Source organism: Vicugna pacos, chromosome 12 (genome assembly GCF_048564905.1).
Source record: "Vicugna pacos chromosome 12, VicPac4, whole genome shotgun sequence".
Taxonomy (NCBI): Eukaryota; Metazoa; Chordata; class Mammalia; order Artiodactyla; family Camelidae; genus Vicugna; species Vicugna pacos.
Window position 1 is genome coordinate 38,914,716 of NC_132998.1, and position 72,089 is coordinate 38,986,804.

Sequence of the window (72,089 nt, forward strand, 5' to 3'; positions counted from 1 at the left end):
AAAACCATATTTACTTTTTTGGGGAAAAAAAGCATTTTCTCTGGCAAGTGAGAGTAAAAATAATGTTCCTCCAAAATACCCAAGAAGGAAGGAAAATAACTTTTACTTTAATAGCAAGAATAAAAATTTACAATGAGGGGGGATGGGGCAATGGTTTAAATCTTCAAGTCATTTTGGATTTGTCAGACAAAGGGGAAGAACGACTTTAACTGTTAACATCAAACTTTCTGGTTTTTCTGTAACTTTATGAAAAGACCTATTTCACAGTAGAGTGTCTCTTTACTATTTTTCTCAGTTGAGGGTTTGTATTGAAAGAGATTCCTTTTGGGATTCAGACAGCAACCTAAGTCCAAAAAATCTCACAAGGTCTCAGTTATGACCAGTGAAGACTAGATGCCTTCCCTAATCCTGCTTTACTTGGAATTTCTACCCTACAGCTTTCCCCACTTCACAACACACATGATAGGGACAAACATATTCTATGTTACTCTTAAACTTCATGCATATATTCATTTCCTCAACCAGTCTTATTGCACACCTACTATGTTCCAGGAGCTGCACATAGTATGTACATGGCAGTTGTAGCAATAGAAATATTAAGACAATAGTGTACCGATCATGATATATTTTGACTGTAGTACCAGCAAGACTTGCTAATGAATTTTATATGGTGACTAAGAGAAAACAGAATCATCAAGAATGACCTTTAGGTGTCTTTCATGAGGGGTAGGTGGCAGTCTCATTAATTCAGAGGAAGAATATCAGAAAGGAGTAGGTTTGAGCATTTGAGGAAATCAAAAGTTCTGTTTGGGACCTGCTGTACTTGGACTGTTAGGTTTGTTCAGTAGGCATTTGAAAGCAATAGGCAGTGGGAGAGGTTGCTAAGGAGGCTATGGGATGGCCAGGGTTAGAAAGAAAACATTTGGCAGTCACTTGTCTACAGATAAGATAAAAAGCCATGAGAAGTAGAGAGGGTAGAGAGGGAAAGGAGGAGGAGCCAGAGCTATGTCCTGGGGCACTCCAACATTATGAGAAAAAGGAGGCAGCAAAGGAGAATAAGAAAGACAAGGTTGTGAAGAAGATAACCAGGAAAAGTGGTGTCAAAAAAAATTAGTTGAATAAAGTTTATCAAGAAGGTTAACTGTGTCAAACACTGATTGCTGTGAACTGGACTATGAAGAGGGGTGCAGATTCGGCCATCGGGATAGAAGTCACTTGATATATTGAGGAAAGTGTTCTCAGTGGAATGGTGCATCTCTCTTAAACAAATCGCTTCATTATTCACTATGGCCATCATACAGATTAGATCATCAGTGCACGGAACGTAGAACATGAGCCTTACTCGTCTCTGCATTCCTAGAGTTTAGGACAGTGTCTGACATATAACAGACTTCCATATTGAATGTTGAATATTGGCTTTGATCAGTGCTTTATTATCTGCTGTCTGTCACAGATGGTGTACCTCTAAAAGGCAGAGAAAGCACTTATGCATTTATCCTTGAACTGTGTTTTACACTTTCCTAGGACATTTATAACTGTGATTAGATGCTTAATAAAATAATTGTAATGGGAAAGAAGAAATACGGTTGTAGTACTAAGCTAGAGAACAAATTAACATCTCTATGAAGAACAGGCTGGAGACCAGATTAATGAAGCTGTGAAGGTTTTAACAAATGGTCACAAATTCTTTGATACTCCTCTTTCAAGAGATGAAGTCTAATTCCCCTCCCTTTGAATGTGAATTGAACTCAGTTATTCACTTCTAACAAATAGATTGCTGAGGAAGTATTACTGCTTGACTTTCAAGACTAGGAGATGGAAAGTAACACAGCTGCTGTCTGGCTTTCTCTCTCCTTCAGGACTCAGGCCTTTGAGCACTGACTTGCCATGACTACCCTACACTGCCATGATGGAGAGACCACATGGAGAGCACCTAAAGAGAGAGAGATGACAAGGAACGCCAGCTGTTCCTGGCCTAGGTGCCAGACAGTGCAAGAGAGGAAGCCCCAACTACCGTCTGACGACAACCATACCAGCCTGAGCCTAGTCAACCCCTGGAACTATGAGTGACAGGAATCATTGTTTAATGCCATTTAGATTAGGTTGGTTTGCTACACAGCAATGACTAATGGAACAGACAACAGTGTATTTATTCAGCCAGAAAAGAAATAGGTTCAAATAGCAAAATAGAAAAAAGATACCTTCTGACTGGCCTAAAAAAATATTCAAGAAAGAGACAGGATGAGAAGAGTAGCTTGAATGACCCCTAGTACTTTTGTTTGAGAAAACAAATTCCTGACCTGAACAGAAGACCCTGTAATATTTTGAAATAAGCATGAATGGGTGAGATGAAGATGAAATGAATGAGTACATGAATGAATGAACTATTCCTCCAGTCTGAGATGCTATTCATGCCTATAGATAGCATTAAAAGCACTCTTCTGGTCTCAGATGCTATTCATGAATAGTTTTTGGATTTCATGGTACTACTATGATAGTAAATAAATAATACAAAGGGTATCTGTTGATCAAGTCAACGGGATGGTATAGAAGTTGCAGTTTCTCTTGCCTCCCCTTCTTTTGCTAGTGGTACATTTCAAGTTCACTAGTCGAAATAGCTTTCACATAGTAAGGAATGTGCTATGTTACAGAAGCCCAGAACTGTAGGTTTGCTCATTTTCATTCCCCTTGAATCTGAGGAACAGAAATTGGGGAAATGTTAATGTGTGAGCATCCTCATTATTATCATAATGAAGTTTCACTTAAGCTGTGTCACCTGGAACCGGGGCTGGATTCCAGAGTTATGATTTCTTATTTGCCACAGTTACATAACCCAGTTGCATAACATTTATAAAACACCATGTAGAAAGCTACTTCTGAGCTTTTCCTTCCCTCTTCATCACACATTGGGCTGACTAGACAGAAGCTTCAGTGAAAACCCACAGTCTACAACCTATCACATCTTTACCTTACAGTGGCTGTGCCCATCCTGATAAGGTTCCAGCACTTTTATCCACTACGAAGTATTTCCACCCACTTTTTATAGGCTGTTTATCCCAGGTATGCTTCTGAGCCAGAAAGACCTCTCCCTCCTCACATTCTCCTATAGGTCTTTTCCATCTACATGGAATTTAAATAGCCATCTCTTTAGATGACTTGCTGTCTAACATCTAAATTTCATATTTCATGTTTTCTAAATTTTTTGAATATACTGAACAATGCCTTAATACGGTATTTTGCTTTGCTTGTTTTCTGTTATTTGATATCCTTTAGATTATAAACTTTTTGATGGCAAGGTCAAGGTCTGTTGAATTTATTATTGAAATGGGGCAATACAGCACCATATTAAAATAAGTATTTAATAATAATAATAATTTAGGAATGTTCATGTTTATCTGCCCTTTCTAATTTAAAAAAAAACTACATCAGTATATTGAGGCCTTCCTCACACTGTTTTACAGTCCTCTTTCTCTTCAATATTTAAATGTCTTCAATTAATTGCAGGTTGTAAACTCTTAGTCTGCTTTTAAAGAGAGCGTCTTTTCTGCATAAGATACAGTACAGCTCTGTTAAACTGTTTTTGCTTTGTCTTTTTATATAAAATGAATGTAGCGATATAAGAAGAAGCAAAACTCAATAGAGGACCAAGAAAAGATACTTATCAGTCATACTTAATGCCTAAAGGAAGGGACAAGAAAATTGGGTAAACAAGTTAATGTTTACCTGCAGGCCCAAACAACATGCTACGTCATACTGGCCTGTTGGGAAACATCACGCCTTTGACTAAAAATAGCAATATGGGGAATCCATTTTACAATTTGTGTTGTTATTAAGTCCACTGCTGCTTCTCATTCCTGCAACTCAGTCACTGAGCCCACTGGCCTGCACTAGAGAGACAGGTGGCTTTGGACAGCGCGCTGGGCATACCTGTTTGTATTCTAATGGCTGGCATCAGATAGTGTGGTGGACTGTGGCAAGCAAACAGAATTGTTTTCCTCCAATTCTGTTTTCAGCAAAGAATTATTTTTAATTCCCCTGTCCTGTGTGTTGCCAAAATTCTTAAAATACTGTTCATGGAGACTTTTTTGTTACCCGCCTTGGAGCCCAGATGTAGGAATCCAGCCAGTGCAGCTGGTGTAACTTGGCTGACTCTCACAGATAATTCAGTGTTTGAACAGTCTTCCTTTTTTTTTTTTAAATGCTGTTATTATTTTGGAACATTTTGGAGTAAACGCTTATGGACATAAAGTATAAAGGTTGAAGGACTAGCAGCAATATAGGGTAAAGCTCTCACTTCTTTTTCCTATAGAGACTTCATCAAACTAGGCAAATACACACACAAAATTACAGCTCTTTCTTCAACCCTATACAAAATCAAACATGCCCCAGAGCTTCATATACAGACTTGTCAGGGAGGCCAAAGAAGAGGGAAGATACTCCTTTTGCTTTATCTTTTTTTTTACAAGAAAATTCATGCTATGAATATAAACAAATCATATCCAACACTGACATGTAAAAAGCAGAAGAATTTTAGGAGTGAAAAATACTCATTCAGAAATTCCAACACAAATCCCACCGATGCTTAGGGCAGTAAAAGTGATTTTACTCTAGACTTTACTTCTGCTAAATTCTGGCACCACATTGACTACTTACAAAGCAATTGCATTTTATAGCTGACACTGTATTATACTGATATGGCATGAACATAATATTAATCTCTCTGACCTACATTCCAATTTGCATTCTTCTGTGAAATATTATGAAATAATAATAGCAACTGTTGGTTGAAGGCTTGCTGAATTGTGCTATGCGTGCTACATGGATTGACTCATTTAATTTTCTCAATAAATGAATGAGAAAATGAAATTACCATACCGATTTTACCAATAAGGACTCTGCAACCCAAGAGTTTAAGTGATTTACCCAAAAACTCACAGCCGGAGTTTACTCACAGTGGCAGAGCTGGGGTTTGATCATAGCCATCTACTTCCAGAGCCTGTGTGAGAAACACTACATTCTGTCACCTTTCCAAGGGAGGGATGGAATGAATCACTGCTAAAATGCAGGGTCTGCACACAACTATTGTTGTGCACAGCCCACAGGAGAATGTTTTGCTTTTAGACATTATCTAGTAAGTATGTTACAATGGAAAGAGCTTAAGAACTGATTACTCAGCTATGCTGTGAATTCCTTCCCTCCTGAAGGAAAACTGCGTATATGCTTTGCTGTTTCTCTGCAGACTAGCTAATCTGATAAACAAATAAAAGAAAGTGGCATTAATGACTCATAATTACTTGATGTATATCCCTTCCCTAATCCATGTATGTTTCACCAGAAATCATCGGTGCCTTAATCTCAAAGGCTGAGTAATACAAGAAACTCCCCTATCAGGATGAACTGCAGAACTAAATCTCAGTTGGGAGATACTTCACCACCCTTCAAACACTTATTTCTCTACGTTACCATCTACTCCATCTCTGCAAATCATTAGCTAACTTTTGAGACAAATCATTAAAATTGCCTTGCAATCGCTGACTTTAGCATGTCCCAACTTTTTCATTTTTATTTCTTTATTTAGTAACTCAATTGCAGTATTAAACATAAAACAAGCTAGAGTATCCTCCCTCCCTCATTTCTAGAGTGATGTAACACTTCCTTCTAACACCCCCTAAATTCTAATAACATGCTACTTGCATGTATGGATCTGTTTTCAAAACTTAAAAAGCTATAAGCTCCATATAGAAAGAAAAAAACGCAGCATTTTAATAGCAATACGTGTTTTAACTACCTAGAAAGTTTAACCCTGCACCAAACTTTCCAGGCCATGTGGAAGTTACAAAAAAAAAAAAGGCCTATGAGATAATATTGCCAATGTGAAATAGCTTTCATTGTTGGAAAATATAATGGTATACTCTATCCTGAGGGTCTTAAAGGTATTTAAAAATAGCAACAGATCTCTCCCCTAACTGAATTAGGTGTGATCCTATCAGAAGGCAAGCTGTCTTTGAACCTTATGAATGTAACTTGTACAAACATAATATAAAAACAAAGCAAGGCGTAGGGAAAAATCATTAATTTTAGGCGTGAAAAAAATGTAGAGCTATATTCCAATATGTAACCTCCTCCAATATGGACTATTTTGAACATGCTGTTATTGCAAAAGCCATTAATTTTGTAGTATGTCCTGGAATTTAAGTGTCAGATAATAAACACTCAAGTTGGAACTGGAAATAATGATACAACATCATGAAATCATGATATGACACTAAAACATTAGTGGACACATCATGAAATAATCACAATTTGCAACTGAATCTTTCATTTTGCAAAGGACTTGGCAAAACATCACTCAATAGCAACACTGTTTTTCAGGGAGACCTTGGGAAAATAATTGAAGTAAGCAATAGAGAAAGGGTTACAACATTCATTTAAATGCATGCAGAATGTCGTAGGATCATAACTAGAATTTCACATCTTTCTGGCTTTTAGTAAGTAACTTTGTACTCATCTAATATAAAACATAAGTGGAAAAATTTCATCCATGTTCATAAAAAGCAAATATCTTGAAGTACTTGAAGAAATCAAGCACTGCATATTAGTGCAGGCGTGTTTCAAAAATAACCACTAACCCAATCCCATTACTGGGAGGACTGCTGCACTCTATAATTATGTTTGACAGTTTTTTTAGATCTTTCCTCCTCCAAATTATCTGAATTTGAGTGAAAGCCAGAGGGCTATCTTGAAATTTGATGGAAAAAAATGAATGTGCTTTTCTGAGGTATCAAACCTGATATATCATAAATATAGGATTTTGGTAGGCATAAAAAATAATGTTGAAAGAAAGACTGCTTGAAGCATATGTCCTTAAACATATATGCTATCACATGTGAATAATGTTTAATGAGTAAGTAACCATTAGTAAGTAAGAAAAAGCCTCCCCATTGACACCAGTGTTCTCAACTTAAGGTTATTTATTTAACCAATGTCTAGTATCTCCAGCAAATTTTCATTCAGCATACCTTTAGGAAATTGTATGTGGCGGGTTCTATGCAAGGTACTGGGAACTCATAGAGTAAAAGATAGAGTCTCTTGTCCTTGAGATGGCCCATCTATTAGAGGCCCCAATTCACAACTTAATAAAATACACTATCATATTGTTCATCTATGTTTAAAAACTTTGGTAAAATAATAAATCATAATTGCTTAAAGTTCTCCAGGTTATGTTCACATATGTTCTTCTTGCATTCAATGATCCTCTAATGAGTTAAATTTTAGTAAAGTTTAGTTTAAGAACACCATTACCTATTCATCAACTGATATTTGATAAACTTTTCTGCTTCACATATGTCCTTGGCTCTTAGAAACTATCTCTGTCATAGAAATAACAAATTTAAATACTTTAAAATACCATTCCCATTACCATGTATTCCTCACCCATAGGCAAAGACAAAAAGGAATAGAGGTATTAGCATAATATATAGGAAGCAGAGAGTAATGAGAAAAGAATATGTAAGAATGTTACAAAGTAATAACCATGCAATTCATCTCCTAGACTATATACCTATGCTGGGAATCCAATAGAGACATTCACAATATTCAGAAACAGCACATTTATGAATGAAATTTGCATATTACAAATGAAAAAAATATATTCCAGAGTCTATACTTCAGATCAGATTGTAATTTTTCTGTCTAGATATGTCATTAAAGATTACAAATTTGGTTTTTAACCATACTTGCCCTTTATTCATATGTCTTGAGCTTATTATGCTAGCCACAACATTGCAAAGACTTCTGAATCCTATACAAGTGTTTTGAATATGTTAGGGTAGATTTGTTTTCTACAGTTTAATTTTCCTCAATTCTGTTTTTTTCCCCTATATATTTTGTTAAATTAAGTTTTAATTTTTATCTTAAAAAATCATTATATACATGTTAAAAAAAAACAAAGATGGGAGACCAAGTAAGTTCCTCATATTTTTTTATGTCTTGGGATAAGTAAGGGAAGAAGTACATCCTTATGAGTTCATGGTGATAACAGTTATCATTCATCGAGCACTTACTCCACAATGCTCCTTTCCATGTATGAAGTTTCCTTCCTGAGAAGGTAGCAGAACAAATGTTAACTTGGCTCTCTCTCTGAGTCTTTCTCACTCTATTCCTTGGAAGGTGGAGTCACTCTTGAGACTGTAAATTTGGGAGTAATAACTGACATAGCCAACTCCACCCTCTTTCTCTAGGACCTGTGCTTCAGGCAGAGAGCACATGATCACCCTGCTGAGAGCACGTGGCTGCAGCGAGTGCTGTTAAGGCTGGATGTATAAATCTGCCTCTTTCTGGAGTCTGGTTAGAGAGTTTATTTAGCTTTCACATATGCCTTCCAGCCTGGCCTCTTTAATAAACATAGGTGCTATTTTGACCTCTATCTTTAACTCTTTTTCATTTACTTGATTTTCTCAGCCAGGACATCAAATGTGAGGTGACTTGAGTCTACTTCTAAACAATACCCCTCTTCCCTGGCTGGGTTCAAAGCAAGTTGAGAACCCCACGCCAGACACTGAGCCAAGTGTGTTATACACATGATCCCTATTTATTCCTCACGACAGCACTATAAAGGAATGATTGTTCCCATTTTGGAGAGGAGGAAACTAAAGTTTAGACAAGTTAACACAATTTCTTAAGGCTGCAGTGACAGAGTTGGGCTTTAAACCCAGATCCAACTCTGAGGCTATAAATCTCAACCACTATGCTATATGACTATACTGAAATTCTGACTAGAATAAATTAATATAATAAATAAGTATATTTATTATACATTATAATACATCACATATTATTATATATATATAAAATATAATATTATAATAGAATAACTAATAAAATTAGCTGAAGCTATAGGCAGAACCAAGGAATGAATGAATGCATGCCTGTCCATCCTGAGTCAGGTATCACAAAAGAATAATTGACATTATTAAAAAGGGTGCCATCACAAGGAAGCAGGACTTTCAAGAAGGACTGAAAACCACTTTGATTATAATAATTAACAATTTGTCCTGCCTTTGGGTCACAAGTCAGAATTTTGGCTGCTTTCCCCAGATTTAAAAACCAGCAAGTTCAAAATTATTTATAGCCTAATGACCACAGAATAGCTTTGTGTTACTATTTTATACTTAAAGCATTGTCCATTCACTTCACCAATGCTGTATTTCAAAGATTTCTGTTACTATTATTGAGCACTTAGCATATGCCAGAATTGTGTATGAAAGAGCAAGACAAAGCAAGCAGGCTTAGAATTGGATAATTCTATTAACTGCAGAGGGCTGTGGGAATTGGGGCTGTCCTTGGTTGTCTGGTACCTGGGGCAATTTGGGTGCACGTACTGTGGCTCAATAAAGGGAGATGGTTGGGAATGTGGGCTTACTCAGTTGCTTGAGGAGGGGGAACTTACTGTCCACTAGCCAGGCCCTCAAAACTGCATTAAGGAAGTATTTTTAAAAAGCTATATTAACGCATGATTTGGGGTGAGTAAGCTCTTAGGGATGATAATTTCTTAGAAAGTCTCACTAAAGCTGAGCTTTGAAGAAATTCTAGTGTACATTTTCATTTTATGAGATGGGTTGACAATACAGATCATCTACTATGAGACACAATGATGATGTAGAAATTAGAGTTAATATTAATCCTTTTAATGATAAAGAAGGACAGATGTAAGACATCACTATTATTGCTAAAATATTTATTATTTTCCCTTGAAAGATTTTTGCAGTTTTTCTACAAAATTAGTTGATGGGATCAGCTGTAATGCTGGACAATAATGACTGATAGAGGACAACTAAATTGTACTGGGAAGTACTCAGTTTCTCCACTGTTTATTTACCTAGGCAAAGAACATTGCAACAATGCCAATTTGAAATCCAAATTAAAATAAAAGGTTCTTTGTTATTACAGGGAGAATGACCAACTAGTAACAAAGCTGTCAGAAGTTAACAGCATCACCATCTCTTCCTGCCCCAAATACAGCAAAACCCTAAATCCTTATCCTACTTTTTCTATATCCACTGAAAACACTATTTTCCTCCAACATGTTTAATTCTCTCTCTGCCTATTATTCTGTCTCTCTCTCTCTCTTTCTAGTCCTCCCCTGCTCATTTTACTTCTATTCTCACATAATTACTGTTTCATTCTCTATAAAACCTGTCAAATTAAAACCCTTATATTGGTTTTATCCATCAATCTGTCTAGATACGCTATCTTATAAGCTTCCTACCAATTCCCTGCCTTATTTTGTCTTCCCTAAAAACCATGTCATATGTGACCATGATAAATGTGTTGACTAACAGACTGCCACCTGCATTAACTTTCTAAAGCACAAATCTAATCATAATACTCCCCAGCTTTGAAGTCTTGGACGGCTTTCAGTCTTCTGTTTGAGGGGTTTCTAAAGAGAGTGCTAGTAGCTGGCATTCAGAAAGAAATTATTGGAATGCCTTTTTGTCTAAAAACATTTAGAAGTATTAAATATTACTAATATAAAATTCCATTATTCACAATATCCCAATAGGATCCTGAGAGACCACATGATAAGAGTTTAGAAGACACCTTCATACCTTCATTTACTTCAGTACTTTGCAGAGTATATGGGTATATGTAGCATGCAGTCATTTATTTTTCAAGGACCAATAGCAGGCTCTTTAAAACACTTTGTAATGAGATTAAAGGGGCTATGCAAATTATACATACAATACAAAGGTTTGTTGGCTATTTCAAGCTGGAGCTTTTGAAAGAGGAAAAGAAGTATAGAATTTAAGGAAGATACATTCAGTTTTCTTTTATAAAGAAGACTAGAGAAAGACAAATTTCATATGATACCACTTACATGCAGAATCTAAAAAATACGATACAAATAAATTTATTTACAAACCAGAAACAGACTCATAGATATAGAAAATAAATTTATGGTTACCAAAGGGAAACAGGGGGGAGGGATAAATTAGGGGTTTGAGATTAACATATACACACTACTACATAAAACAGATAAAAAAGGACCTACTGTATAGCTCAGGGAACTATATTTAATATCTTATAATAACCTGTATTGGAAATGAATCTGAAAGAATATACATATATATGTATATATATGTGTGTGTGTGCGTGTATATATATATATATTATATATATATATATATAACTGAATCACTTTGCTGTACACCTGAAACTAACACAATATTGTAAATCAACTATACTTCAATAAAATAAAATAAAATAAAAAGAGAATAGTTTTCCAAATATAGTAGTTCTTTCTGTGACAGTGGCTGGTTTTCAGAAGCATGTTGCCCAGCAGATGTTACAGGACTACATATACTTAATCTATCCCCTCAAGGTAAAGATTATGAATTAACAATGAGTGAGAAAGTAACTGCTGTTCAAAATAACTCATGCTATGCTGAGGGCATTTTGAAAATGGATATTTGGAAATATACTTGTCCATATGGGATTTTTATTGCTAAAAAAACCTGTCCTATTTGCAAAATTTAAAAACTAGAAAAAGGATATTCTAATCTCTTAAAATACATGAAAAATTCAAATTGTATTAGGCTTAAAAATACTTGTTAATAGTATAAGAATAAAATACCTTCTGATAAACTGAGAGAAATAAACGGTTAGTATCAAGAAAGCTGGAAATTTACTACCCAATTCAACAAAAATCTCTATAAATTTGATAAATAGGATTTAAATCTGAATAAGCCTAGAAAATGGTACTTTTTTCCATTCGTATCTACATTATTTTGAGGTGTTATTTTCAGCTTCAGCAGTGGTTAAAGCCAAACAAAAGCAAATTTAACAGAAAATTAGACTTTTGGGTTGTATTACATACAGTCAAGTCAAGATTTTATAAGCAATGAAGAATATTTACTCATATTGTTCTCACATTAAATAATATAGTTTATTATATTAATATTATTATTAATGATGTAATAAAATGTGAATATTTTGGGGAGAGAAAAATGGATCATATACAACTAATAAATACAATGAAATAATACATAAAGTTATTTAAAATATTTAATTAATCTTCATGTAGTAATATATAGTGCATATATAGTTTGCTGATGAGGTTCAGAATTTAACAAGTTTGAGTCTCATTTGGGTTTCTCATTTAGAGCCCAAGTAAATCTTTGCTGTAGAGAGGGGTTTATCCTGTGTCTAGAAGGATGTTTAACACTATCCCTGGACTCTGTCTACTAGGTACTAGTAGCTCCCAACTATATAGTTACAATATAGAATGTTTTCATATATTGTCAAATATCTTCTGGAAGGCAAATTCATCCCCCACTGAAAACCATCAGTCTACATCACAAACCCAACATTAGAGTCTTACACTATCTGAATACAGCCTATATTTCTGATCTTATCCTCTAAAATTTGTATTTCTAACATTATCTCCTGTAACTTTGCTCACTTGTCATTTCTACTCCTCCCCACCCCTCTGCACACAACCCTTATCAAACAGTTACATCAATCCTGACCTCCATTATTTATTTACCTCTGTTTTTGCTCATGGCTGGAATGATTTTCCACAATTTCTTTATAATGTCTTACTCATTCTTCAGAATCTGTCTCAAATTATGCCTCCTTTCTAAGCTTTCTAAGGCTTCCTTCAAATTCTCATGTTAGGACAAACCAGCTCTTTAAGTACAAAATATACTTCTATTTTAGTTTTTATTGCAAGCTCTCGTGTTTCTCCCCATTTGGTATTTTTCTCTCTTCTTAAACTCACACCAGATCTCTTATAAAAATTGTGTACAGATTAAAATGATTGCTAATGCTACTGTTAGTGTGATTATTCATTAATGAGGTACAATGGACTACAATGCCGGCTTTGAGAAGAAAATGGAAGAACTGTATGTATTTACATGAGAAGATGTTCAAAATATATTGCTAATTGAAAAGTGTAACTTATGGAACACTGCATATATTATCATACTTTTGAGGAAAAAATACATAAACATTATGTTTATATATGCATGAAAAAATTTATAGGAGGATATAGAAGTAACTATAACAGTGGTTACTTCAGGGAAGCAAGAAATGGGTGAAGAAATGGAGGATTTTTCTTTCTAGTGCTGTACCTTTATGTGCAGTTTGGATTTTTTATCACAAATAGGAAATACTTCTACAATTTGAAAAATAATTAAAAAGTTACAAAATGTATTTTTATGGTTTCCCTGCATTATCTTGTTAGAAATCTGTTTCCCTAAAGCTTGTAAATTCCTGAAAGGAAGACATTGAGCCCTAGCCTATGCAGGAAATGGTAGCCATTTTTATGACTATGATCTTTTCACACTGCCCTTCTCTCAGGCTTGTCATCTTAACTGAGTTTTGTTGATTTGACAGAAGCTGTTTATAAATCATTACAGTTAGTAGTCAATAATAGTACAGTTCCCTGGATAATATTTCTCCAAAGATACATAGAAAGGTAAACTGAGATTTTCTATCACAGAGAAGCAACGATATTTCCTGGAAGCAAGGGTTAAAGTTTAGTATTTGAATTGAGAAGGTCAGTTTGTTTTCTGGTTTTACTCATATGAAGAGAAAGGTGGTTTGGCTTTTCTAAGGTCTTCTTTGTTACCTAAACTAGGTACCTACTTTACCAAATCTGTGAGGTTATTAATTTAACCAAAAGGACATTTAGAGTTCTCTGCTCTAACATTTCTAACCATTATACTGTACACCAGTACACCAGAAATTGACACAACATTGTAAACTGACTATACTTCAATTAAAAAAAGGTAATAACTTATGAATGTCTGCTGCAGGGATGCAGCTAGACCCCAGCTCTTATTTTCCCTTGTCATGGCTAATTAAGCTGGTCAATGGCTCATAGTCTTGGTCACAAACTTCTCAACTGCCTGCTTCCTGTACTGCGGGTGGGGGAAGATTACTGGGCTGCCTTTAAGAATTAGTAATGGAAATACTGAATCCTATGGTCCAGAAGAGTCTTATATGAAAACTTCAAGGAGTATGGAAAAAATTAGGAGAACTTTTTCCTAAGACATACATTATGAAAAGCTACTCAAAGTTCCCATTTTGGGAGCAAGAACATTTTTGCTGATTTTTACTGCAAACTGCCACAGATAACATGGTAATTATGTATGTTGAAAATAGTCTAATTCTGAGTCACTCAGTAAGGATTAAAGAAAAAAAATGATGGTGAAAAAAATCTGTTTGAAAATCTTGTATAGAAATTCTTTCAAAATAGTATCCAACTTTTCTTAGGAGAGTCCGTCTTTGTTCAGGGTCACTTGATTGAAAAGTTGATTTCTCTAAGTATTTGTTTTATTTCTTAGTCATGAATTTTTAACTCATTGAAAGACTGCAAGCCTAATACAAATAAAGTAGGTTGTGAGATAAATTATTAAAGGAGCATAGCTATTCAGAGGGCATGGTTATACTTTCAATAAAAAGTGAAATTGTGACTGAGAACATATGAACACAGAAATAAGTGAAGGAATAAACAGAATATGAACAACAGTGGCAGGGAAATGGCTACTGGGAGCAGTCAGGAATATTGTAAAAACAGGATTCAGGGAACATAGTTTCATGTTCTAAGACTATGAAACTACAATAGTAAACAGATAGGCAGATTCTCCATCTCTCCATCCCCCACATGCTTACAGCTAGTGAGGATATAGAAATAAACAAGCAGGTATTTTCCTAATTCCTTTGATGATAGTCAAAGAGAGCCAAGATTTCTTTCTGAGTACATTATTTTCTACTTTCCTAGAATTCATAGCTGAACATTGAAGTGTTTTTAAGTGTTTTTATTTCCTGATGAGAAGGCGAGAGAGAAACTGATAAGAAAAGCCACTTTCCTTGTTTCCACCTCTACTATGGAAGAAATGCCCTGTTTTTCAGTGAAGAAAAGAGGGAGTCAAAAGATAGGAGACCTCTGTACACTAGTTAGGAAATTCCTGGAATACCAGGCTGTTTCCAGTAATAGTAGGTCATTGCTTTTATCAGCCTATATTGCCGAAATGTAGTAAGCACTGACTACACAAGTACTAAGGGCCAAGCAAGTAATGTTCATAAATCTTGGTAGGAACATGGACCTTAGCGTTCAAGTCTCAGATTTTTTTTTCTTTTTGCCTTGGTACTGAGTCAAAAAGAAAGATTTTTGGATCAGGGTCTTCTTCCACTCCATAAATATCTATTTGTGTAACGAATAGGAATCCTTGGATATTGTAATGTTTATAGCAACTCCTGGAATGCTGGTAACTATGTGGAAAGTAAAATTATTGTCTTTGAAGGAAAAAAACTGACTCATATTCAAAACAAATACAATCCTAATGTAGATTTTGATTAAAGAAATAAGTTTAAGTTCTTTAAGACCATGTCAAAAAATCTCATCTTTTTGAAATGGCAAGTTGTTACATAGTCATTAAGAGTTATTAGGGTTTGTTCAATTTAATTTCAACATATAGTACCAAATAATATGAAAATCCTCAGATTTATTTTGGATCAATAAATATTAATAGAGGACCTAGAATATACCAGGTTACCTATCATATATTTATCAAGATTCAAATGGAGAAACAAATCCAGTAGGGGATATATCCAAAGAGTTATTGCAAGGAAATGGCTTATATAATTGTGTGTGCTAGCGAGGCAAGTCTGAAATCTGAATCACAGGCTGGACTTCTTTAGTATGTGATGTAGTTGCTGTCCACAAGTGGAATTTCTTCTTCAGAGAAGCCTCAGCTCTACTCTTAAGGCCTTTCAACTGACTGAATCAGGACCACTTGTATTACTGAAGGTAATCTGTCTTTCATTCTTAAAGTCAGTTGATTATGAACTTTAATCTACAAAATATCTTCATGGAAATATGACTAGTGTTTGATTGAAAACTATAAGCTACAACTTAGTCAAATTAACACATAAAACTGTTCATCACACTGTGTTATTTAGTTTAGGAGAAGGCAAGGATGGTAAAATATGCCTCTTTTTTTCAAGAAGCTCATTAAAAATAGAAGATATCTCCTTAAATAGGCAGGATGCAGTCACTTCCTCTAGGATATTTTAACTGGTGTAATGGGAATATTTAGGACAGAAAGATGGCTTCCAACTCAAAGGATAAAAAATTTCAAGATTGAGATGACATTCGGGTTATCAGGACTAGACCTCATTGCTACCTTCACTAATAACTACGTAACTTTGAAAAACTCATTTAACCTCTTAGAACCTCAAAATGATTCTTAAACAGGATCATATGCATGTACTGTTTAACTGATAACAGTTAAAAATGAAATGTGAAAACGGAAGTGAAAACAATAAATAATATTTTATAATATTAACGTCATTGGACATTTTCTCTAAATTTTGATATTATGGTACATTGAATGATGGCTTTCAAAGATGTCCATATTCTAATCTCCAGAACCTGTGAATATGTTGTTACTTCAAATGGCAAAAGAGATTTTGCAGATGTGATTAAAATAAGATCTTGAGATGGGGAAACTGTCCTGAATTATCCTTATGGCCTCTGTAATCACAAGAGTTCCTATAAGAGGGAGGCAGAAGAGTCAGAGATAGAAAGAAATGATGTGGTGACAGAAGCATAGAAAGATAAGGAGATACCTCTCCTTATGTCAGGGGCAGAGGTTCAGAAGGGCGATGTGATTTCTGCCTGAAAGGGCATAATGAGCCAAGGGTGGCCTCTAGAAGCTGGAAAACACTAGGAAAGAGGTTCTTTTCTACAGCCTCTGGAGGGCACATGACCCTGTTAATGCCTTGATTTCAGTCCACTGAAACCCATCTTGGACTTTTGGCCTCCAGAACTGTAAGACAATTTTGTGTTGTTCTAAGCCACATAGATTGTAGTAATTTGCTAGAGCAGCAGTAGGAAACCAATACAGATACACTGTCTTGAAGTATTATTTACTCTGTCAGAGAATGCTGTTTGTCCCCAATGTCCATTCAATTGTTTGTACAGCTTTAGCTTAAAAAAAATTTAGAATAAAGACTAAATTTCTCTTGCAGCTAGAATGGCAGATAAATAAGTTTTTGCCTGTGTAAGGTAAAGGGAAGAGAAGTTCTAAAAAGTATCTGTGAAAGAAACAGGCCTTTCCTTCATCTCTCCTTTCTCCTTCATGCTGACTGTGATTAAGACATGATGAACAAAGCTAGGCCAGACAACTCTGACCATGGGATGGGAAGCTTGTATTGAAGACAGCAAAGCAAACATAGACAGAGAAAGCCAGGGTCCCTAACTGTGGAGCCATCATATTAGCTCTTGACCAAGTATCCAGAATTTTGTATGAGAAAGAAATCAACTTTTGCCTTTTGTTTAAATATGCTTATTTTGAGTCTTCACTTACAACAAAATAATTTTGCCTATTTATACTTATATTTCTCAGTTAAGTAGACATTTTTTCCACATGCATAATAAAAATGAGTGTTGGGTAAAACTCCTGCCCATTGAAGGCTAAGTAGAGTTTCATTAAATGGAAGATACTAGAGAATGTAACACTAATAGAAGGAAGACCATAAGTAAAAATAAAGAAATAAAATCTATATACATTATTTTTCAAATGTAGAGTGGTTGGTATATTCTAAATAAAAGATAAATTTACTGATATTAACCATTCACCATGTGCACAGCCACAATCCTATTATTATTTCTTTAAATAACCACCATCCATCATCAATACTAGATTTAACACTGCAAACACATTTAGCCTACTGAGTGTTGTAAGCAGTTGTTTATCTAGCTAAACTTTTATTTTGAAAGGCAAAAGGTTTCCATGAAGATATGCTGATAAAGAATGTGTGACTATTTTCCCCTGGCATCATGCTGCAGAGATATGCTGTACATTAAGGATTCCTTTACAAGTTAGTAAAATCAATAAAAATCGTGGAATCTTCAACTCAGGTATCAGAAATATGCAAAATTAATGACACCCTACTGGAAAGATATAACCAGTGAAGAAATTAAAATGTTAACTACTGACCTCTCTAGTCTTTAACAGCTTTACAGGTGTGTTCTACCAAACTTCAAGGAACAGAAAAATTTCTGTCTGTCTCAGGTCAGGTTTCTGAGATGGATATTATCATACAATAAAAGAGTTGTCTCAGGATTAAAAACTGTGGGTAAAAGGAAGAGACAAGATTGGGCATAGGAGAAACTGGGCTGTGATGCAGTCAGAACAAATACCATGGGGGCATTCTGAAACTGAATAGGGGTCAGTTGTCCATAAATGTCCATCAACCAGTCAACAGTGCAAGCATGGACACATATCACAGAGCCCAGAAAGAGGGCAAAATGTTGAGAAAGGTGACCCTCTTCAGTCAAGGACAATTACCAGACATTGCTGAAATTGAGGCTATTAGCCAGCATTCCTCACAGCAGCACAGGAAATAGGTCCTTCAACTCTGAAAGGAGTTGGATAGCACAACATAGTGTCCTCTATAGCCTACTCTGTGTACTGCTTGGGTCTACCCTTTTGTTTAGGTTTTGGGAGCACCTCCTCTGAGAGTCTGTTGGGCCTCTTTGCTGGCAAACTTACAAGAGGAAGTCCTTACCCTTGCAGCTGATGCTCAGCTCTCCAGCTACCTATTTGACATTCCCCTCGCTCACAGCTGGCTTCTGCTGGGCTCTGAGGAGTCTGAGCCCTTGATCACGACATCCTTCTCAGGTTGTCACAGCTACTATGATCATTTACCATAAAATTCACAAGAAAGTACCAAGAGATGCCCCAGTGAGTTGCCTGGGTTCCACATATATCTCCCTGCGTTCACGTTGTGTAACAGCAGTTTTCTTTCTCCTGATTACCAGGGTCAATCCCCCCCATCAGGAAGGTTATTCTTTTTTATTATCTGATCTCCCTGACCAAGGAGTTTAAAGTGCCCAGGCAGGAGGCACAGCTTAAAATCAATGGAAATTTTGCTACTTCTCCTGGTGAAATCCATCCTGCTTCGGGATCCAGTACTTTTAAACACAGGAAGCCCAGAGCTGTGGGATGGGAAGCACAAATTTCCCCCAAGTGGGCCACTGAAAATGATGGTACTTGAGGCCATTTTTAATCCCATCCCTTGTTTCCCAAACTCACACAGCATATGTTGGAAACACAGCACCACACAATCAACACTGATGTGGAGTGTGTTGCACTCCACAGTATAACATCCCATCTTCAATAGGCACTTTTTCTGATCCAGCAACTCAAGTGTGCTTTCAACAGGTATTATCATTCTATCAGCCACACCATTTCCAGATGGTGCAATATATGGTAGCACCGGTGCCATAATTCAAACATAACAGGATCAATGAGTAAACACAAGAGGAAAAAAAAGTGCTGCCCTTATACAGCTTATGTTCTAGTGGCAGAAGACAAGGGATTTTTATCAGAGAGCTATCAACAATCTAAACTTGTATCTTCTTAACAGCATATTCATATATACATTTTGACAGAGCTACAAAGAGAATGGACAAATTTACCATCACAGCAGAATATATCAACAAATCTTTCTGAGTTATAGGTAGATCTAATAATAACAATAACAATAAAAAGTAAGCATATGAGGCATTTAACAGCATCAAAACAAGCCTGATATGAAGCCATTATAAAGAACACCACTGTAGAATATACAATCTTTGCTTGCAAATGGAACATTTCTGAATATTGTCAACATACTGGCCAATAAACTTATCTCAGTAAATGTCAAAACATAGGAATCAAAGAGACCATTCCCTCTGTCTGTAATGCAATTATGGTAGACATAAATATTCAAAACTGACTAGAAAAATCCCATGTGTTTGAAAGTTAGAAACTTCTTTTATAATTCATGGGTCAAATAAAAACTCAATGAAAATTAGAAAATGCATAAAACTGAATGATAATGAAAACAATACATATCAAAATTGAAGCCTGTAGCTAGCTAAAGTAGTTCTTAGAGGAAATTATACAGTTGTAAAATGACCATATTAAAAGAGAAGGAAAAAAATCAAAATTAACTAGCTAAGCTTCAAATTTAAGACGTGAGATAAAGAAATATAAAATATACCCAGAGAGAATTTGAAGGGAGTAAGTAACTATATAATGGCCAAAGACAGTGAAACAGAATACAAAAATAAAATAGAGATGATAAATAAAACCAAAAAAAATTAAAGCTAATAAAATTAACAAAACTCTAACAACAGTAATCAAGAAAAAATAAGACTCAAATAAAGAATTTGAATAAAAATGGGAGTAATATTTGAAAATAGATATATAATAGGTAATTTTTGAGAAAAACATAACATACCAGAACTAAATTAAGAAAACTTAACAACCCATTTATTCTACTCATTAAATAAATCTTCACTAGTAGTAGTAGTAGTAGTAGTAGTAGTAATAATAATAATAATAATAATAATAATAATATATATACTGAATTACTTGCAGCTTCTTTAAAATATTTAAGGAGCAAATAATTAAAATTTTAAATAAATGAGAGAGGAGAAACAGTCTTCAACTCAATTTATGAATCTAGAAAAATCTTGAATTGAAATGTAAGAACATTATTAGAAAATAAATTATAGGACAAGTTCACTTACAAACAGAAATTTGAAAGCCCTAAATATAAAATTACAGAATTAAATCCAGCAATGTGTGTTAAAAAAAATACAGAATGACTACATTTGGTTTGGCCCAGGAATGAAAAGATTTTTACTATTAGAAAATAAATTGGAATTATTTACCAAATTAATTTAAAGATTATAAATGTATGATCTCAAAAGCTAATAACACTCAGCATCCTTTCATAGTTAAGAGAAAAAACTCTTAGAAAATTAGGAATAGAAGGGAAATTGTATTATGTGATTAATGACATTCTACGTCATTCCCAGAAAAAAACAATTGAATGCTTTCCTTGTAAAATCATTTCAAGAGAAGGTTGCTCCCCACTGCCCCTTCTCTTGAACATGGTACTAGAGTCCTAATCAGCACAATAGAGTATCAAAAATAAATTAAAACTAAAATAATTAGAAATAAGAAAACAAAGCCATCACTATTCAAAGTTAATATTATCTAAGTAAAAAAAGCAAATGAATGTACAACTAAATTATAAGAATTGAATTTAGCAAAAATTCTAGATATAGAAATTATCAACAAATATTCAAAAGGTAATATTAAAAAGATAGTTTCAACAGCAGGAAAAAAAGTACCTAGAAATGTGCGAATTGTATAGGGAAAATATATAAAATATTATTGAAAAATATAAAACAACCTAAATAAATATTGAAATTAGTCATGTTTATGGATTGGGAGACTCAATACAGTGAAGGTTACTGGAAAATGATAGAAAATTTAAGTACTATCTGCTAAGAAAAGTGGTTCTATCACATAGTTTCCAAAAATCAACTCCTGATGAATAAAGATTCCACTGCAAAGTGCAAAACTATAAAATATTAGGATACAAGGTAAAATAATATCTTTTTTAACTCCGAGAATAGAAATAGATCTTTAACAACAAACAAAGAAAGGCTAACCACAAAAGAAAGAATGATAAATTCTGGACTTGATACAATATAAAGTTTTTTTTAAAAAAAGACAATTTTGAAGAAGGCATAAGAAAACTGACAATAGCAGTGAAATAAATGTATTAAAAATACATGAAACAAGCATTTGGATGAAACAATATTGGGTAGAAAAAGCAAGTCACATAGAATTATTCAGTATTATTCTACTTATATACAATTTAAGAACATAGAAAACTAAGTTATTTTTAGGAGTGGCCAATTGCAACAAAGTTCTCAAATTCCTCCCATCTTTATTTGCACACTCTTTTGCAATGTGATTTTGCAGCTTCTCCCTTCAAGGGGTAAAGCCTATTTCTCCACTCTTCGGACTTTCACTTGGCCATGTTACTCACTTTACTTAATGGAAATTAGCAAACATGACACAACTGGAGGCTTGGAGATCTCTTGGAACTTGCCACCACTATGTGAATAAGTCTGGGTTAGCCTTGTCTTTGGTAAGAGACCTGTGATCAAGAATCCCAGCTGACACAGAATAATCTACTGTAAGATGGATGAGAGAGATCATCCTGGACAAGTCAGCCCCAGCTGAGCCATCAATTGACTGCAGATGAGATAACGCAGCAGAGAAAGGCAGAGCCTTTCCAAAAAACTGTCCAGACAACACAGAGAATCATGAGAAAAGGTGAACATTTATTATTTTAAGCCATTACATTTTGGAATTTTTTGTTGTGTTGCTATGCACCAAAATTAAATGACACATTGTTATTCAAACATGTAGTAAAATTATAAATAAAAGAGAACAAGAAACTCAAATGGTCTCTATCTCTGAAGAGAGTATCGATATGATGAATTAGAAAATTAGTAGGTGACTACAAAATTAATGGTAATATTCTATTTCTTAAACTGAGTAGCATGCACTTTATGTTTGCTATTCCTCATTGCTTTCACATATTTTATGAATATTCTTTTTTTAACTAGTTAAAATAACAGTCAATAAAATCTGTTTTTTAAAGGATTATATGCATTAGCTCTTTTCCAGTCTCTTTACCTTATAAACTCAATATGTGAAATAAAATTATAGAACCAGTGTTGAAACACACCTCAGGGGTTACCTAATAGACCAGGCAAAACTCTGGTGATTAATAGATTAAATCACCTATCCCACTCAATTACATCATGTTCTTTTTCTTATCTCTCTTTATGCAAATCATGTCTCCAGTCTCTGTCCTCTTTAGCTCAATCTTCATATTAAGTACCATTACCAAAGAATTCATTATTTGTTCATGGGGGCATTGCTCCCTGAAATGTTCTTCTAATATCTTTTGCTAGTATTTCTAGGAACCTATTTGGATTCTGGATTGTGCCTGGCCCATGTATCCTTTGGATTCCAAATACCAAAGAGCTATCCAAAACCAAATTTTTTAAAAGAACAATATATCATGCAAAGTATCCACACACAAAAAAAATCTCTTTACATGTTGATGACAAAAAGTCTACTTCTTTGACAACAATTCTTTGAACAAATGTTTGATATTCCAGGAAAAACAAACCAACTTGTGGATTATACAACAAGGGAAGTATCACTGTCATAACTAGATAGACCTCCCAGTTCTCTCCCAGGGAAGGGGCACTCTAAGTTTCAGAAATGAACAGAGATTAACCTTGACAATCAGATTATTCTCATCCAATAGAAGCAAAGATTGAGTTTATGAGTAAAATGCAAAACACCAAGGATCTGTAAGAACCAAATGGGGACACATGTAAACAAGTCATATTTAATCATGATAAGAAATGAAATATTTATACTTGTACCTTTTCAGTCTCTGAGCTATTCATGAACCTGGACGATGAGACTCCAAAACCACAACAAGATTCTTCTATTTGTCTTGAATTATGCAGAGACATTATGTATTTGATATGAGGTGATCTCATTATTAAAGGAAAGAAGAACAAGAGGGAATACTCAGGAGCAATCTTCAACTTCATTACTCTGAGTGGCTATTTACCTCTAAGCAAGTGGCTCAAGACCTCTATATTTCACAATGTTATCATCATCACCAAACATATCATTAACTTACGTTGTTCCTGCATTTGTAATTAAATTGGTAATTGTTTTATAAATTTGCATAATAATTGCCAACTTCAATATGCTTATAAATTATTTTCAATTGTATAAAATAGGAGAACTTAGTCATGTGGGAAGTTTGTTTTCTGGCTTAATTTATTGAGTGACCTCTTTTTTGTGCTTAGTATCTTCATGTGGCCTTTAGGACAGCAGCAGCTCCCTAGATTCCTACCAGAATATGAGCCACCCAAGGTACATCACCTTGTTTAGATACTCCCTTTCTACTTTTAAGAAATAAGAGAGAGGATAGATAAAAGGATGGAGACAGATGGATATCTATATGGATAGGTGGATAGATATAGATATTGATAACATGAAAGGGGAGCTATTAATAAAATCAATGAGAGACCATTTTAAGTGCTAAATATATAAAAGCAAAGACAATTTAATTATTTTTCTCATTCTTCCATTCATTCATTCTAACTCTTATTTACCTATTATTATGGTAGATAAATAATGTAAATAAGTTTGTGTCCCCACAGAGATTATAGTAGGAATCACAGAGTTGGAAATAATTAGAATTTAGTGGGTTACATATTGTAGAAGTGTGTCCAGGTAGAGCAGTATTACAAAAGAGGGGAAAATCAATTCTGCATGGGATGGAGAGAGAGAAGAAAAAGAAGCTGAGATTTCATAGAGAGATATGTGAGCTGAACCAGAAAGGGAGAATGGAACTTGGCAGGGTCAGTTGTAGCAAGTCTCCAATTATGGACTCAACAATTATTTATTAAAGCCTTTTTAAGGTTCTAAACACTGTGGTAGGTACCTAAGATATAAAGGAAATAAAAACAGTTCATAAAATCAAGTAACTTCTAATTCAAGCTGAGAAACAGATCCATAAATAAGTAATAAAATTCTAAAATACAGGACCATAAACTTTATACATGTGATTGAACAAAGAACAACAGACATAACGAATAATTCTGTTTGCCCTAAGGGAACTGGAAAAAGTTTTCTAGAGGAGGCGACATGTAAGACTGTAAAATTTCTCATAAAAGCTTTTTGTCCATATTATTTTAATGGACATAATTTGGGGGTAATACTTATATTTATAGTGTTCACACATTCACCACCTCAGTGTCACCAAATGTAATTACAGTCCCATGTGTATTTTCAGAAATAAAAATATCTTCACCTTCATTCTTTTCCTATACTATGTCATTCCTCCTGCTATACAGAATTTTGTAAAGTAGTTTGTGTAGAGCTGTGATATTTCATAAAAGCCTGTAGAGTTGCCAAAATTGGCTGTTCTTTAATCACAAATATTCTTTTTCAGCAAAATGTAACTATGAAAAGTTACAAAACAATTTTTTAAAGAATCTTTATGGGTAGTGTCATACTTCCTCAGATATAAATATTGGTAATAGAACTAGCAGGCTCAATATATCAGCAATTTAATAAATCTAGACTTAGATTATGAAACCTTGATTGCATAAGCTTTAAGTACCAATGATAGCCAAGCTTGATGTAAAGATCTAGATACTAACTTTCTTCTTGGCAGTTCTATACATAAATCCAAACACATTTAAATTCAACAAGTGTTAATTGATCACTCATTGTAATCAAGGCACCACAAGAGAGAGAATTATTAACAAATATGATTTCTTCTTGAAATCTATACTGCAACACTAAAATAAAAACAAAAATATGAATGGGTCAATAAAAATTATCACAAAATGCCTCCAAAGAAGAAAAGAAGAAGAGCTTATGTCTACTGTGGAGAATGGAAAAGCCTCATAAAGGAACAGATTTCAGTGCCAAGCCCAATAGACAGATCATGGGGGGTAGTGTCAATATGTTGGGGGGAAAAATTACATAAGCAAAGTCTTTGAGTTAAGAAAGAACAGAATGCACTCAGGAAATAAACACTAGAGAGTTCAATCTGATCAGATTATACTTCTGAGTTAGCAGGATTTCCATCTCCCATAATCCACTGGTAGTAGATGTCTAAAGTTATGAAAGCTTATATGACTACATCCAGGCTCAATAAGAAAAGCTGCCACAAGCAATTAGCCACGCTGCTGTGAGTGAGGAAGACAGGAAAGGCAGCCCATGGCCTTAGTATTTGCTAACTAGGGAATAAGATGTCTGAGACATAGTGAGAAGTTAGGACAGATAGTTAAAAAAAATAACTCAAGCTCAGAATCTAAACAGCCTTAAATTCCAAGCCAAGGGGTTTGTGTTTTATTCTTCTTTTAAACTTTAATTACAGAAATAATACAAAGTTTGTTGTAAATAATTTTGAAAAACCCAAAAGTATGTACAAAAAGTGAAAACCTCCTCAATACTAAGGGAGGGATAAATTGGTATATATTCTTCCAACTTTTATACGTACATACACAAATGGGTATAAAATATGTATTGCATATAAATTGCTTCAATATAAAAATAGGTTTCTAACACATATGTAATTCTACAGCTTGCTTTTTTCATGACAGTATACAGAGATCCATCTCATCTTTTTCAACTGAAACATAACATTTCATTGTATGGTAAATTATTGACCTATTATTTTTCAGCTAACTGGGAGCCACTGAAATGCTTCAATGGGAAAAGGAAATAATTATTCATTTTTAAAACTTGAAAAAAGTTGAGATGATAAACTCTTAGAAGAGAAAAAGGAGATAAAGAAAACAAGAGATTATTACAATAGTCTAAGTAAACTATACTGAGAACTTGGACTAACTATGAGAGACGTTTCAGATAATTGCTTCAAGAAAGCAGTATACAATCATTCTAATTTATCAGGTGGGAACAAGAAAGAATGAAGAGAAGAAAGACCCAGTGGGGATGAGTAGGGAGATCTAATCTCTCTGAATAGAAAGGGAACAAAAGAAAGCAAAAATATTTATTAAAGAACTGTCCTATACTTCACCCTTGTTTTCTAGCACCCCATTTTATCATTTGCCAAGTTTTATCAACCCAAGCACAGTAGTATTTCCTGAACCCATCTTATTTTATCCACTCCTGCCATCACTATCCCCACTAATGCCCTTGTTATCTCCCTCTCAGCACTGTTCTCCCTCTAAGTCACCCCACACTGCTGTCAGATTCCTTTCACTACAGGTCAAAAGTCAAGATGGGTCAGGTGGCTAATGCATATTAACACCTACTGGACATCTGCTACATGCTGGTCACTCTATTTGCTTATTAAATGTTGTTATATCACTGAATCCTCACAAAAAGCCACTTTTCAATTTTGTGACTTTGGTGAAATTATTTACCTTCACCCTAAGAGCCAGTTTCCTCATCTGTAAAACAGGGATAATAGTATCTGCTTCATGCAACTGTTGTATGAAAACTATGATGATGTTACATAGTAAGCATGGGAAAGCTAGCTTCCATTAGCATAAGTTCTCAACCATACTCCAGACTACCTCTACAGACGCCCAACTTCCTAACTTTCTTGCCCACTATTTCTTTATATAGTCCATGTTTTCACATCTCACTGCTTAAGTCCTTGCTACTTTCTCTGACTAGAATGCCTTCCCTGACATCTCTCTCCATACTTGTAAATTCTCCTCACTCTTAAGGGTCCCCAAAAACATGAAAATATTCTGATTTTTCCCGTTTAGTAGTAATCTCTCACCCGCCTCTCTTGCCCCAGCATTTTATAATTTTTTTTCTTCTGAATCATATTTTTATACATGTTTGTTTACATGACTTATGTATATGGCTTATATATTTATAGGTGTAAATATCTTCACTGCTAGGCCTTTAGCTTCTGTAGAAGTGGGGGCAGGACTAATTATTTATTCTTTATGAAATCTAAAATGATATTTTTACATGATAGACTCAACCAAAACAAATGTTGAGAATCTATACTAGATAATTTCTATTTGTCCCTCCAGACTTCACCCTGCTGTCTGCACCAGCAAGCTGATCTATGGATCTCATCAGTAGGCAATGGAGAGAACCTCCTAAGAAAGGGAGAAGAGAAGTGAGGTTCTGGCCCTCTCATCTTAGAGTCATGTTGAGCTGGCTGCATTTCTCAGCTGAAGGTTACAGCTCCACTCAAGGTGGCTAAATCTACAGGACCATCCGCTTTCAAAACCCAGTAACTGCTCTCTTCACTTGTCCCTTTTGGCTTAAAGGTTACTAGCCCTAAGTTACTACACAGCCCCTACGTTTGTCCCTTTAAACCCTCCCCTTTGAATTGTCCTACTTCGAACATGCCTTCTTTTTTTTTTTTTCCTTGCTGGGGCCATCTGCTTTTAAGATAAAGAGGATAGGATTTGGGAGAGTAACTCCTTAAATTTTGTCTTATCAATCAAGTAAGAGGAAAAGTCTTTACTTAGCCTGAAGAAGACAATGGGGTCTTTGGAGGCTGGAGGAAATTGAAAAAGGATTAGAACAACTGCTGAAGAAAATGCTTTAGGAAGTGAGTTAATGGTGAATAAAGGGGTAGCAGAACAGCATGGAGGGCCTAATTGCACAGAATTCAATTGGCAAGCTTGCCTGAATTTCTCCAGCAGTGCTTAGCAGAACAAGATCAAGAGAGTTGTTAAGACAAAACAAAGTAAAACAAAACACAAGTGATAGGGTTTGATTAAATTGGGGATGATGGAAGATGAAAAGAATCATAGCATCAAAAGGTACTAAGAAAGGTCACAGCCAGGACCTAAGTAGCCAGGACCCAGGACACTGAAGGGAGACAAGAGAAGCCAATAAGAGGTTAATGGTTAATCTTTCAGTCCATTTGGAACAAGTATCAGTTAGAATAATTATGAAACATTATTAATCGCAAAAGGCACAGTAATTGTGTTTTTTAAATTTTACAACCAGATACAGCTCTGCTTACTTGCAGCATAGCTTCTGTGCCAATAGTAAGGCTGCCTATAATTTAAACTACCTTTTAAGATAATAGGATTTGTGTAATGTTCTTGTTATTATTCAGAAATTCCTCTTTGGGCTCTCTCTGAAAGTTTGATTTTACAAACACACATTTACTTTCTTGAATTTAACTCTTTATTTTTTTTTTTAATTTTTTAATTTTATTTTTCTCTGGGGGGAAGGTAATTAGATTTGTTTATTTTTGGAGGAGGTACTGGGGATTGAACCCAGGACCTCATGCATGATAAGCATGCACTCTACCACTTGAGCTATACCTGCCCCCTCTTAGAATTTAACTCTTTAAAACTTCCTTTTCATTTTGCTTCAGTTTTTACTTTGCTTCTAAGAATTTGCATTTTAGACAAATTGAGAACAACCACCAGATTTTAGACCTTGATGTAAAATAAGCACAAAAGAAAGGAAAAAAAAAAAAAGAAGAAACGCAAAATAATCACTTTAACAAAAACAATCAAGTTCTTGATTGCAATATGAAAACAGGAGAAACTGCTGTGTGAACTCACAAACTCTGCACAAAGGTTGCCAGGGGAACAATACTCCTAGGTTTCCTGGTTCTCAAAAATGTACCACTGTAATGTTTGTCTGTCTCTTTTCTTTTCCTTTTGAAAATCTTAACTGAAAATCTCCTCTAAGCTTGTGAGATCTTTGTTATTCACCTTGTAAATTCACTTTTTAGAGCTCACATCACAGAGTTCACTAAGTTGGCAACATATAAAAAGGCATTGATTTTTTTCCTTCAGAAGTTATGAGTGCTGCCTGCAATGATAATTTTGCTCTCCCTAGAGCCTCCAAAAACAGAAAAGTGTAAATTGGTTTTGCCTCTAAGTAGCTTTCATTTTTGTTTACTCTCTACCTGCAGATTATAAGTTCCTCCAGGGCAGGCACTAGATCTACAATCTTATGCAGTTTCCTACAGAAATTAAAACAGATCTAAACCCAGAGTAAGAAGTAAATAACTCTTTTTGGCTAGTATTCCATATAAGATTAAAAAGTAGTTTTGGAAATTGTGAATTGGTTTTTTCTTTTCAATTTGCTAAAATGAACTCAGGTCTTTACCATCAGTAAATAATCTCATCTAAGGAAAAGACTGCAGAGGTAACAGTGCTCTTATTCTATACTGGGCAGTATGTGCTTCTATCCTTGTTTGAAACATTTTCAGGTAGATTGAAAGGGAACAGCCATTTTCTACTGTCTGTTCTAGCCATTGTCTCCTGGTGGTGAAGCATGCCCTTCATTTGTGTGACAAAGCAAACTGAATAAATTAGTCAAGAATAAATTTAAGGCCATAGTTAGGGATTTACTAAGACAAATAATTAACCAAGACTCTTGGTCCAAGACATTACTGTTTATGAAAAAAAAATGAATTCTAAATAATAAAACAAATATAAATTAATTCATCTGTCAAATATACACACATGGATTTGCTAAATATTTATTAAATATTTATATAAGTGCACCATAATTCGTGGGTATATAAAGTTAAAGAAGACAACATTTTTACTTTCAAGAAGCTTAAAACGCATTAATTTCTTTTCATGGGAGAAAAATATTTACTCTTTCTATATTATACTAATCTCAGCTGGTTTACAAGTAGAATTTCAATTTTAGATACTGTTAACAAGACAACAGCCCCAAAACGGAGTCATATATGCTAAGTCTCATATCATCAAACTAAGGCTTAGTTATATCTTTGGCTCTCCCAGAAATGGAATCTGAAACCAGTCAGTCAGGAGCCACCTGATCAGCACTAGTGAGGTAACCTGCCAGATAGACCCTGCCGTCCCCTAAAGGAAAGTCAGTTTGCAATAACCAACGGCTTCTTTGCCTCGTTTATTTTCCTTGTTCCCGCTCCCTCTGCCTATAAAAGTCTCTCATTCTTAACAGCTCCTTGAGGCACCTTTCTACCTGCTAAATTGGATGCTACCCGATTTGAATTGATTTTTGCTCAAACTCTTAAAATGTTTAATATGCCTCAGTTTATCTTAAAACAGTTCTGTTAGTAACAGTAAGAGGCGGGAACCGAAGGAAACCCCCAGGGCCCAGACGCCATGATTACCAGACAGGGTACCTGCTGAGCCCCTGGGCTCGCTGCCTTCGCGCTGCCTTCGCTCCTCTCAGGAGGAGCCGGGTCCGTCACTCAAGGAGCCTCCAGGGCTTCTGTCTTAGGAGCTTTCAGGCTTTACTTGAACATTTCTTTTCTAGACTCGTCTGGAAATGGCCAGAGTTGGAGTGGGTCCGACTGAAAAACTGGACCGGGTCCGACTTAGAAACGGGACCGGGTCCACGTTCCGACCGCAGTCGAGTTAGAACCAAGACTGGTTCCGGGTCAGACTGCGTCCAGCTTCAGCTCGACGGGGCCCAGCATGAAGCCTCAGGTGAACAAAACTTTGTTTTAAGGCCGAACAAGCAGGATTATCTTATCCAAGATTAAGTACAGCGGCCACAGTGGAGAACTTTTAACCTGGACAAGCTTTTCCATTTCCGAGGCGCCCTAGAGAACACGGGGTCTCTGCCAAGCACGCACAGTAAAGGGTCGAGGGAAAATTACTTTTCCTCCTCTTCAGTTTGTCGCGACCAGGATGAGACCCGCTGGGACACCCCACCTGCTCCGGAGCCTGCAGAATCCTGAGCAAACTGGCCGAAGCCGGCGAAGGGTAAGAATTCTCATTAAAGTCAGCTCTCCTAGGCTTCTGTGGTGCCTGGTCAGGAGAGGAAGGGAAAATTTCACGTCGTCCTCTCCTTTCAGATTGGAAGGGGAAAAAAATTAGTAAGAATTAAATCTTTGAATCCTGACTCGTGCAGTTGCTTTCCAGGTGCTCGGTGGTTGTCGACGGTCTTTCTCCCAGGAACGGCTATCGACTTCTTTATCTCATTTTGTGTCCTGAGACGTGAGGCACCTTTCTGCCTGACTAGGGCACGTGGGTTCTTCTGTGTTCAGGCAGCTCATTCGTCATGTTGGGGGCCAGACAGAAATGTGGGTTGCACTCCACTGGTGGCCAGGGTACTGCTGTTGCCAGCTCTCCCGGAAATCATCTTTCTTTCTCTTCGTTGTCTGGGAGTGGCTCTGGGTCTTGAGAGGGAAGTATCCTTTGCACTCTCTTTGGAGGTACTTCTTCTGTCTATGGGGTTATTCAATACTGTAAAGAGTATTTACTGTTTGTCCCTGGGGGAAATATTCGAAAGGATTTTTTTTTTTGAGAGAAAACGTACTGTTCGATTTACTTTGACTCTTTAATATAGCCAAATCAATATAACTAGTTTGACCCATCCTTGGATGGTGGTTGGAGAGACAAGTTACTGTTTTTGGACCTATTCCCATCATGAAGGGATGGTCAGAGCTAAGATAGAAACAAAAATACATCATTATTCTTATACCTGGTTTCCTAGCCTCCTACCTCCCAATTGTAATACCCATACCAATTAAAACTTATATGGATTTATCATTATACCATATGATTTTATAGGCATGTCTTTAGAGTTATCAGCATTAAATACAATAATTTTAATCAACATAGGTTTACTGAAAGTCAAATAATAATAAGCTCATGTTATCTCTATTACTAAATTTGTCAACAAGAAAGATAACAAGGTGATAGTTTAGTGTTTAATATCTCATGAAATTTTCATGAGTAATCTAAACATAATTGTTAAAAACAAGTACATTAAGTAGATTAAAGTTAGATAAAAGTTTACAAATGAACAATAATTATGCTTTTTGGTATGCCACTTTTAAAACAGTTTCCAAACTCTTCTTGGTAACCTGAAATCTTAAAGTTATACTGATATAAGTTAAATGATGAATATTAATTGAACATCTGTATTATTTTCAAATATGATAAAATACAAAACATTAACTGAACATAAATATTTCTGCTTTGGGTTTCCTTTTACAAAGGAATTATAAAGATATTTGGGTTTATTAGTAAACATATATTGTGCCACAGTGGAAAATTTATGATGAGGAAGAATATGCTTCTATAAATTATAGAGTGTATATATGAATTTGCCAACCCACAGAATGCTAGTGTAACAGACAGCCCACAGTTGCTTACTTCTTAGTCTTCACTAGCAATTAAGGACTCCAAGGCTTAAGAATTCTAATCAATATATGCAATTAAAACCACTTAGAAATAATAAGGGTGAAAGAAAACGTCAGTCTATGAAAAGTAGGTAAGAAACGTAGAACAACTGATTGTTCCAGAATGAGAAAAAAAGAGTGAAAAAATAAAAGGACAAAATTTGAATGGATCTTAAAAAGTTGCAGAAGGTTTATAACAAAGGAATCTTGGGAAAGAATTTTATGTGTGGTCAAGCTGACTAACATTGGAATTGGTTTATTTAAGTTTTAAAAAATTAGTGTTCATTTGAAAAGCACACTGGTACAAAATTAGAATTTAGTTTTCTCTTAAAAGGACAAATTTTTTCTTTTTTTTTAAATTGAAGTAATGTTGATTTATAATATATAGCTCATATAACATATAAATATTTATAATATCATATATATACTAATATATATTAGCTTCAGGTGTACAATGGAGTGATTCAATATTTTTATCTATTACACTTCATTTAAAGTTATTACAAAATAATGGCTATATTTCCCTGTGCTGTACAATATATCCTTGTTGCTTATTAATTTTGTATGTAGTAGTTTTTATCTCTTAATTCCCTACTCCTATTGTGCCCCCCCTTCCTTCTCCCTACTAGTAGCCCCTAGTTTGTTCTCTATATCTGTGAGTCTGTTTATGTTTTGTTACATTTGTTTACTTGTTTGTTTTATTTTTTAAATTCCCTATGTAAGTGATAACATTGAATATTTGTCTTTCTCTGTCTGATGTATTAAGCATGATTCCCTCCAGGGCCATTCATGTTGTCGCAAATAGCAAAACATCCTCATCAACATTTGTTATTTGTAGGCTTTGATAATAGTCATTTTGGCAGCTGACAGGTGATTTTTCACTGTGTTTTTGATTAATCATCTTTCTCTGATGATTATCAATGTTGAGCATCTTTTCATGTCCCTGTTGGTCTGTTTGTATATCTTCTATTTTAGGTCTTTTGCTCATGTTTTAAATTGGGTTGCTTGTTTTTTTTTGATATTGAGTTGTTTGGGTTGTTTACATATTTTGGGTATTAACCTCTTATTGGTCATATCATTTGCAAATATTTTCCCAGATTCAGTATGTTGTCTTTTTGTTTTGTTAATGGTTTCCTTTGCTGTGCAAAAGCTTTCAAATTTAATTAGGTCACTGAAGTAAATTTATCTTGGAATATTGGTCTGCTCTTGAAAAGGATTGTGAGAGTTTTTGTTTGCTTATTTTTACCTAGAAAGCAAAGATTTTGTGTCTTACCAAAATAATTTACTGTGCATCACATTGTCTTTAGAAAACCTAGTCTTTTCAATATTAAAAGAGCTAAATTTTACTCACAACTGTGTAACCTTTTGTATTTGCTTTTTAAAGTATTTATTGCCACTTTGGTTAAATAGATAATTAAATATTATTTTATAATAATCTGTGATCCTATTTATTCAAATGTTCAAACATTTTGATGTTTTGACAACTTCCCAAAATCAAATTCTTTGTGGAATATTTTTTTACCTCAAGTTAACTTTAAGATTTCCCAAAGGGACCCTGGAGAATATCAAAGAATTTGTCTCTCACCTTGTGAAAGACTGATGCTAAGCCAACTATGTTTATTTGGTTTGTTAGATAACATGAGAAGCATTGTCTTACATACTAGTATTTATGTTTGTATGGTTGCCAATTATCAGTGTAAGTATTCTAGAAATCGTATGAAATTTCTAAAAATTTATATAATACTACCAGTCACAATTCCAGTTATTATCTTAACATATTGTGTGTCACAGAAATAGCCACATTTCTTTGTCAGTTCTATTATGTAAACTCTCGTCCACTTTTTAACCATGGGCATCTTATGTTTTTCATTTACAGATAGTTATCATTTTATTCTAATTTTTTAGATTTTGTAAAAGTAAGATTTGTGGAAAGAACTCTGCCAAGCACATTTGACCAATGACACTACTGATGGATTACATAGTGTCAAAACTTGGATGCATATTTCACAACTGAAGACGTATGTTTCACCTGACATTTGGTTAAATGCTGGAGGCCTCAAAATCAAACTGACTAGGATGAGAAGTAGCTGACATCAAGGGACACTGCTTCCTGTCAAGATTTTCATTCCATTCATCTTTTCTTCTCTGACCATTGTTTTCCTAATTCTTACACCATGAAACTCTTTATAATTCTCCTGTTCACTTTTTCATACTCTGGCCTAGAAAGATAAGGCCATTGTTCACATATCTCAGGCCATTGCAAGGGTGTGGGTAGTCCAACCTCCAAATGACTATTGGATTTGCCACAATGCTCATGGTCCTGTAGTTCTTCCCATCACAAACTCCTCCCCGGTTTCCAAAGTCTCAGCTTCCCTCTCTGTCTCTAACCTTGAGGATCCATTTCCCTGTCTCTGGTTAACAGCTCCAAACCAGCAGAACCTTGCATCCAGGCTCTGTGCAGAGAAAGCGACACACGGCAAGGTTAACCAGAATAAAACCACCTGTGCAGTCCACAGACCCCTACATTTTACTGGCCTCCGTGACTGTCACTTTTCCAGTCCCAAGTCACAGACTCAAACAGGATTATCAGGAGGCATTCGTGATTCAAAATTTTTTCCCTTTCACAGATCCCTATTGCACTGGCTAGGAATAAGTGCAAATGAGGCTATGATCAGGAATCTCTCCTTAACTCTTGAAGATATTTTAGAATCTGCTGTTAAAGCAACAGTTGCCCAATAAAAATCCCTGGGCTCTCTGGCCAAAATTGTTCTTTGTAATAGGATAGCCCCTGATAATAAAATATCTTTTAGCTGAGCAGGGAGGTGTTTGTGCTGTGGCCCACACTATTGCTGCACTTGGATTGAGACTCCTGAGGAAGCTGAGACTCAGCTATGTAAGATCACTGAACAAGGCAGCAGGCTTAACTAAGTGACCCCTTCATTGGGGTCTTCCTTTGATTTGATTCTGAATGGTTTGGGTCATAGGGACCATAGCTCTGATGTACACTCCCAAAATTGGGAATTATCCTGCTTATAACAATCAGGTATTCTCCCTGGTGTGCTGTGTTCTCTCAAAAGCTTTAAATGAATGTTCACAGCCACTAACCACCAACTGAAAAATCTCCCTAAGACTAGAACATCAGAAAAAAAAAAAAAAAGAGAGAGTGACCAACTTGAATGTGAACTCTACAGCATGACCTGTGAATACCACAAAGATATTTGGCAAAAATATGTCATGACCTGTGAATACCACACAGAGAGTTAACAAAAACCTGGGAGAACTCCAGAGTGGTATCCAGGTGTAGAGTTAATTCCTTAAAATTGATTCCATTTCTGAGGACGCCAACTCTGATCAAAATGGGAGAATTCTTAAAACCAAGACAACTGGCTCAAAATGGATTTGCTTTTGCTAAGCCCCACATCACCAAAGTGAGACTTAATCATACTTTCATCTCTTCCAGAAATGGAATCTTAAACCAGTCAATCAGAAATCACCTGACTAGCACAAGTTAGATAATCTGCCTGGTAGATCCTTGCCATCCATAAAGGGAGATAACCTTGCAGTAACCAACCCACTTTTTTGCCTGGTATAACTTCCTTATTCCTGTTCCATTCTGCCTATAAAAGTCTTTAATTTTGTGCAGCTCCTTAGAGCTCCTTTCCATTTTCTAGATTAGATGCTACCTGATTCAAATTGATTTTTGTTTAAAAAAACTCTTAAAATATTTAATATGCTTCAGTTTTTCTTTTAACAATACTATTGTTAAAGAAAATATTATCCTGACACTTGTTAAAATCGGTAAGAAAGGCTTTATTCAAGACTGTTGCAGTAGATGTCTAGACTATTGCAATAAGGGAGAGAAATCAGACTCAACTCCAAGTATAGCAAAGACAGCTGGGGATTTATAGTCAACAAGCAGAGTGAGGGGGTTAGTGGATAGAAAATTACTAAGAGGAGACATCAGGGGCAGGGGGATTCTCGCTAACCTGATTTAACAGAATTCCTACTGAAGACAAGCCAGGATTATCAGTTATCAACCATGGGGGATAAGGAATTTGATCATATATTGAAGGTGAAGGAATTCTCGCTAAACTGATTTGAGCAGGGGTTTTGCTACAACTAGACTAGACTGCCAAAGATAAGGTTCAAAGATGAGACCTTGTTGGAAAGATGGCTCAGAGTAGTTTGTCTGAAGTTTGATTACAAAAAAAACCATGTCAGTATATTGATGCTGTTTTGCTAAATTAAGAGTCAGCGTATCTTCAACTCAGCGTACATATATATGATTGTAAAGGCCACCATGAACGACATACTAGGAGGCTCTTTAGTGATTATGAGACCCTGCGCCTCCCACTTACCTTCTTCGGTGGTCTGGGTACCTTCCTTTTCTGCTCAGAGCCAGTTTCCTTATCTGTAAAATAGGGACAGTACCTCATTAATGGACTCTATTTGACAGATGGTGTATTGAAAATGCCTGGAAAACTTTAATTTGCTCTGCAAATGAATGGTACTTTTATTGTCAATAATGCCTGTCTCTTCCTTATCCCAATGAACTCAAGCAATTACTAGCCTGATGCCTTCTGTACCACAGATAGAAATAGCCATTACCTCCTATAACTCCCTCTGTATGTTGTTAATTCCTCTGTTGCAGCCTTTATGATTTTGTCTTGCAATTATCTAGTTACACAGCTTTTCATTCCACTAGTCTTTTCTCAAGACAGGCAGCTTCTTTGTGTTCCCAGTTCCCATGGCACATATTTGGTGTTCAATTAGTATTTGCTGAAAAGACAAATAGTTATATAACTTCTTGGTTCCAAGACCATCTACTAAGGATTCTTTGTTTCTCTAGTTTTCCTGAACCAGCATCCTCCAGCAACCAAAGAAACTCTTTTCCTGATTCTTCTTTTATATTAAGAAACTAGAGTGAAGCCACTTATTACATAGTTTGCGTTCAAGAAAAGCACGTGAAGCAAAAATCACAAGTAGTCAAATTTGTCTTTGAAAAAGTCCTTAAGTAGCTTGTTTATTTCTCTTTTGCATCCTCTTTCATTAGGTTACTGAGAGCAAAAAAAAAAAATTAGGATTTCCCATGGAATTTTTAGGTGAGCAAAGCAATTTATTTCTGTAAGTTGAATGTGTGTATGCTGGTGTTGTCTTGTATCGTTAGGTCCCACCTAATCCCTATCCTCTGATTTTCTTTTTTCCTCTCAGCTGGAACCTTTCCATTCTTGTTTTAGTTTTGAACTGCACTAGTTCCTATCAAAGGCAATGCCAGGCAAGAAGACTCAATCAGTTATGGTTCACCATGTGGGCAACTAGCAGCAAACTGTTGTCCCAGCTAGCTTGGCCTGACCCTAATCCTCAGTCCCAATTACGTTGGGGATTTTCACTTTCTTCCCAAGATCATGTTCTCTGCTTCATGCTTCATGAGTTAACTCTATCCCTGTCTTTCCCTTGATGCATCAATCTTTGTCTGAGGTATCTGCCTAGTTCCCCATTTCTCTAGGAGGTGACAGTGGACTTACAGTTGCTAATCAGCTTCTCCTCATACACCTGGGAGTTCTAATTTCTTTCTCATGCTCTCACACTCTATCTACATTATTGCTATATATTTCAGATAGCTTTGCCAATCAATACCTTTGCCTTTATTGTCAGCAAACCCATCAAATAGTATTTCTTATTGCAAATGGGACTCTCTGCCCCAAGCCCAACAACTTAGTCCCAGGTCCTCACTTTCCTATCTTACTACTGTGAAACTCATCATTGTATCATCACAAAATGAATCCAACTCAATTGCAGCAGCTCAGGTTGGCAATAAGTGATTACTGTCAACCACAACTAATGTATAAACAGAGTTAAAACTTTAGTGCAAGAACTATGTATTAAATATTAACAGGTTTCTTTACACATCAACTGTCTGGTGTATTTTGTTTCTGTGAAGAAAATGAATATCCAAAAATCAGTCTCCAAAGTATTAATTTGTTGAGTCATGAAGAGCAAATTTAATTAGGGGATAGAATCCAACATTGGATTTAACTCATAACCTTGAAATATACTCAAAGGATAATGTGGAATTACCTATCAGAAGAAAATGGAGGAATGAGATCCAGGCAGTGGTTACTAAGAGATCTGTTTTAGTGATGTATTTCAAATCCTAAATTACAGATATGAGGTTGATGGTCTTCAGTTTGGAATTTTTATATATCTCTACATGTAGAAGAATCCTACATGTGAAAACAATGACTTACCAAACGGCTTAATTTTCTGTGTTCTTGAAAAGTGTCCAGCAGTGTGTGATTTTTTAAAAATGTGTGTGTATGTGTATGCATATATATAATACACCATGGATTTGTGTGTGTACACGTGCACACACACACATATACATCCTATTTTGTATCTTGAATTAGATTTAGAAAGTGCTGGAAGTGAGCTATAAAACCAGATCCAGGAATGAGTGATGGTGAAGATTTAGATTTTCCTTATAAGGCCGACCAAAGTGAGAACCCGCTCATTTGTGTAGCCTACCTGCTCAAACACCTTAGCTGAGGTATGATAAGGAATATGCCTTATTTCACACAGTAACATGATTTGAATTAATTCTTTCCTCCTGTTCCTCCTGCAGGCAATTGCAATACCTTTGACCCAACTGCACAAACATAGCAAAATCATGGACTCTTTATTGGCTATTGGTGTGTGAAGGAACAGCAATAAAAATCAAAGTGAATTTTAGAGTATTATGTGAAAAGCTGGCCACATGTTGAAAGGTACTTGCTTTTTGCATTTCAAAACCCTCTCTTCTAAGGAAAAACAAACTGAGACTCAGAAACCATGATTGGATTTCTATTGATGTCTCATTATTACTAGGATTTCTGTCTGGTCTTAGCATACACGGCTTTGTTATATGGGTACATGAAACACTATAAAGACTCTGACCCTTAACTTAGGCTCTCATCAATCATACCCCATGTCTTTCTGGTCTGGTCTGTTATCGACGTAAAAATTGAGAAGCATAGGGTTCAATACACATACTCAATTAATTTATCAAATAAGTTCAAACGAGGTATAGCTAGAGGTAATGGATAATTGGTTTTTTCTGAAAAACTAGTATTGTTGAGAGAATTTAAAGATTAAGCAACGCATTTTCTGGAGTCAGTGGTTTAAATGGACATGGCTCAGAGGAAGAGGGAAAAAAAAGATTATGTACGTGTATAGCATGATTTTTCCTTGAAGCCCTTTTCAACTTTTTACAAAGCATGACAATACTTTACTAATCTGCTTTCCTGATTGTGATGCTAGCTTTTAAGTCATACACATAAATCAAAAAACAAACATTCTCTCTACTATTCTCAGTCTTGAGAAAAACTCAAGGCATTTGGCATTCTGATGGAGGTCAGATAAGGCTATATATTCCTCACGGAAGAGCAGTGTGAGAACGTGGCATGTATGAATTCATTCTAAGGAACAATTATCAACAGTCTGAAGAAAACTGGGCTTTCAAGAACATCAAAACAGGAAGACAATAGTATAAAAATAATCTAACAGTCAATCAGGTTTACTGGGAAAAAATGCCTTCCATTGTTACCACTATCAGCCCACTAGAATTAACAAAAAATGCTTTTTGCTATGAATGTTGTTGACAAGGGGAAGAAAGCTTTTCAATTGGTCTAAGATTAGCTTTTTCCTTTTTGTTGTAATTGCGTGGGAATGAACTATCATTTCATTTCTGGATTCATTCCATTAATTTATAGACTAGAAGCACACATGGGGCTTAATTCATAGAGAGCTAAACTATTCTCCTATCTGAGCTTTCAACCTCATCATTCAGATTCCCTCAGTGATGGAGGAACTTAAAGGACGATTGTTTTCTCCTTATTTCTATAATTTCATGCCTATAAATCCTTTTCATAGTTCTTACGTGATTTCATAAATTATATATAACATACAAATTGGTTTATAATTTACCTCATTCTTGCAAATAAAGCTATTTGCTTAAAGTCACTGAAAATGATGTATGTTAGACTAGTTGTAAAAGAATCTGAGAAACATGGAGTATGGATAGGGCCAGTTCTGGGGTTTTAAATTAGCTATGACTTATCTGGAATGATAGGAAAAGTACAACATAATGTAAAACAATAACAAAGAGAGACCCAGGAGAGAGCAGGTCAAAGAGCTACTTTTCCTGTCCATTCAGTGATTTTGTTCTTATGATTATTTTACACTCACACACAAACACACACAAGTAAAAGCTCATGACTCTTTTCAGTAACACAGCCCTCCTACTCCCCCACTTCAGTAACACAGCTGCCCACTCCCATTGTGCCACTGAGGAATATCCTGGGTTTGAAAATTGTGATTGCTTAATAACCCTCCTTTACAATTCTCAAGAAATTTTGAACTTCATTACTGTTTCCTTTAGAAGGAACATGTCATCAATTCTAGGACATGACTTTATGCAAATGATTCCAAAATCATTTCGTGATTGATAAGATTAATATTTCTAGAGATCATATTTTCTATTCCCTTTTCTGTAGTCTTTCCTGTCCTGGATTTTCTAGTGCTCTATGTTAAAAGCAGGAAGATTATTAGATATGTAAAAATATGTTTAAAATATAAAATAAAAATTTCATATCCTAATTTTAATCAAATCTAAAAATTGAATACATTAGTAACTACAATTAATATTACAAAGTCCCCACAGTTCAGTTGAGATATGGCTCCTATTGATTATGGCTTATAGTATATCAATAAAGAACAAAATTCATTTAGCAGAAAATTTTGGCAATTTATATTTATGGAAGAGAGGTTCAATATTTACATAGTTGTCGAATCCTGGATAAATGAGTGAAAAAGTAACTTGAGATTCATTTTTGTAGCTTTGGCCTTTTCATATATAGGAAGGTGAATTCAATGGTTAATAAATACAAAAAATAATAATTATTATTATTCATTCAAGACTGTGTCTATAGCTCATTATCTTTACAAGAGTACATAGCCCACCAATTTATTTCAAAGCTATCACAGACAAAATCACTTGAAAGGAAGTTTCCACACTAACTAAAGTTAATACTAAATCATCCATTATTGAAATGGTAGATAAACTAAGGCTTCAGTAAATAAAATTCACATATTTTGATACCTTAACAATAAGTCATTTGGATTCAAAGACAGAGGTACAAATCCTAGCTCTGTGTCTTGGGGCAACTTAAAAAAAAACTATTATTTTTGTATTTTTTATCTGTTAAAGGAATTTACAATCTATGAATTGTCAGCATAAACATAGCGAGTGTTTTTGAAAACTTTGGGCAACATTATTATGCAAATCTGAATTCAGATAGTTTGTAATTAACCATAGGATCTTTAAGGTAGAAATGGCTTTTAAGATGATGTATTAATATGAGCTTTTGGGGCAAAAAGACCTAGGTTTGTATGACAGATACTGTGAGTGGGTTTTTCAAAATTCACTTATGCCTTTTGGCTGCCTTCTTGTATTGCAGAGACTAGAAAGCAAAAAATTTTCTTGATTCCCTTGTAGCCATTACTCTAAATGGGATTTAACTTTATACATTCAGATGAACTAGTGCAAGATTTGAACTGAATTCAGAACCAAGTTACTTGATTCAGAAGGCAAGGCATGCATTTTTAAGGTGCAGATTATAGCAGAGATGTCATATCATAGTAACATTATCAATGGCTGAAAAGTTTGACAGAGGAGCCTTCCCAAACTTAGCAATGGCAGTGAGACTCTGCAGCAGATAGTTGTAGAAGTGACGTCTTGACTGCATAAACAGCATTCTGTCCATGGTCGAGTTGCAGCTCCCTTAGTGGTCCAGTTCTATAGTGTATAATTTCCACCATAGGGCCTTCCTTCCCAGAGAACACAGGTTCAGGGAGTCTTTGTCCACCCAAGATACACCTGGAAAATCTGGACAGGAGTCATAAAATGACACATGGAAACAACGACCCAGTCACATTAGCCTGTTAAAACAGATGAAGAAACGCAGCTCAGAGAGGTTAAGGAACTATCCTTGGATCACACTGTAATTGCCATAATAGAAATACAAATTTAATATGACTCAGGTCAGAAGGCACCAGTACATCAATACTAGTGAAAGATTTCTGTAATGTTTGGTAAATAGCCACTGCTTTGTGTCCCCTGTATGTCCCTGGCCTTTCTCTTAGGGCCCAGGGGACTTTCTCACCAGCTGGAAAGGAATAGGAATGCCTGGGACAGCAGGGGTACAGTAGTATTTTGGCCATTTCTTTTCTGATTGTATGACTTGTGCATCTAATTGCTGAATATTTTTATTTTCACCTCTGCGTGTGACTCTGTAGGCAGGTGCTTTCTACCACACCACTTATGTCTTTGCTTAATAAATACTTTATTGAATTCACCAGAATACTTAGATTTCAAACTGAAGTAACACAATTTTTATCTGTTCTTAGGACAATAATTCTGTTACTGTGTTTTGGAAGATGGAGGGAATGCTAGAAATTTAGCAATCCTCTGGCATCAGAGGTAGCTCATCCAAAGATGTCAATCTGTAAAATTTTATTTTTGACAGGTGGGTAGCAGCTTTATAGTGTTGGTGAAATGCTTAACAAACTGAAAAATGAATCTGAGATGAAAGCCATCTATCTTCAGTGCCAATAACAGATTCAGAGCTAGTCTTGAATACATAAGATTTTATAATTTTCACATTTGTAAAGAGTCAAGAGAAAACAAGCCAAAGGCCATTAAGCTATACAATGCTATGCAACTGAGTTATTTTACTTAAGGAAACACTAGGCATTATGACAAAATTCTTTACATTTATACCTCTTGGCATCTGAGTTTGACAGCTGCATTTAGCAACAAACATACAGAAAAACTCTCTTCCTGTTATAGCTTGTTATCATAAATTACTCCCAAGTTCTCAAAATGCAAAATTCCCCAGACTTTCTAGACCCTTAATCAATAATGAGTGAGTCATTACACAAATACTGCTGGAAAGATCAGCCTTTAACCGAGAAATGGAAGATAGATTTTTTTTTATCTTTCCTGGCACCTAATTCTGCTGTAAAATAAATGTGTTATAATTTATTTAAAGTTCAGGGAAAAGAGAAAGCCCAAGAGTTCCTGAAGTCTAGTGTACTTACCTCATGGAAAAATTATAACTGGTCAGATAACTGCTGCTACTGAATTTAAAAAAATAATGCTAGACATAACAACATAATGGATGAGAGTAGAAGTTGGAGAAGCCACAATATTCTCAAAACAAAATACAAATGTTCCCATCTCTAGGCTTCACAATTTTACTGGAAGAATTCAATAATCAAAACAAAAGCATCTTTAAAACTATTAAAATAGTTGAAAATAATGCTTGATATTCCAGTAAGCATGGTAAAATGAAAATGCATATTTATTGCACTCTGTCCTAAAACTCCACTAATACAAGCGCATGAGTAAATATAAATAAAATATTTTCAAAGGGCGCATTGCTTCCCACTTAATCAAAAAGAATGGAACAGGAAAAAATAGAAGAAAGTTGGTAATAAAAATTTAGAAGATAGAACTAGTAACTGACTTAGCAGAGAGACAAAAGCTGAAACTAAGTACTTGCATTTATCATTTACCAAATATTTATTGTGCCCCTACTATGTGCCAGGCCCTGCTCTAAGGAGAAGCAACAGAGCAGCAAATTCAAAAGGCAAGAATTGTGCCCTTATGGAACTTAAATAGAAGAACCCCTAAGAGGAAAGTTGATTTGTACCACAAGACCACAGAGAGGCTGAAGACAAATTTAGGGTATAGAGTGGCTTGCAGCTCTGAAAGTGTAGGTGAGGAAAGGTGCTAAAAATAGGAGGAGAGGGTAAAAGTCTTTCTAAGGGGCAATTAGATTATTAGATTCTACTCAGTACAATGAGTGTCCTGCACCAACCTTCCAAGAGTAAAATATATGGCCCCTGTTTCACTTCCATCTTCCAAACTTTGAGCAAAATGACTCAAGCAGCCAGTGCTAACCTAGGACCATATCCAGTGGGGCATTCTGGGAAATGTAATTCCAGTTTGTCTAAGTTGACACAATACAAAACCACGAGGAGAAATATTTGAGATTCAGAAAATAGGGGACTCAAGAAAGCAGTGAAGTAAGAGAATTCTGAGGATAATAAAGGAAGTTTCAAGAGAAAAACAACCGAGCAAAATGTCTAGAAAGAAATCAGTACAGATTGGAGCAGGAGGACAGAGGGCTCCAAGAAATATGGATTCAAGAAAAATGTGAACTGTTAAACTAATTGAGGTGTTTGATCTTAATAAGAGGCATTTTTCAGTTCTTGTTGGAGAACAATTAAAACTATGGGGAAAAATTGAATAGATGTACAAGAAACAAAATGTAATCATAGTATTCTGCACTACTCAGTTGTTAATGATATCTGCATCATTATAATCATCTCTACATTGAGTGGTGATTCAACAAAAATTAAGAAGAAAAATATAGAGAGGAGGCAAGGCAGTATTGGAAAACTAATACAACCTTATTCGTAGTTGGAAGTCAGAATATAATGTGTAAGCTCTTTTAATTATTTTTAGAACTGTTTTATATTGAAAAAAATTTAGCTTAGAGTACAGAATCCTCAAGAATCCCTCCCACACACATACAGCTTCCTCTATTATTCATATCTTGCATTAGTATAGTATGCGTATTATAATTAATGGACCAATAATTATTAACTAAAGTCCATAGTTGATGTTAAGGTTTACACTGTGTTATACAGTCCTATGGATGAAGGAAGAGGGTAAAATGCATAATGTCATGTTTCTGCCATTATAATATCATAGAGAAATAGTCTACCTGTCCTAAAATTCCCCTGTATTTCACTTCTTCATCTGAGAGGTTCCCAAACCTCGGGCCACCACTTCTCTTTATACTGTCTTTAGATTTTTGTCTTTTTTCACAATGTCAAATAGTTGGCATCGTGCAATAGTTAGACTTTTCACACTGACTTCTTTCACTTGGAAATACGCATTTAAATTTCCTCCATGTCTTTTCATTGCTCAGTAGCTCATTTATTTTTACCACTGATTAATATTTCCTTGTAGGCTTGTACCACAGTTTCTTCATCCATTTACCTATGAAATGACATTTTGGTTGCTTCTAGTTTGGCGTAATTACGAGTAAAACTGCTATAAACATTTGTGTGCAGATTCCTGTATGGACATAAGCTTTCAACTCATTTGGATAAATACCTAGAAGAACGATGCTGTATCATATGGTAGGATTATGTTTAGCTTTTTAAGAAACTGCCAAACTATCTTCCAAAGTGGCTGGACCGTTTACATTCCCACCGGCAATGATGAGACCTCCTGTTATTCTGCATCCTTACCAGCATTGACTATTGTTATATTCTAGGTTTTCATCATTCTAATAAATCTAATTGCTGTTTTAATTTGCAATTCCCTTATGACATATGATATTGAGCATCTTTTTATATACCTAGTTGCTATCTGTATATCTTCTTCGATGAAATGTCTCCTCATATCTTTTCCCCATTCTTAAGTTGTATTGTTTGTGTTGTTATTGTTGAGTTTTAAGAGTTCTTTGCTTATTTTAGAAGCAAATTCTTTATCAGATATTTTCTCCCAGTCAGTTGTTTGTATTTAAATTTTCTAAATGATGTCTTTTATAGAGCAGAAGTTTTTAATTTCAGTGAAGTCTAGTATCTTCTTTCCCCCCTCAGGGATTATGCTTATGGTGTTGTATGTAAAAACTCAAGTTTACTTAGATTTTCTCCTACTGTGTTCTAGAAGTTTTATAGTTTGTGTTTTTCATTTAGGTCTCTGATTCACTTTGATTTAATTTTTGTGGAAGATGTAAAGTCTCTGTCTAGATTCTTGTGTGGATTTGTGTGTATGTATCCATTTGTTTCAATGCCATTTGTTGAAAAGATTATCTTTTCTTCATTTAATTGCTTTGTTCCTTTGTCAAAAATCAGTTGACTATATTTGTGTGGGTCTATTTCTGTTCTCTCCTTTCTTTTCTGTTGATCTATTTGTTCATTCCTTCTCTGTTGCCATGCTGTCTTGATTACTGTAGCTTTACAGCAAGTCTGTAAATTAAGTGATATCATTCCTCCAATTTTGTGTTTCTTTAGTATTGCATTGGCTATCCTGAGTCTCTTATCTTTTCAAATAAATTTTATGATCATTCTGTTGATATACTCAAAATAACATGCTGGCATTTGACTGGAATTGCTTTGAACCTGTAGATCAAATTGAGAGCAGACATCTTAATAATATTGAATCCTCTTATTCGTGAACATGGAATATCTCTTCATTTATTTTGATCTTTGACTTCTTTCATCAGTTTTATAGTTTTCCTCATATATAGATCCTATACAATTTTTATTAGATTTATGTCTAAATATTTCATTTTTAATGCTAATATGAATGGTGCTGTGTTTTAAATTTCAGATTCTAATTTTCTGTTGCTGGTATATAAGAAAGCAATTGACTTTTATGTATTAACCTTGAATGCACAAATCTGCTGTAATAGCTTATTAGTTCCAGGGTTTTTTTTTTTTTTTTGTCAACTCTAAGACTTATGCATATTTAATTATGTCATCATCAAACAAATAATAGTTTTATTTCAGCCTTCCCAATCTGTATACCTTTTATTTCTTTTTCTTGTGTTATTGCATTCTAGTACAGCGCTGAAAAGAAGTGGTGAGACAGAACAAGCTTGTCTTATTCCTGGTTTTAAAGGGAAAGCAACTTTCATCACAGAAGGAAATCAGAATATAATTTTTAAAGGCAATAAACAGACTGCTAAGTATGTTATTTTAAAACATAGAGTTAAATATCAGATAAAACAGATAAAAATAAAGATTTTGCCTCTGCAGTGTGGAATGTTGAGGAAAAGGAGAAGTGATAAAAGAGGCCTGCTGTTTATCACTAAATCTTTTCGTACTATTTGACTTGCAAAAAGCATATGTTACTATGAATATTTTAATAATTGTCTTCAAAATTATATCATAAGTAATTTTGATGAGGCTAATTTTGAGACTAATTGGGGGCAACTTATGTCAATCAGTTAACACAGTTTCTGGCACATATAAGGAAACCATTGAATGTTATTCACATGATTGAAAAGAAAAAAGATGATGATGATTTTAGTAGCAATCATATTAGTATTACCTTCATAGAGAACACCATCTAGGTAGAATAAAATTCATAAATGAAGTTGAGATACATGGGTGGATTTTAAAGGACTGTTGGTAGGTGGTTGCTGGTTGTTTAATAAATCCATATAGACAAACTTACACAAAAATCATTCAACTTGATCGATAGCTTCTCCTTACTAGAGTAGGTGGGCATTAGCTTCTGATAGGCAGAGGAGGAGAAAGAAAATGGATTCGGCTTTTTTTGTTGTTTTTGTTTGTTTTTCCCCTCTGTTCACTGGCCCAGGAAAGAGAAATGCAGAGAATCTGTGAAAAATGTCTGAATTCTTTTGTCAGTCATTCTGGACACATCTTTTTAGTTCTTTTTAGGAAATATTTGATTAGATATTGGTTCTACAGTGCTAAAAATTGAATTGATGTCCTCCTTTTTTCTTTGCATTTCTCTCATTGAATCTTGAATCAACATAAAGTCAGTGCATTAAAAATGTAAAATCAATATAACTTACCACACACCTATCTCTCATCTGAAAACTACATCCTTCCAAATAAAGACTTTTCTTCTAACAAAATGTGATACGCATTTTAGACTCTATGTATCAATCATAAAACACATCCTTTTTGCTCACTTTAGTGATAAGAATTGAATTTGAGGACTTTTGCTTTAAAAAGTAAGGCAGACTAGATACTAAAAGACTATTCTTCTATTAGACAACCAGGTCCTTGATAAAATAAAACTTCCATGCACTTTGAGGTATACAGTAAATAAAAGAAAATTTCTAAGCACCTCTCAAGTTCTCCATCTTAAACACTACCAGCCCCCTTACCCCTTTGAGAGAAAAAAGAAATGACAACTGAAACAAGGGCAGGAGGCAGTGAAAAGTAAGGCAGCAAAAGAAGGGCTTTCTCTGAAGGAAAATGGTACTACCAGTCTGTGTTTCTTTTTTATGTTGCATTACACATTACCACAAAGTTAGAGACTTAAAGCAAAATACATTTACTATCTCACAGTTTCTGTGGATCAGGAGTCTTAGTTTAGCTGAGTCCTCTGCAAGGCTGCAATCAAGCTATAAACAAGGTCCCAGTTCTCATCTGGAAACTTACTAAAGAAAGTTTGTTTCCAAATTCACTAATGTTGTTGGAAGAATTCATTTTTCTGCAGTTTTAAAACTCATAGCTGCTGCTTTCTTCAAAGTCAGCAAGGAGGGCAAGATTTTATAAAAGTCAGCAAGGAGGGCAAGATTTTAGAGCCAGTCAGCTAAGATGATGGATTCTTATATAATGTAACATAATGATGGGAATGGCATCCAGTCACCTTTGCCATATTCTGTTGGTTGGAAGCAAGTTACTTACTGGTCCTATCCATACTCAAGGAGTAGGGAGGGTAGCTCAGTGGTAGAGAGCATGCTTAGCATGCACGAAATCCGGGTTCAATCCCTGGTACCTCCTCTAAAAATAAATAAATAAATATAATTACCTCCCCCCAAAACAAAACAAACAAAAAGTAAGAAGCAACATACTCAAGGAGAGGGCATTATACAGGGGCATGTGTACCAGGAGGTGGAAATCATAGTGGCCATCATAAAGTCTGTCCACCATAAGGCTGATATTGATCAGGATTCTAGGGACAATGGAATGGACAAGAGTGGAACTTGAGATTTCTCCATTTAGTCAACAACTCAAAAAGGCATAAATGGATCACCAGCTGTCTATAACATTATATGACTTCTTGTAAGGAAACAAGAAAGGAGGTAAGCAAGTCTTTCAGATGTTTAACTACATAAGAAGCACTATATTGTTTCCAAAGAGCTTATACCAACTTGCATTTTGAAATCATCTTTGGATGATAATATCCTCAATTTAGGCTTCCAGAATGCCTAATAATGAGATTTGTGAAATTTGGGTTTATTATAACAAATGCAAACACATAAGGAAATAAAATAAATGAGAGTCTGCAAAAAGTAATAAAGAACAGAGTTATGCCCCTGCAGCGTTTAGATATTGAAATTATCAAAAGTGGTTTATAAATTATGAATTAAATATTACAAAAATAAAAATGAGATTTCATTTTTAAAATAACATACTAAAAATAAAAAACCATATTTTAAAAAATAAATAAATATTTCAAAATGGAGAATTGTTGAAATAAGAAAATCAGTAAATGTTAAAAAGTAGATCAGGTACTGCCAAAGAAAGAATTATAACATTGGAAGATGAATAAAAAGGAGACACACAGACTTCTGCATAAAGAGAAAAGAAGATAAAAAATAATTTTTAAATGTCATGAACAATGGGGAAAGCAGAATGAAATAGTTTAATGTGTACTTTTTCAGAGTCTTAGGAAGAAAGAATAGACACTATGAAGGATAAGTTATATTTGAAGACATAATAGCTATAGATGACACTTAGAAAGTATAATGTAAAATTAAAAAGTCAGCCACAAGGACATAGACATAATTATTCCATTTTTGTAAAACTCAAAACCAAGCAAAGCCAAAAAGAATATTATCCAGTGATAGGTGTTACTAATCTCAGTGATACTGATAATGATTAACAGTTAAGATAAACACAGGGCTTACCATATGCAAAGCCTCTTTCTGCATGCCACAAATATATTAACCCATACAATTCTTAGATGAGATAGATATTATAATTACCCCCAAAATAGTAGTTTGGAAACTGAGGCAAAAGAGGGTTAAATAACTCATCCAATGCAGCTGGTCTGACTCAGAGTCTGCCTTCTTAACCCTTATGCTATACTACAGAGAAATGATATTTGGGAGGTATATTTAAAGCAGGGAGATAGGATGACGAGGAGCACACAGGTTGATGCAAAGATATTGGTAACATTGAAGTTTTTAGGTCCAATGCTGAGTGATTAGGTATCCATTTTAATATTTTCTACCTTAACTTTTATATGTATCATACATACTAGTTTGTGCTTTCAAAATATATGTAAATATTTTTTAAAGAATATAATTTGATGATAATTAGTCTGTCACCTGAATATCTGCTTCCAGTGTCTTGCTAGATCAGATCTGCTTTGACCTACCATTCTGCTTAATGATAAGTCTCTGATAAGCATCACTAATTAGGTATTTCTGATAACCAGGCCTTGTCCTAATCATTTTACATGTCTTCATTCTCTTAGAGTTCACAATAATCCTGTGACTTCAATATTTTTATTGTCCCAATTTTACTGTTAAAAAAAAGTATAGAAAGAAGTTAAGTAACTTGCTCAAAATCACACAGCTAGATAGTGCCAAAACCAGAGTTTTCACCATTCTGCCATATCATCTCTTTTTATGAGCACAGTTTAATCTTATCCACCTAAAACAGAAGAAAATGGTAATCTAACTATAAAATAGACCCTCCCAAAGTTACATACATGATTTTTTTGTTAGCTATAATCACCTAAGCTAGTGATTTCTAAGTATTATTTTATTTACCCTGTTTTAAAGTAAATTTATATAAATTTAAAGAAGCCCAGTATACAAAAGTGATAAAAACAGAACTCTGATTAGAGTAGATGAAAGTCTACCTACATTGATTTCCCAGAGGTTCTGCTGAACATATTTGGAAAACCTATAACATCCTATGGATAATTGAGGGATGTTGGTGATAGACTGGAATATTGTGTCCATTCTTCTCCCCATTTCTATTATAGAAATATATATCCATGCCCTTTGCCAAAATACTTAGGCATACCTCTCCTTAATGTAGACAGAATGTTTCCCCCCTTGCCTGTTGTTGTTGAACTTGGCCATGTGATTTGCATTGGTCAGTTGAATAGTAGCAAATGTGACATGAGCAAAAACTTTAAATACAGTTGTATAATTTGTCTTGGATTTTTGTGTTCCTGCCATTGCCATGAGAAGAGCATGCTCTGAGTTACTACTTTTCTCCAATGGGATATGTGGAATAAACCCAACCTGACCTCCAGATGAACTCACTGAACCCAATTAAACTCAACAAAGATCAACCAAACTTCAACTGACCCACAGACATAGGAGCAAAAAGAAAAAAAAAAATTGTTATGGTAAGCCACTGAGATTTAGGGACTGTTTAGTATTATTGTAGTAAAAGCTGTCTAAAGCAATAACTGTATTATAATTTGAAAACAGTGTTAACAAAAGCATAGAAGACTAAAACATAGCCAGTTCCTCACAGTTTAAAACACTTCCATGAGAGGGAGTACCATGTAGTGAAAAAAGCATGGCCTCCGATGTCTGGCAGACTTGGTTGTGGACTGAAATCACTAAGTCTCTTGCCCTCAGTTTTTGCATCTAAGAAATGGACAAATGGTTTGGGGAGATTACAAAATTAGATATGTAAAAAGGTTAGAGAACATGGACATTTAACAGATGGTGGTTTATTATTATTATTATTATTATTATTACATAATCATTATATAATATATTAAGGAAATTAATGGAAACACAAAAACTTCTTTTCAAAAAAGCACCTTGAAAACAGAGATACCTTGTATTTAGCTCTATTTTATTCTTGTTCTATGCAAAAGAGAGTGACAGACTCACTATGTCTATGGCACATTCTCAAAATTAGGTGTTAGGAAAAACCCAGAATATGCCCCAGTAACTTGAGAGCCTTGTCCTGTTTCTTATTTTTCTGAGAGCACTACTAGCAGAGGAAAGGGCCTTGCTTATTAAACTGTGATCCTACAGTGCCTATTTGGCAACAAACATTTAATTTTCCATTTCCTTATTGTTAAAGATTCTGAAGATTCCTGACATTTCTTGTCAAAAATTTACTCATCTATTGTGCACCACTTAATTTGTGTGGTGTCCTACATTTGAACTTAACTACAACACACAGAATCTGTTGACAAATGTCTCTTTTTTTTCCACGGCCTTCATAATACAATGACTCATTCCCTCCTGGGTGGTAGGTAACTGCCCTTGGTCACTAAGTGAATGATTTGGAAAGTCCCTGTGGCCGAACATATTTGAGTTAAATGATGTTGTGGGAAAGATGGGGGGTCATGGAAAGAGCATAGCGCTGCAGATTGTCAAATGATACATGGAAGGCGTCAGGAGTGTGGTGCAGATGGAGAGGCTGTGAATATGTTTCAGGTACTGAAGAAATTAGAACAAGCAGAAATTTACACGAGTTCCCCTTGGGTATTGGAATCTGGTGTCAGTGTTCTCAGAAATACAGATGGTGTTACAGTACACATAATAGCCTTAACTCTCACCATCTGGACCCAAAAGAGACTGCTTGCTTGGATTCCCTAATCAGTGACCATGTTTTACTGCATGGGTTGCAATTAGAAGTGACATTTCTGTACTTCTTTTTGTTTTTCAGCTGATAACCTTAGCTTTCCTATTTTCTTTCTCTGAAATGATCCTCTAACCCTGTCACTTCTAACCCTCTCTACTCTGAGCTGATTAGGACATCTGATTCCAAGCAGTTCTACTTTGTCCCTCATTCATCATATGGGAGCAAATTTGTAGATGGGGTGTTTAAGCAGCACCCATTCTCCAAGGAAAGGTGATATGCTCATAAATAATTTGGTTCTGTCAACAAACAGCAGAAGAAATATCTGACGTGAGGTTTTATGTTGTCTGTGCTGTATGACTTAAGAGGGAGGCACCATCTCTCTGAGCTGCAGTGAACGTAGTACAAAGCAATCACTCAAGATATGATCCCATTGGAGTGGCAGGATAATTGTCAGAGGTATTGATTTGTGTTTTGCTCTCCTGTCCATTTTTGCTCTCCAGGCCCCATGCACATCCTTGCTTTAAGGGAGCTTCATGTTTTCTATCTAATAGCAGAGGTTGCCTAGACTTTATTCCTACAGCTGAGTTTCTGGAAAAATTACTAGTGAACCATTTAAAGAGCAACAGGGAATAAAAGCATTGGTTGGATTGTGTTCCCCTGAAAGATATGTTGAAGTTCTAACCACCAATACCTGTAAATGTGACCTAATTTGGAAATAGGATCTTTGCAGTAATTTGAGTTAAGATTAGGTCATACTGGATTAGGATGGCATTAAATTCAGTGACTAATGTCCTTCGGAAAAGGCCATGTAAACACAAAGACACAGGGAAAACATCATAAGAAAAAAGATACTCAAATTGTAGTGATACAGCTGCAAGTCAGGGGACACTAAGAACTGCTAGCAACAACCCGGAGAAGGGAGGAGGGAGCCGTGGAACAAATTCTCCCTTCAAGTCTCTAGAAGAAACCAATCTTGCTGACACCTTGATAAGATACTACTAGCCTGTTAATTTGGGGAGAAAAAAAATTTGTTGTTTCAAGCCATCCGGTTTGTGGCATTCCTAGGAAACGAACTCAAAAATAAAGTCCCTGTGAGGCATGAAGGGAGACTTCTGGGGCTGAAATGAGGTCATGATTGAACTAGGAGAGAAAATCAACAGCAGAAACTCTGTATAGCTCTCCCATTTATTTAATCTCTGATAATGAGCAATTTATATAATGTCTCTAAGGTTCATCTTCCTCCTTTACAAAACAGAGAAGGTAACTTATGTGAGCTAGAATAGTACTCAGTATACAATAGCTCTTGTTTTTACAATCAGTGTCATCATTGTGATGATGATCACGATCATCTGCAATACTGCCTGAAGTCATGGGGAGGGGGTGCTGCATCAGGACTAGGGTCTCAGCTGACCATGGTACTTACTGAGCTGTGGTGTGCCAGAAAGAGTGGATACAGTCTTAACCCAGCTAAGCCATAGAGCCTTCGTAGGAAAACACAATGGTTCCAACCCAACTGAAATGTGCTTCTCTATTAGGGAAAATATTCCTCAGCCAAGGTGGCTGCCTCCCATATAATCCTGTTGAGGTAAAAAGTCAAAGTGGCTTTGTGAGTGGAGACTGGAAAGACTTCTTAAAGCATATTCTCATGACTGACTTCATTTTGGTCTATCTAGAGTGGCTAAGGTGCACAAAGGCAAGAAGGAGAAATGAAGAGGATACCTTATATTTTCAACTCTCTGCATTTTTCCAGCACTTTTGTTGCATCCTCAATTCATAAAATTGTCCTGTTGTGAGTTTCTAAGGGATCTCAACTGACTAGGGCATGATTTTGAATTTGATTTTCTGACTGGGCTCCTTATCTCAGCAGAGAAGAAGCGGATCACAGTTTATGTCTGGGCCATACCCCTCTGCAGTCAGCTATCTCATAGATATGAGCTGCAGGGGGTCCAAGGTCCAAAACACCATCTTTGTAAAACTGTTCTGTAAATCAACACGTATTTTACTGCCTTTGTAATGATTAAAGATCGTTCAATACTATAACAGAAGGTAAAGGAATGATTGTGTGATTTCCTCTAGAGGCAATAATGGCTCCTTTCAAGAACTTAGTGAAGTTACACTTTTGTGATGCTATGGTGTCTTGACCCTTTTCTGTGACATCTGATTTCTTTTTCATATGATGACACATTAAAAGGATATAAGCCAGGGTAGACATTCTCAACTTTTTATATAATCTATTAAACTTTTTATTTTTAATAGCTAATGGCCAAAGGAATTTAGTGTATGCCAGGGGTATCCTAAACCATCTGCAATTTTTAAAACTTATTTTTATCATTTCTTTGTGCCTAGTTTCCAAAACCTAGCTAAGTCTAAGTAGAAATATAGTAGAAATATTTAAAATATCTTCCTAACATATTATGGTACATTCCAATATGGAGATTTCCATCAGGTCTTTTACTGTGGGAAACAATGGCCAATGTATTGTGGAATTGTTGTACTTGAAACAAAAGTTAATCACTGATTGTCCCTATCTCCATTGTTTTTTTTTTTAACCAGTATATTTAATGGGATGGAAAGGGTTTGGTTCCTTGGCCCTGGCTCTTAGAGCTGGAGACACGACCCTCCTAAGCATCATCTTGCAAGTTCACTTTCTTCTTGGCCTACCTGTACTCCCAGAATGACTTGCAGTTAGATTTTCTAGGATAATCTGCATTCGGTTTTCTCATTGAATTCCATGGCCAAGACCAAAATGCAGTCATTTCATTGAGGAGAAATGGGAATCTAACAAGACTGGGAGAACCATGGTAAATCTAATCCTTTGCTAGTAAGGTTGGTACAAAGTGACACAGAAAGGTCATTTGCACGTGGTAAAGAATCATGGGGATTAGAAAAGACATTGAGTTCCAAAGTTACTATACAAATGCCAACATGTTACAGGTAGATAACCCATGGTTGGGAGGAGTCCTATAAAGAACATGTAGATTGAGATATAATTATTATTAAGTCCAAGTATTCTATCTAGTCTCACTTCTGCATCCTGTCATTGCACCTATTATGTGAAGAATCTATGAGTTGGATGGCAGCAACTCATTAAGTAGAACCAAGCTAGCCTAATAAATAGGATTTTGGAAGATTTGTCATTCAATTACATAAAAGAGTTTTTCACTTCACCTAAAGTTACCTTCTTGAACTTTGCAGGTGCAAATGATACTAGATTGTACATTGAGCGCTCATTATTGACACAGATGGCTTATTTTTAGCAAAGCAGCTCCCAGAATACTTCATAGCACCTACACACAGAAAGAAATCTACATATTAAAAAATACAGCGAGGCTGTCAATTTGAACATGCAATTGCATAATGAGCTTTATCAGGTACTTATTTTAGGAAGCAAGGCTGTGTACTAAAAACTTTTTCTTGATGCATTTATATAGACCATTTTAACATGTCAATTTCCCCTAAAGATGTCTATATTAGTATTTAAAACATAAAATATTTCTAAGCATTTACTTAATATATTTGTTCAGTAGTTTATGAGGAACTTGACCATTAGGACATTTTTTTTTTTCATGGGAGGAGGAGAGTGCAACTCTTAGAAATATTTAGTATGTGATACTTTATATCCTGACCTCAAGAAATATATAATCTAATCAGGAAAAATTAAACACAAATGACAAATAACACCACAAAGCAAAATCAACTGAGTTTGTTTAAAGTCATATTAGTTTTTTTTCTCTTTTTTAGATCTGTTTGAACTCTTTCAAACTGTGTGCAAATAAATGGGAAATGAAACCCCAAGAAACAATGACTTTATGCATTTCTTAGCATTCTTTTCAGTAATCCACACTCTGCACCAATCTCATTTTCATAAACAATGATGCCTAGCATATATCAGGTCCTCTAGACTGCAGTTGTACAATTTATGCAATAGCATATCTCAAAAATATATATGGAATTGGTCTATTCCCTTTATATCTTCCTTGGGACATTCTACAAAGACCAAATTCTAAAGATGTCCTTCTCATCTTTCTTTGAAACGAAAATCCATCTCATAAAAGAGAACCCAACTTAATTCATCATTCTTCCATTTTCACAGAACACATTGAGTTTTATTATAGATGCTTCTTAGAGCTCCTCTTGACATTTCTAGAAACACTGGTCTTTACACATACAGAAGCAGGTCAGATTCTCCTAGTCCTAATCCTCAATGTCTGACATCTTAAGACTTCAATTCATTTCCATCTTCAATTCAATTTCATCTCCATCTTGAAGTGAAGTGAAAATCTTCACAGTTAGGAAGGATGGTTCCCGCTTAATCTTCACTCAGTGTGTTATTAGAATAAAAGCTAAACCGTTGTAACAAAAACTCCTCAAAATACAATAGTTCAACTATGTAGCTATGTATTTATCTACGTTGTAACAGTTCAAGAGGGTAGGCAGACTCTGTTCAATAAGATTATTTGGAGACCCAGGCTGGTGCAGGAGTCCTGCTATCTCCAGCAAGTGGTCTCCAAGCTTGCCCTCTTCATGATCTTTTCTACCATGAAGATCAATGTGAATCCAGTTCTGTTTGTCCAGTGCAAAGAGGGAAAGAGAGTGTCCAAGATTATCGATATTTTTTAAATGAGGTGGAATTTGTAAGCATCACTTACATTCACTTTTCACCGAGGAGAATTCATTTATGCACCTACTCAATTGCTTAGGAGGCTGTTGAACAGTCTTACAGGACAGCCATGTGCCAAAAGACAGAGAAAGAGATTATTAGGAAACAACTAAGAGTTTGTACACTCAGAGGTTATGATTCATATGGTTCATTTTCAACTTTTTTTTTTTTACAAAATTGCCAAATGCAGAGGCAGTTCTTGGTTTTTCTCGTTAGTTTTTCTTGTTGAGGGAGAGGGCTAGACAGTACTTTCCATCACATCCTGACAATATAAAAAGAAACCACAGCTCATAGGAAAGTAAACCATAAATCTTGATACTGTTTTTATTCCCTCCTCATTCTGCATATCCTAAGCCAAACAGAAATATTTCTAGTAGAAGACAATGTATCAAGTGCTATAAAATTATTTGGCTGGAGAAAGTGACAGAAATTTCTTGTTTGAAGGCCATATTTTTATCCTGTAGCGCTCAGCGGACTTGCTCTTATTACCTGCTGAACACTGAGAGTTCCCCTAGCCCAATTTGAAGAATTAAAGAAACTTCAATGGCTGTCTGGCAATACAAGTTAGACATAGGTGGAAATTTTCAGACACATCAGAGTTCAAAATATGTGACACAAACTATTGTACTCAAGTTAATAGGAGATAAATTTTTTTAATATTTCACAGGAATAAGAGATGCTGTCCTGGAGAGAAGGGAGAAAGTAATTTGGCTAGATGGATAAATATTTTTGGAGGGAGAGAATGAATATCAGTATGAATTCAGTACTGACTGCCCTGGCTAGTTCTTAGTAGAATGGTGCAAAAACTTGCCAAGAATATTCTCAGGCTAGCCAGCCAGGGAGTCTTATCTACTCAACCCTCTAGTTTTAATTTCTAAACATTTTCTAACCATAGCCATTATCTCATAGTTTCCTCCTATCAGCTATGGCCCTCAACCTTTAAATATAGCCAGCATTTCCATGCACAATGCTAGTAAGCACCCAAAATCCAACAGTTGTATACCTAGCATGTATTCAGTGACAACCAACCTTAACTTTAATTTCTGGATCCACTACTTCGTGCTGGAATCTCTATTCCTAGGAGATGCTCTCCAGTGTTTATTTTCTGTCCCTTCTCAGTTTGGCCATTGTAGACTTTTGTTTGTATCATACTGTACCATGTCTACATAGGACCCAGGTCGGAAGACATCTCACTTGCTAGACTAACCATCTTTCTTCTATCCTTCCCTTCAAGAAAATTGGATCCTAGTGTTTTAGGTTCTACAACAGCGGAATTGGGGAACATAGATTCAAGGGAGGTCTGGAGATCTGATAGCAATTAATATTCAGTAAACCAATATAGTGCATTTTCTGTGAGTACAGTTCTCTGTTGAAAATAAGAAGTGCCATTCTGAGATGCTTAAGGAGAATATAGTCTAATTGGAGAGACAACAGAACTATGTAAAACTTACAAATCAAAATATATGTTCAGCTAATATTCACAAAAACAATGGAAATAAATTATCTGTATTTTTTATTGAGGTATAGTTGATGTACAATATTATATAAGTTTCAAGTGTACAACATAGCAATTCATAATTTTTAAAGCTTACACTCCATTTATAGTTCTTATAAAATACTGGCTATGTTCTTTGTGCTGTACAATATATCCTTTTAGCTTATTTATTTTATACATAGTAGCTTGTACCCTTGCCCCTATCTTACGCTTTCTGCCTTCCCTTTTTCCACTGGTAACCATTAGTTTGTTTTTTCAACCTGTGAGTCTGAATCTTTTTTGTTATATTTGCTAGTTTGTTTTATTTTTTAGATTCCACATATGAGTGCTGTCATATAGTATTTGTCTTTCTTTGTCTGATTCCATCGTGTATGTGTATATATATACACCATATCTCTCTATAGATACAGATATATATCATAAAACCACTAATTCAAAAAGATCCATGTACCCCAATGTTCATAGCAGCAATAATTACAATAGCCAAGATATGGAAACAACCTAAGTGTCCATCAACAGGTAAATGGGTAGAAAAGAAATTCTCTGTAATTTAAAACAATACCTTCTTCCCACAAATGTGAATAACTTAGAAGTGTACTTTGGGATCCAAATGATTCCCATGGTCTAAATATCTAAATGTCTTACTTTTGATGTATGAATATACTTAGCTTTATGATAGAATTAAATTTTCTATGAGATGCAATTTTCCATGGCCATCCTATCATCTTCAGACAAGATATTAATTTCCTTACCTCTTTGTTGGCACTAAGTACTATAAACAAATAAAACATGAAATAAAATGCTAAAAATACATTGAAGACATTGATTTCTGTTCATTCTCTAACTTGTTAGTTTAAATATTGAGGGCAGTATATTGACACATGTGCTTGATTTCCATGAAGTTCAGCCTTCTAAGACCTGACTTTAGACATAATCATGGAAATAAATGCTATTAAACATGACAGGCAGTATGTGTTTCTCTGGGCAGTTGCCTGATACTTTAAGGAGAACAAAGACTGCATCCTCTGGTGGTGAGTCAATAGTTTCACTTAAAACACTACACTGAACTTCGTGTGGGAAGAACAGATTGTGTCTGATTCTTGTTTGTTCCCACAGGCTGTAGCATAGTACCTAGTACCTTATAAGTGCTTAAAAAGTGTTGTTTTTTTTTTAAGCTGAACTAGGGTAGACTTGGGGTAGTTGTGGTAAGCAGAATAATGCCCATTGACCTACCCAAGATACCTATGTCCTAACCCCTGAAGCCTATGAATAGGTTAGATAGCAGGGTGACCTCAAAATGAAGAAATTGTCCTAGATTATCTGGGAGAATCCAATTATAATGCAGAGGTCCTTAAATAGAGATGAGGGAGACAACAGAGTCAGAATCAGAGAGACAGCGTTCTGAGAAAGAGAATGCCCTTGCTGGCTGTCAGGAAGAAAGCCTTGAGCCGAAGTGTGTGGGCAGTCTCTAAAAGCTAGAGAAAGTAAGAGAACAGATTCTCCCCTAGAAACGCTAGCAAGACACACATCCCTGCTAACACCTTGATTTTAGCCCAGTGAGACCCATGTTGGACTTCTGATCTTCAAACTGTAAGGTAGTAAATGTGTTTTTTTAAGTCATAAAGTTTGTGATCATTTGTTACAGCAGCAATATGAAGCTAACACATAGGAGTGTGTTAAGGGGGTATATCCTTTGAGGTTAAATGACCTACATTTAAATGTTGGGTTAGCCACCTTCTATCTAGCTGAGAGTTCTCTTTGGAAGATACTCAATTTTCCAAGTTTCAGCTTTCTCGTGTGTCAGATAGGATAATTGTCCCTAATGCACAGGACTTTTTATAAGAATTAAATAAAGCACTTAAAACAGTGCGTGAGACAACTTGCTTTTTAAAATGTTTGTTATTTTTATTATTGTTTTGTAATTATCATAAGGTTATTTAATAAAGCCAGCTATTTCACTGGCTTCATTCCACAAAGAATTTGAGAAAGCTTTCAGAAAGTATCTATAAGGGATTAATAGAAGGCAAAAATCAAAACCTAATAAAATACAAACAGTAATGTAAACATCAGGAACAAAAACCAAAACTCTTGTACTGAATGATCCCCCTAGTTGCTATGGTTTGAGTTTGTGTCTCATAGAGAGACCTGGACATAAGTAACTAGAATGCACAAAAAGTGACAAGAATCATTTAACTCTTGAACAATGTGCTATGAGAACTATGAGAACTCTCAGCTAGATAGATCGTGGGAAAGTTTCAGGGTAGAAGAGGTAATTAGAGAGGGCTTTAGGAAATTATCAGGGTTTAAATAAGTGGAGAATGGAAAAGAAGCTTGTTTATAACCAAGAAACAGGATAAGCAATGGGTTCTTTCCATAGAATCCATCAACAGAGTACCTTCGTGACACAGAGCTCTGCAAGCTTACCCTTTTCTAAACAAATCTACCCACATCACACTCCATCCCACCTCTCAAATATCTTCCCAAATGTGTGCTTAGTCATTCAGACTGACTCTCATCTAAATTTCCTTTCACTCTTCCCAGCTGTATATAAATATTTCCTCAGCTACAAGGCTTCCTGTTGAGCCCTGTTTCTCATCAGGCATGCCTGCCATGAAAGATTGAATACTTGCCCACCCAAGACATCAATCAATATTGCTATATCCCTCAGCTCAGAAAAGTGGACTGCCTCAAACCTTGTAGTAAGTCCCTTCAACCATAATTCTCTAACCCTTCAACCATAATTCTTGTAAAAGAAGTGGCAACATCTTCCCAGACTTAGCAGTTATGATAAAATATACCCCTCTCTACCTTACTAAGAACCTCTCTTAGAATATGAAAGAACAGGCTTCTGAAATCTTGATCCTTTAAAATTTTTAAAACTAACTATAATAAGCTTTGACTGAAAGGTATCTAGATTATAGCAAATGAAGTATCTGCCTTCCAGAGTGTTAGACCTTCTTCTTGGTAGTTGTGTTAAAAATAGCCTAGTTTCCAGATAATTTCAGAGTGAATATTCTGAGGTCCTATAACACATATAATAAGAACATGTGACACATTTAAACTTATCCCCCAAATGAGCTGGAAACAGTAGGTCTTAATGTTTGTTTTACTCTTGCCAAGGAAAAAAGAAACACACACACACACACACACACACACACACACACACACACACACGGAGAGAGTAATTTCAGATAGTCTTGGCTGAAGCATCACAATCAAGTTATACATTCAACAGATAGTTCTTGAGCAGTTACTTCAAGGGAATTGGAATCATAAAAATTAGAAAAATGAAAAACCATTCATTCTTTCTAAAAATAAATCATGAGCTCTCAATCTCATAGTGAGATAGAACCACAAAAAATTACAGCAGACAGGTGCAAGATCACAGTCAGAAACAAACTGCGACAAGTAGGGACAAGTATGACCATTGGAGTAAGGTAACTGAGGCACTGGGAAACAAATTTTTGTTTTTTTAGAAGAAGTAATAATTGACTATTTTTGTGGGAGGGGATGTTTTAGCCCTTTATATTTTCTCCTCTACCCATAGGCAAGAAAAAACCTCATACTGCAGCTTCTGTCTTCCTTTACCCATGTCTTGGCAACTTTTTAAAGGAAGGGGCTATTAACCTTATTAGTCAAGTCCCAGAATATTCACTGGAGCTTACTTTCTAGGGGGGGCAGTTTCTGAGCTGTAAAAGGCATAAGGCCATGCTCATAGCTTACTCTTTCTTCCATGTCCTTCCTTTTACTTTCTGCTCCTGTAAGATAAGCATGGGGACATGACCACTCTCATCCAGACAGCTACTCTGATACTTCGGATAGCCTTGATTCCAGAAATGGAGTAAGAAGCCCGTTTTATTCTAGACTTAAATTTTGTGCTATGTCACAACTCATCAGCAATGATGGACAGTGGAACAATAGAGGGTACTTCCCCAGAAATCAAAATAATCATATTTCCTCATTTGGCTACAATTCCTTGCTCTCTTACTTTCTAATAGGGAATTTCAAGGAGGAGGATGAGTGAGTGTTTGGATTCAGGGATGAGAACCACCCAACTCCATTGTCAAAAACAGCTTGAGCTGAGGCTTAAATGATAAGTAGGATTTTCTAAGCAAGAGGTAGGAGGTGGGGGTGGGAGGTAGCTGGAACAGGCAGCATAAGGAGAGGATTTGAGAACAGAGCAAACAGCATTAGTAAAATTGTGAAATAACTTAGGCAGAGTACGTGGAGAAGAGTAAAAGAAGCATTATGCTGTACACCAGAAACTGACACAACATTGTAAATCGACTATACTTCAATAAAAATAAATATATACAAAAAATGTATGCCATCAAAAATCATTTTAAAAAAAAGATGGTATGGCTGGATGGGGCTGGGTGCAGGTCAATAAAAATCTGGTCATGCTAATATGTTTGGATCTTATCCTACAGGCTATAGGAAGCAAGTGAAGGGATTTAAACCAAAGAATAGCATAATAAACTAGTCTCTTAAAAAAGTGTCTTTGACAGTTGTATGGATAATCAATAGGAAAAAAATTAGAACAGCTAGGAGATAATTGTGATCACCGAGGTGAGAGTATTAGTGCGATGGACTGAATGTTTGTGTCCTCCCAGAATTCATATGTTCGAGCCCCTATGTCCAATGTGATGATATTTGGAGGTGGGATCTTTGGGAGGTAATTAAGTCATGAGGATGGAACCTTCATGAATGGAATTCGCCCTTATTAAAAGAGGCATGAGAAAGATGTTCTGTCTCTGCCCTGTGAGGACACAGCAAGAAGGTAACTGTCTGCAAGCTAGGAAGAAAGTTCTCATTAGGAACCTGATCTTGGACTTTCCAGCCTCCAGAAGCGTAAGAAATACATTTCTATTGTTTAAGCCACCCAGTCTATGATATTTGTTACAGCAACCTGAGCAGACTAAGACAAGTGGCAAAAGAGAGAAGAATGAAATTGAGTATCTGACATGTGAAAAATACCACAGATCTATGCACTTCATATCCAATCACTTTTTATTCCTCAAAATAACTCCATGAGGACAAAATCACTCTCTTACTTTGCCATAAAATAAGACAGCCAGGATTAGAACCCATATCTGCCTCATTTCAATTCTTACTCTCTTTTCACACTGAACTGTTTTCATGTCAGAGAGAATGAGAAAATAATATCGGCAAAAAAGAAACTAGAAGGTCAAAAATGGAAAAACAAATGCAGTGGAGAGAAGATGAGGGAGGAGCCATTTGATTTGTGATTGAGACAAGAAGTGAATGCAGGTTCTCATGGAAAGACCAAGTGGAGATGCCCAATGAAGCTGGATGTAGTGACCCTTACTGGTGTCCACATCACACGGAATAACATTGCCCAAGAAAAGCAGGTAGAATGAGAAGAAAATAAGATTGAGAATTATGTCACGGTCCACTCAGGAGACAGAAACCACACTACTTGTTTTGTTTGTTTGTTTTGTGTTTTTGTTGTTACTGTTTTTTTTAAGAGGGAAGTTAATGTAAAGATTCTTAAATTAATATGGAAGAACTGAAAATGTCAAAATGGAACACTGTGGTATTACAGTACTGTGGAGTTAGCAAAAGCACAAATAGCTCCCAGCCGTGGAGCTGGGAGAACAGGAGACGTTGCAGGGATTATTAAAATTTAGAAGCTTAAAGAAGGGGTCCTGAGGAACTGCTTCTCAGACCTCTGAGGAGGGGTGTGTTGGGTGTCCCCAAGACTACCCTCACCCTCCATGATTCACTAGGAGAACGTATAGGACTCAGAAAAGCTGTTATACTCAGAGTCAAAGTTTATTAAAGCAGAATGATACAGATTAAAATTGATAAAGGGAAAAGATGCATGGGGAGAAATCCCTGAAAATCCAGGTACAAATTTTCAGGTATCCTCTCTGTGTAGAGTCACACAGATGCATTTAATTCTCTCAGCAATGGTATTTAACATCTGTCAGGTGTTGACAACCAGAGAAGCTCACCCCACTTTGGGGTTATTTGTTATTAGGAGTCTTTAATAGCTTTTGAGTTATGCCCCCTAAAAAGTATGTTCAAGTCCTAACCCTTGGTACTTGTGAATGTAGCCTTATTTGGAAGTAAGGTCCTTGCAATTAATTAAGGTCCAATGTAATTAAGACCCTCAAGATAATACCATATTGTATTTAGGATAGGCCCTAAATCCAATGACAGATGTCATTACAAGAGGAGTGGGCACAGAGACACAGCGAAGAAGGCCATGTGAAGACAGGGGCACAGATTAGAGTTATGAGACCACAAGCTAAGGAATGCCAGGAACCACTGGAAGCTGAAAGAGTTGAGGAAGGATTCTTCCCTCAAGCCTTTGAAGGGAGCATGGTCCTGCCAGTGTCTTGATTTCAGATTTCTGGCCTCTGTAGTTGTAAGACAATCAATTTCTCTTGTTTTAAGCCACCCAATTTGTGGTAATTTTTTTCAACAACCTGAGAAAGCTACTACAGATTTTGGTACCAAGAAGTGAGGTGCTGTTATAACAAGTACCTACAAATGTGGAAGTGTCTTTGGGATATGGTAATGGGTAAAGGTTGGAAGAATTTTGAGGTACATGATTTTAAAAGGCTACATTGCTTTAAAAAGAAAGTTGGTGGAATGACATTCTCCGGGAACATCCACGTTGCTGCAAATGGTGTTACGTTGTCGATTTTTATGGCTGAATAGTATTCCATTGTATAAATATACCACATCTTCTTTATCCAGTCATCTGTTGATGGACATTTAGGCTGTTTCCATGTCTTGGCTATTGTAAATAGTGCTGCTATGAACATTGGGGTGCAGCTGTCATTTTGAAGTAGGGTTCCTTCTGGATACATGCCCAGGAGCGGTATTCCTGGATCATATGGTAAGTCTATTCCTAGTCTTTTGAGGAATCTCCATACTGTTTTCCACAGTGGCTTTAGTGAAATAAGCCATAAAGAGAAAGAAAAATACCATATGAGATCGCTCATATGAGGAATCTAAACAAAACAAAACAAAACATAAATACAAAACAGAAACAGACTCATAGACATAGAATACAAACTTGTGGTTGCCAAGGGGGCAGGGGGTGGGAAGGGACAGACTGGGATTTTAAAATTCAGAATAGATAAACAAGATTATTCTGTATAGCACAAGGAAATATATACAAGATCTTGTGGTAGCTCACAGCGAAAAAAAAATGTGACAATGAATATGTATATGTTCATGTATAACTGAAAAATTGTGCTCTGCACTAGAATATGACACAACATTGTAAAATGACTATTACTCAAAAAAATGTAAAAGAAATAAAGTTTGGGGTTGGATAATCACTAAAAAAAAGAAAGTTGGTGGAAATATGTATATTAAAGGTGATTCTGGTGAGTGTTCAGGAAGAAGTGAGAAGCATACAAAGCTTTTATCATGTTTAAGAATACATATACGGTCATGAACATAATATTGCTGGAAATATGAACATTAGAGCTGTTTCTGGTGCGATCTTAGAAGGAAATGAAGAGCATGGTATTCAAACCTGGAGGAAAGGTGATCCTTGTTACAAAGTGGCAGAAAATGTAGCTGAGTTGCGTTCTGCTGTTGTATAGAAAACAGAATTGATAAACAATGAACTTGGGTATTTAGCTGAGTAAATTTCCAAAGTGTTGAAGACACAGCCCTATTTCTCCCTGCTGCTCTTAGCAAAAAGCAAGAGGAAAAAAAAAAAAATTGAAGAAGGAACTTCTAAGCAAAAAGGAACCAGCACTTGATGATTTGGAAAATTCTCAGCCATTCCAGTTTGCGAAAGATGCTAAAGTGTGCTCTAGAGACAGGTCTGAGGGTATAGCTGGGCATACGTCTACTAAGGAGATTAGGTATGGGACTCAAGGATCCAATCAAACAATGAGCAGAGGCCCAATGCAGAGACAGACTTATTCAGGAAAGATCTGTGGAGGACCCTCTTGTTTCATGGTGTAGTTATCCTGACACATGTGGGAGAGCCATGGGTTTTGAGAATGCCATATCACCAAAACCACTTTCAGCTTGGAATGAAGGGGACAGAGACAAGGTAAAATGAAGAAATGCTGTTATATCTCTGGAATTCTACAGGGGAAAGAGATAATCCTCCTTGGATACAAGTGTGATATCCTTCAAGAAAACAGAAGAATGACTTAAAGGGCAGAGCCACCCTTGGTGAAGGGGCTGCCAAGGGACCAGAGAGCAGAGTTAACCCTTTCCTGCACAAGGGGGCACTGCTTGGTTACTGCTAGTGTCTTGAACTCAAAGAAAAGTTCTAGATCTCTGGGGAGAGGGTAACAACCAGTTGGTGTTAGGATCCCAAAAGGATAGATAGATATAGATATAGATATAGATATAGATATAGATATAGATATAGATATAGATATAGATATAATTATATTAGCTTCTACTGCTGTGTATCAAATTACTGCAAAATGAGCAGCTTAAACCAGCACCCATATATTAGCTTACCGTTCTGTAAGTTCGAAGTATCTGATCAGAAGGCTGCAACTGAGGTGTTGGCCAGTGGTACTATCTCTTCTAAGGCTCAGGGTTGCCTTTCAAGTTCACTGGTTGCTGTCAGAATTCAGTTTCCTGCAGTCCTAGGATGGAGGTGCCTGTTTCCTTGCAAGCTATCAACTGGGAGCCATTCTCAGTTCCTAGGAACTGCCTTCATTCTTTACCATTCTTTTCTTCATCTTCAAAGCCATCAATAGAGAATCACCCTTGAATTAAATCCTTCTTAAGCATCTGATATTTCATGCCAGGAAGGACCATGCCATGCTTTTAAAGGTTCATCTGATTAAGCCAGGCCCACTAACAACATTCTCTCTTTTTTAAAGACAGTTGGTTTGGGATCTTAATTACTTTTGCAGAATACCTTCACAGTGGTACCTAGGTTAGTATTTGCTTGAATAACTGGGAGAAAGTATGTGTACTTCAGGGGCTGGGAATTTAGGGACCAACTTACAATTCTGCCAACCACACTGAAAGTTTTAGAGTAAGTGCCAACTGCTGCTACTGAGGAAACTACCACTGCTAAGTGAAGGTGTATTGCTGGGAGACCCTAGGAAGAACAAGAAAACAGGAAGTAAACAGCAACAAGAAGCAAATAGAGGAATAAAATAGCAAGAAGCAAGTCCCTTCTCCTCACACTGGCCTTCCAGTTTTCCCTAGTGCCACCTCCTAGCAGAGCGGAAATATGCCTTGCAAAGTCCTGACCCCAACAGGGTATATATAATAGGGTTTGAAGCTGAGAGGCTATAGTTTAATAGAGGTCCCAGATGGTACTCCTGGGCACATCAGCATTATTGGCCAGGTTGGAGAAGGGATGCAGGTCAGGGAGGGCAGGATGCACGTAGCCAGATGGGTGTAGAGAAAGAGTTCACAGCAGTGTCAAAGGAACATCCAGAGAGCTAGAACAAAAGCCAAGATGATTGGGGAGATCATTATTCCCCTAACATAGCCAGGAAATTCTGTTGATCTAGATGTATTTTAACTATTTTTTTCTATTGCTGTAATGATCCAAAGTAACCCTAATTATCATATAAAAATGGAAATAAATTGGAACACTTTCCTTAGATTTCCCATATGACTTCAAGGTAGAAGGATAATGTGTTTGTTTATGTTTCTGTGTAAGAGATTCAAATGAGATGGATGTCCTCTGAGTGATCTGTACAAAACTAAAAGGGAATATAAAAAGTTGTGACAGAGATTAAAAGCCACCAGAAGCAGAAAGAAATGTTCATTCCCAAATTCATTAGGAGGTAATGGAGCACGCTTTTTTGGAGGATGACAAATTGCCTTTAATTTTGTTATTTTATACAACAATTTAAGGCAATAGTTTTTGAAGTTCAGACAAATTGTGATTTACAGAGGTTAATATAATTCCAAAAAAAAAAAAAAAAAGATCAAAGCAGACAGAGAAGATATGAGAAGGAAATTGAGAGACATGGGATGATATCTAGGGAAGAGCATCATCATGTAACACTTCTCCTTGTTCATTAAAAAAAAAATTATATGCTTAAATATCCTGTAATAAAAGCACAAAACTGAAAAAAAAGCTGTGCAGAGCCTATTTTTATTTCTAGAAATTTAAGTTTAAAATGTGCACACGATGGTGTCACATTTATCTGGAGTTTAACAAATTCCTATTTTCTAGAAATTAGGACATATGCAAGTAGAAACTCATAAATTTATATCCACTTAATCCTCTTCTGAATTGAAGAAGAGGTAAGTTTTTAAGGTAACAATGTGATCTCTGATTATTTAATCTGTCCTGTCAGAGACAAGTGTTGTAGGGCTTAAAACCCACCATTAGATGACTGATTGGAAAGAAAACTGTCAGAAGAAAAGTCAACAGTAAAGCCAGCAACAGATTAATAAATAATGTGATTAACTTCCTAGATTTCTCATGAAGACTGTTAGAATTAAGAAATTAAAGAGTCTCATACTGCTTCTTTGATCTGGCCCCCACCCCTACATCATTGCCTGCTCCTTTTCCCAGCAGGAGTTGATGCCAGCCAGAGTAGCTTCTCTGTTCTTTCCAAATATACCTAGCAGGCTCCTGCCTCAGGGCCTTTGCCTCTGCTGTTAAGATGCCTGGCGTACTCCCTAAATCCAGAGCTCTATGTAAATGTCACTTCTACACATAGTACTTACTTGATAATTCTGTATGAAATACTCACTCCACTTCTATGCCCATCCCATCTTTCTTTATTGCTTCACCTGCTTTATTTTTCTTCCTATCGATATTCAATACCCAAGCCATAGCATGGGTTTGTTTATTCATCTGTCTTTCTCTTCACTCTAAAATGAAAGTTCTAAGAGAGTAGGAACTTACTCTGTTTAGTTTATTGTTGTGTCCCTAGAACCTAAAACCATGCTTGACCCTGAAAAATCTCTCGGTAAATATCTGTTGATCTCATCATTATTTTGGTCTGTTGCAGTCTGTATTTCCCCAGGACTAAATTTAGTATCTTGATGATCATAGCATGAATAGCCCACACTTATTAATGTCTTGCTGTGGATGAAGCACTGAGTGAAGCACTTCACAAATATCTCAGTCCCTACAGGCCCATGAAGCAAGTATTAGCATCCCCATTGTATAGGTAAGGAAACAAAGCCAGAGAGATGGATACACTTGGCCAAGTTCACTCTAGCTTGCACAGAACTAAGCCAGGATCTCAGCCCAGTTCTGGCTTATTCTCACCACTTCTTTGGGTACTCTTACAGCTGAAATGAATTCTATAAAATAATTACCTATTCACTGATTTCCGTGTTTCTTTGAGGCTGTATCCTTTCCCACAGGTCTAACTGATATGCTCTCTTTGTACCTTTCTTTCCCTCGGGGCTTTTGCTAGTCCATATGGTACCTTTGTGTGATTTGAAAGGAGCACCCTTTAAGTGCACTAATTAGAGAGAGATGTTTCCAGTGGCAGTCCAGTCATAAGAGCAGAAAATGCCTTTGTGCAAAGAAAAAATTCCCCGTTTCTCCTGGGTGTCCCAGCCCCTTTCCAAGAAATATGGTTTGTTTAGTGGCACGTGAGTTGGATTTCAGCAGCCATTTGACTCTAGGACTGGTGCCCGTTTCCCCAGCACAGCTGCACAACTTCCATCATCTTCTTGTACATTTCCCCCTTGCTTACTCTGCTGTGTCTACATTTACATTTCTGTTTTTCCCTTGAACACTCCAAGCATGCTCCCACCTTAGGGCCTGTGCATTTGCTGCTTCTTTTGTTCAGGAAATCTCTTTCCCAGATATTCTCATAACTCATTTGGGCTCTGCGCAAATATCACTTCTCAAAGAAGCCTCTGACAATCTGATCTAAAGATAACACGGCATTATCAATTTTTGTCTTACGCTGCTACATTTTTCTTTGTGTCAATCATCAGTATTGGCTTGATACTAGGTATTAGAAATGCATTTGATTTTTTTTTGTGGGAGGCATTTTATATTGTTTTGTGTATGAGGACTCAGTTCTGCTAGCACATTTTTCTTTCTGAATTGAAGTTAAGTTGTCTGCGTCTGTGAAGTAATTTAATCTTCAGTTACTGCAAATACGCCATCTATGTTGTAAGTTGACTGCGATTCTTTACTCATTAACCTAGGACAATTGAAATAAAGCAAATAATGTCTTTGTCATAAATGCAATGAATTTGACTATAAGATAGATATGTGTATGTTATAGAATGTGCTTATATTAATTTTAATATAATATATAAACACAAAATTTTTAAATACTTATCAATGAATTTTGGACACTCCCCATATAATCTCTCCATACTTTGAAAAATATTGTATTTCTTATTTTTTTTAATTTTTATAGAGAATAAGTGAGAAAACAAATGACTGAAAAATAGTAAGTGAACAGTAAACGTGAATCCTGACTTTGTTCCCCAGGATACACATACACACAAGGACACACACACACGCACGCACGCACGCAGGTCATACTATACTCTTACATATCCTTTATCACAGATTCTGGAAAGGCAGAACCAGACTCAAGAAAGGCTGTCTATTTAGTCCTCAGTGATTAAATTTATGATTAAAATAAATGAATAAAAACAGAAATGTTACCAGTAAGCTTACATTTTTATTATATTTTTATTTCTTAGTATTTACTCTAAAGTTACCAATTCTGTGATTCTTAGTTACTCAATTGCTGACGTCTTTAATTCATTGCTTCTAGGTTTGTCCAGTGAGTACACAAACATAGGTCTTTGGAATCTCATAAAATCCATTCTTTTATTTCTTACATAATAGTGGAGGGAATTTAAATTTAGTTTAAAATAATTTAAACAAAAGCTAGAAAAATGTCTGAAAAATAATATTCTGCATAGCATATATTTGTATCCAGTGTACTTAAAAAGATAAAAACTCACATTTTCACAATTTTGTAATGGTAACAAATGTGACTAAAATCATTTTGTTTCTTTTTAGATATAATGTAGCCCTTTTATGATTTA

At 35.7% G+C, this 72,089-nt stretch overlaps 1 long non-coding RNA gene and 1 other non-coding gene across 2 annotated transcripts; one reads left to right on the forward strand and one right to left on the reverse strand.

Annotated features, from left to right (window-relative positions):
• Window positions 1-28,678: 28,678 nt before the first annotated feature.
• On the reverse strand, window positions 28,679-28,752 carry TRNAD-AUC (transfer RNA aspartic acid (anticodon AUC)). Its single transcript has one exon. It is a non-coding gene; the product is annotated as a tRNA-Asp (tRNA).
• Window positions 28,753-30,651: 1,899 nt separating this feature from the next.
• On the forward strand, window positions 30,652-39,297 carry LOC140700211 (uncharacterized). The gene is made up of 2 exons (XR_012078536.1): window positions 30,652-31,144; window positions 39,191-39,297. It is a non-coding gene; the product is annotated as an uncharacterized lncRNA (long non-coding RNA).
• The last annotated feature ends 32,792 nt before the right edge of the window (window positions 39,298-72,089 follow it).